The 71,205-nt window shown below is 38.2% G+C and overlaps 3 protein-coding genes and 1 non-coding gene across 7 annotated transcripts in view; 3 read left to right on the top strand and 1 right to left on the bottom strand.

Annotated features, from left to right (window-relative positions):
• SIKE1 (suppressor of IKBKE 1) overlaps positions 1 to 4,290 on the top strand; it is a 5,715-nt gene extending 1,425 nt beyond the window's left edge. Inside the window, exons 3-5 of one of the 2 annotated variants that reach the window (XM_065888576.1) lie at positions 100 to 242; positions 1,430 to 1,543; positions 3,429 to 4,290. In XM_065888576.1, the coding sequence (XP_065744648.1) occupies positions 100 to 242; positions 1,430 to 1,543; positions 3,429 to 3,530 (359 nt within the window). In that variant the 3' untranslated portion in view covers positions 3,531 to 4,290. The remainder of the gene's footprint in view (positions 1 to 99; positions 243 to 1,429; positions 1,544 to 3,428) is intronic. The other variant, XM_065888565.1, reaches the window with a different exon arrangement.
• A 12,013-nt stretch (positions 4,291 to 16,303) lies between these two features.
• On the top strand, positions 16,304 to 53,207 carry CSDE1 (cold shock domain containing E1). Of its 3 annotated transcripts, none has more exons than XM_065880888.1 (19): positions 16,304 to 16,377; positions 23,087 to 23,503; positions 33,550 to 33,748; positions 34,760 to 34,869; positions 35,986 to 36,083; positions 38,561 to 38,642; positions 38,976 to 39,104; positions 39,230 to 39,355; positions 39,981 to 40,193; positions 42,178 to 42,318; positions 42,404 to 42,568; positions 43,848 to 43,955; positions 44,566 to 44,741; positions 45,588 to 45,700; positions 46,687 to 46,806; positions 49,652 to 49,830; positions 50,685 to 50,848; positions 51,413 to 51,545; positions 51,915 to 53,207. In XM_065880888.1, the coding sequence occupies exons 3-19, from the start codon at positions 33,550 to 33,552 to the stop codon at positions 51,960 to 51,962; spliced, it is 2,304 nt and encodes a 767-aa protein (XP_065736960.1). In that variant the 5' UTR covers positions 16,304 to 16,377; positions 23,087 to 23,503; the 3' UTR covers positions 51,963 to 53,207. The 3 variants fall into 3 exon arrangements, with proteins under 3 accessions (XP_065736960.1, XP_065736954.1, XP_065736957.1); XM_065880882.1 differs by lacking the exons at positions 16,304 to 16,377; positions 23,087 to 23,503 and adding exons at positions 31,669 to 31,806; positions 35,272 to 35,364 and having other exon boundaries at positions 51,915 to 52,158; XM_065880885.1 differs by lacking the exons at positions 16,304 to 16,377; positions 23,087 to 23,503 and adding an exon at positions 31,669 to 31,806 and having other exon boundaries at positions 51,915 to 52,158.
• LOC136140847 (small nucleolar RNA SNORD35) lies at positions 25,771 to 25,856 on the bottom strand. The gene has a single exon (XR_010657671.1). It is a non-coding gene; the product is annotated as a small nucleolar RNA SNORD35 (small nucleolar RNA).
• A 163-nt stretch (positions 53,208 to 53,370) lies between the features above and the next one.
• Positions 53,371 to 63,416, top strand: NRAS (NRAS proto-oncogene, GTPase). Its single transcript, XM_065880891.1, has 7 exons — positions 53,371 to 53,471; positions 53,970 to 54,097; positions 56,133 to 56,311; positions 58,598 to 58,757; positions 59,324 to 59,447; positions 59,760 to 59,801; positions 59,909 to 63,416. Exons 2-5 carry the CDS (start codon positions 53,987 to 53,989, stop codon positions 59,441 to 59,443), a joined length of 570 nt encoding a protein of 189 aa, XP_065736963.1. The 5' UTR covers positions 53,371 to 53,471; positions 53,970 to 53,986; the 3' UTR covers positions 59,444 to 59,447; positions 59,760 to 59,801; positions 59,909 to 63,416.
• The last annotated feature ends 7,789 nt before the right edge of the window (positions 63,417 to 71,205 follow it).

The following is a 71,205-nucleotide window of genomic DNA, read 5'->3' as shown; positions in this document are numbered from 1 at the left end:
TAATGTTACATGAAGTGTCATAAAATTCCAACTGTTTGAGTTTGGCTTTAGGACGTATCTCTCAGACATCACTGCCAAGTTATTTTATTTTTTTGATAGAGCTATGGGTTTCCTTGGAGGAACACCAGGATGCTTTGGAACTCATCATGAGCAAATACCGGAAACAGATGTTACAATTAATGGTTGCTAAAAAAGCAGTGGATGCTGAACCAGTCCTGAAAGCTCACCAGTCTCACTCTGCAGTAAGAAACTTCTAAATGAATTGAAATCTTGAAATTGTTTTAGATTGTGTGTTTGCTTTTGAAGAAAAGTAAGCTTGTTTTCCTTTCATGTTTATCACATTTGCTGTAGGTTTTACTATAGCTTTGTAAAGATATGAATAGAAAGAAGGGGGTAAAGGGCTGCTCAGGGCCTTTTATTTGAGTAAGACTAAAGTTCCTCCCCCCTTCACCAAGATCTCTTTTCAAGATGTTAATGAATGCTTAGTTAGCTCTTCCACCAAACAATGCCAGTTAGTGTTGAAGGTGCTCAGTAAATACTTGGGTAGTTATTATTGTACATTTCACTGGTCTGTAAGCTCCTTGGTTGTAAGGAGCATGAATTCATCTTTTATCCCTAACATAGTACTTGGCACGTAGCAGGGGGTCAGTAAACTTTTATTAAACTGAACTACATAGCATCATACTGTGTTGTTAGGAGAGAGAAGTATGGTTTAAAAAAAAAAAGACATGGCATAGTTTCTATACTTTGGTTGCTTATGATTTAATTTGGGAGACTGAGTAATTGTTCTTAAGTTTGTAGAGTGCTTCAGAGTTGCCACTGTACATTCACAGGTACTGTATCATTTAATCCTAGATTAATAGATTGACACCTCACTATTTACTGCAGTGGAATTTATGGAAGATAAGTTTCATCTTAGATCCCACTTGGAGCATTTTAATGACTTCAGTTAACTAAAGTCATAGGGCACAGGGATATTTTAAATATGTGAATGGCTTACATCTGGACAAGATAATAATCTGTGGTCCAGAGGAGAAAACTTGATCCTTGAAGGAGACAGAGTTTAGCATTTATGAAAAACTTGCTAAGAGATATGTCCAATGATAGAATAAGATACTTTGGAATATGGTACGCTTCCTGCCAATAAAAGTATTCAAATTTAAGTTAAACAGCCATTTAGAGATAGTGTCCAGTATTCAATGGGTGGTTAGACTAGAACTGATCTTTTGAAAACAAATTATCTGTGAATATCACAAGATAACTTTATTATGGCTTTACCTCTGAGGACTTAGATTGTAGTGAAACTCCTTTGTAACCTCTGTACCACAGATTAAATGAACTTTTAACATCATAATGCACATGTTTTCATGAACTTCCTATCTGTAAAAAAGATGACTTTTTCACCTTTTTATTCTTAATATCCTCACAGGAAATTGAGAGTCAGATCGACAGAATCTGTGAAATGGGAGAAGTGATGAGGAAAGCAGTTCAAATGGATGATGATCAGTTTTGTAAGATTCAGGAAAAACTAGCACAATTAGAGGTAAGATTGTTGATAATTTAGGTTCACAATATTTTATGGAGATTTCAGACTCTGGAAGATATGCCATCACTGTATTATCACTGTTATGTACTGATGTTTCCTTTGTGGTCTGATTTAAAATTAAAATATATCTTCCATACCCTTTTCAAGAAAGGAAATGTAATCAGCAGCAAACAATGAAAATGCCAACTGTATATTAGCTAGAAATTGAGATATCATATTGAGAGGGTAGAGAGAGTGGAAGGGACAGATTACATGGGAGCTAAGGTGCCTCATCTGCCATAAAAAGAACTCAAATAGGCAATGTCTAAACTTGATGATCAGGAAATAGCAGTACCGGGCATATTATGTAGAATTATGGAAGTAAATACCAAAAGAAATAGATAAAAATATTAAAAGTGGTTGCCTTTGGGAAACAAAGTCAAGGGACTGCAGTCTACTTTATAAGTCTTATAGTCTTGATTTTTTTTAAATTAATTTTTATTGGATAGTCTTGATTTTTTTTAAAAGCTATATTCTGTAATATTTTGATTAAAAATGGGAGTAATTTACAAAGAAAGGCCTGGGGTGTTAGTGTGCCCATAAAATTGTTAAGGAAAAGCATTACAATAGATCAGCAGTCCCCAACTTTTTTGGCACCAGGGACTAGTTTCGTAGAAGACAATTTTTCCACAGACTGGGGGTGGGGATGGGGGGATGGTTCAGGCAGTAATGTGAGCGATAGGGAGTGGCAGATGAAGCTTCGCTTGCTCACCCGCCACTCACCTCCTGCTGTGCGGCCCGGTTCCTAACAGGCCGTGGACCAGAAGCCATCAGAGGCCCGGGGGTTGGGGAACCCTTGCAATAGATGATTTGAATGTTCCTTATTACAAGATGCTGTCATGGGCCCTTTGAGAAATACTAGAGAGAAAAAGACAGGGTCCCTGCTCAGAGTCTAACGAAAGGAATAAGACTAGTAGTATTTTGGTATGAAATGGTATATAAATGCTAGGAGAGAGATACAGAGTATTGAGGGAAGCACTTTATATGGTACAAGGTTTAATGACCATGGGCTCTAACTCTCAGTGAAACCTGAAAATGCTGTGGCTTCCCAGAATTTCCTGCAGAGAGAATAAGGATGAAGAGTGCAAACTGCCCTACCTGGAAATCAAAGGAAGTGGCAAGGTCCCCATTAGGAGCTAGGAGTTAGGTAAAATGATAGAATGATCTTGTCTACACCGTCCCTAATTTATCTCACTTATGGAAACAGCCTAAAGAAATGTGGGACAAATTTTACTTAATATTTTAAGTGGAAAAAACAGGGGCATTGGATTGAGACCCCAGCAATACCACATCTAAGTTGTCTAAGTTTGGACAAGTTTTTGGACTTTTGTGGGCCAGTGTCCTCATCTCAAAGAGAACATGGATGTAGGCAATGGTACTTACCCTACCTATTGTGTGAGATAATAGATGTAAGACATACGTGTGATACCTGGCTGTGTGCCCAGTGATTCTTTTCCCCCTTTCCTTCCTTTCTCCAAAACCGTAGGACGTCTAGGAGAGAAGATTGAGCAGAGTGAAATTATTATTAGGAATTTGAAAGATAGAAGAAACAATACTAAAACTTGTGGGAACCATAAAAAGTTTGACAAGCAGTGAATTCCTCAAGTGGAGAGGGACCTTGTTTTTTTCTGTGTAGTCCTAACACGTGGCATGTGGAAATTACTCAGTAAATGTTTTTTAAATGAATAAATAAGTAGAATTTTAGGAAATTCTCAGTTCTTTTGTTTCCTTAAAACTTTTAAAATTAAAATAATATGCTTTCTGTTTCAGGCCCAAAACAATGTGTTCTGATGCAATTTGACAGTCAAAATACCTGAAATGAACATATACTTTTTTTTTCCAGCTTGAAAATAAGGAACTTCGAGAATTATTGTCCATCAGTAGTGAGTCTCTTCGGGTCAGGAAGGAAAACTCAATGAACACTGCTTCCCAAGCTATCAAATAATTCAACTTCTGAATGACGGCTAGAGATTGTTTATCGAGGAAGGAAGTTATTATCTCTCTATTCGAGTATTGTCCATTCAGTGTCTTGCCTCAGACTTGATTTAACGTTGATTAAATGTATCAAGTGGCAGTTTAGAATTCGCAGTCAAAAGTGGCTGTCCACGAAACAGTTTTGGGGTATGTTAGTGAAAATACTCACTAAAATACACTGAGTTTCACCATTCCTTTCTCTAAGAGACTACTTTTAATTTTCATTTCTGGGACCTCAATTTATATGAACTGTTTTCAGTTCATTTTTGTTCTTTCATATCTCTGAAACTTAGAGCATTTTATTATAAACCAGCAATTTTATTTTATATAGGATTGTAAATTGCAATTCTTAAAAAATTTAAAAAGAGATTAGCTTTTTCAATATATTTGGCATAAACCTGGATTTGTTTCCATTTGAGAAAAATAATACAATTCCACAGAAGTAGATTGGCAGATTCTCTAATTTGTAATGTCATTCACCTTTTTTGATGTTTTAAGTCTCTCTGGTGCTAAGAGTTGACACTTTATGGCCTGGTGTCTTTACTCTTAATTTGAGAGAACCTATTGCTAGTCCCTGGGAAACATACTTGAAAATAAGTCAACTGTTTTTTTACTAGTGGTAGGATAATCATCGTATTGTTCAAAGAATGCTGAAAAATTTGTCCTGTGTGTGTTTACACACACATGTGCTCTTAGTTCAGATGCTAAAAGTAACTTTTATTTATTCTATTAGATGTTAGTAGTCAATTTTTCAATTTTGTCCTACTAGGAAATCTTCAGCTTGGGTAGTTTACCCAGTGTGAAGAAGATATAATTGGTTTATTCACATCATAGTTCTTAGGTACTACATTCTACAGTTTATATATAACTTTCATTTATAATTAAGAACCATCACTTACTTGGATGTCTTTCATTACTAGTACTAGTAGTTGGCTTTTTTTTAGATCCATTTTTCACAGGAAGCAAAGTTTTATCACTTAATGAGAGTTTATTACATTCATAGAAGCTGTGTTGAGATTCAAATGCTAAGTGGTCAGCTAGGCCCACTCATCATTTCATTCCCCCATCTCAGTTTACTCACATTTCAAAGTTATAAATTACTTCGTGTAATACTATCAATTTAGGTTTGCCCAAAAATAATTGAAATAATGAATGCTAAACCTGTCAATATTTCCCAGTAACCGTAAGCACTATACTGCATGGGAGAGACACATCATTAGAAAGAGCTTTTTGTTAGTGCTTTGTGTGGCGTAACCTTTTTTTTGTACAGCCATAAAGAATTAACTCCAAATAAAACAACAGAATTTCTCCATGATATCCTAAGAGCATCTGATCCCAGTAATACCAAAGGACTTTGCCTAAAATGGTAGGCTGTAATGAATCGGTATATGTCATTTTTGAATTTGTCAAATTTCTATTCAGAATCCTGCGAACAATTTCCACCCGAAGTGTGGATGTTTTTGTCTCATTTCCTGAGTATGTAAACTTTTAGTCTAGCCATTTGCCTTGCAGTATATGTCCTAAGTGCCACTCTGTGTTCCACAGTTCCATTCAGGAGGCAGGTACCCTATACCATTGGTCAGCTGCCATGGCCAGTTTTCAGTGAAAATGATAAGGTAATCAAATGGCCCATTAAACTATAACATGGTGTCCCTTTATCTACTTTATGTTCCTTTAGAGTTGTTTGTAAAGTTCTTTACATCTCAGATATCAGGATAAATCTAAATGTTAACTTTTCCCCCTGGTAAATCAAAAGCTTGAAGCATGAGCCTCAAGAATTCTTAGCACCCTATATAATGTGAATTCTAGCTGGTGTTAATACTATGAAAATAGTGTGTAGTTAGAAAATTGAAGGGGAGAAGGAATGTTCTTGACTTTGGTCTGAATGGGTATGAAAGTTTATTTTGCAGTGGATGATGGAACTTGACTAATGTGCAAAATTTTAGTACAAACTTACCTTTTCTAATAAAAATCTCATTTTGAGAATATCAGCTAATTTTACTCAGTAATGAGTCTAACTATAGGAAGTGCAAGTGTTTTTCACTTATATAGCAACCTATCAGGTACACAGGGTTTTTCATAAATACTCTCTAATTATCACATTGTAGTTCAGATAACTATAAATAGTTGTTTCTGAAATGGTTTTAGAGGTTTCCTCATGGTTAGAAATCATAAGTTACATGATTACAAGTCAAAGTATAAAATTAAAACTGTTTGGAAGTATCTTGGAAAAATGCATAAATATTATTGATACCTACCTTTATTACCTTATATTAATACCTTATGCATAATTTGATTCAAACATTGAAGATCTATTCCAGTGTTCCTCAAAATGTGGTTCACTGACCTACTACAATAGAAGTTTGGGGATGGAATTTAGGAATTTGTATTTTAATAATCATCCCAGATAACTTCTAAGGACACTAGTTTCAGACTGTCTAGTTTACTATGTTAGGCACTTGATTTGGAGTTATGAATTTTAAAAAGCAGGGGGGAGGCGTTGACAGTGTTTTTGAAGAAAAATCTGGTAGAAGAGGCAAACAATATGATAAATCCAATATAAGGATGTGTAGAGTACAGAGGAGGGACTATTTGCCACTTGAGAATCCAATAGAGACAAAATGAGTAGAACTAGAAAGCTTAGTGCTTTCTAGTTATTATATAATCTCCATTTCAACTGTACCTCATTTTACAGATACTCAGGCACGAGGAGGTTGTTATTATTCCAAACTGAAACCAAGATTCAAACCCAGACTTAAACATATTCTTAACCATTAAGATTCCTTTAAATGCCAAATACTATTCAGAGTTCAAGTGGTTCTTGAGAGGAAAATCTATTTTATTAATGGTGCAAAAGATACATCACAGCCCATATATTAGAAAATATCACGAATTTAATAAATGGAGTCTTAAGGAATGAGACATAATTGTCATCTGTTTTTTAGAGTGGTGTAGCTGAGAGTATGTGCGTGCAACTGAAAAGAGCAATGCTTAGGGCTTCCCTGGTGGCGCAGTGGTTGAGAGTCCGCCTGCCGATGCAGGGGACACAGGTTCGTGCCCCGGTCCGGGAAGATCCCACAGGCCGCGGAGCGGCTAGGCTTGTGAGCTATTGCCGCTGAGCCTGCACATCCGGAGCCTGTGCTCCACAATGGAAGAGGCCACAACAGTGAGAGGCCCGCGTACCACAAAAAAAAAAAAAAAAAAAAAAAAAAAAAAAAAAAAAAAAAAAAAAAAGAACAATGCTTAATCAGTGCTTAACAATCCTTACTGTTGATACATACAGGAAAGGGTGCAGTTCTGTCTTTCAAATCTGTCTCCTTAGCGTGTTGTTTTTCAGCCTTCATGCAATTTTCTTGTTGCAAGAAGGTTGCTGCTCTGCCAGAAGTCATGTCCATGTTTGAAGGCAGAAAAAAAAAGGGAAATGTCGTATGCCAGCTATATGTATTCTCTTTTATGAGGAAAAGCAATGCTTTCCCAGAAATCCAGACAGACTTCCCTTTGTCATTTGCCTGACCTGTTACATGGTCACTTCTAGCAGCAAAGGAGGCTGGGGACATAGCTGCCGCAAATAAAATCAGTATTCTATTAGCAAAGAGGAAACAGTATTGGTAAAGCAGCTAACAATGTCTGACACAAGTCCTCTTACACTGAATAGTTTTTAACAAGTGTAAGCATTAGCCAAAGGAGTGTGTTGGTGTTGAGTGGCCAAGGAGTGGGCTGCGGAAGACATCTGACATTTCTTTTTAGGCTGCCCATTATCCTAACTCCTATACTATAGTTAGGGAACCCATCACCTAATGAGGCAGAGCCTTCCTCCCTCCTAAAAAATTTGAAAGTGTCAGATGTGTTCCCAGCCACTTTGCAGCCAGTGAAGATACCTCTGCCTTAAAAGTTAGTGATACAAAGAAGCAGAGGACTATGCTGAATTCTTTGAATAAAGGCAGTGACTACAACACTGGCTACTGCATCCACCTCCACAGAATGAGCAGCAAGTGGCTGTACTGACAACATTCAGTATCCAGTGTCAGCAAAGTCAATGGTGTAAGCTGCAGTGTCTCTGCCCCAGTGGACACAGTGGGGTCTTCACTGAAGCAATTATCTGAAGTGATTATAGAGGTTGTATAGCCTCTAATTCTGGTTTTCTGGCTATCCAGAGGTCCTGAGGATTACCTGAGGATTATTAGCTTTTAATAAAATCACTTTTTGTTAAAATTAACCTGAATTGACTATAATTAAGAACGCTGACTGATAAAATAAGCATAGTTTAAAAAGCAACAATGCAAATATAAATTTTGTCAACACATTATGCATAATTTTTCCCTTATGTTTTAATGTAATTTTTGACATAAAAAGATGTGACATGCAAATAAATTATCAAGCATAATAATTCATCACCTAATTTAAAAAATAGAACATTACCCATATGTTACATTTATTTATTTGTGCTCCTCTCCTGTCTCTACCCCTCTGCTCCCTCTTTTTAGTAGTTTTATCACATGAGAAAAGACCTAAAATATGTGTATAACACTAAAGTGACATTTTTTAGTTTTGCTCCTTTTTGAGCTCTATGAAAGTGGTATTAGACTGTATAGTAGTCTATGGGGATTTGATTTTTTTCACTCTTCATTATGTTTCTAAGATTCATTGTGTTGTATATAGTTGTCATTCATTTTCATTGATGTACTAGATTTCATCATGTGACTACAGTATATTGTTAAGAGATACATACATGTAAAATAATAAAATTATACATTTTTTTAAAAATCCTTGCTAATATCTGACTCCTAATTTTTAATTCTTCCTCCATCTACCTCATTGATATTAGACACGTTTCGCTATAAGCAGTTGTATTTCGTATTCTGCAGTTATTTCACTTGCAGTTGTCTCATGGCAACTTTCAAAGTGAATTAAGGACTATTATCCACTAATATTCATAGTGGAAAGCAGATGATGCTTTTTCTTTTGTCACTCTCCAAGAATGCCTAAGAGAAAGTGGAACCTTCAGAGCTTCGATGAACTACAATTCACTCAACATTTCGTCTAGCCTCCTAGAAATGGATTTCTGTATGTTATTGATCCTAAGATTCATCTTTATTTCATACTTTAATGTCTCTGAAATTGAGATATGTCTTATACATGTAGGGGTTGTCATCTAGTTGATTCTAAGCATAAGAAAATTGGTTTGCATTCCTGGTGGTGTGACTGGATAAAGTCAAGTTCTTGATATTTCAGTCAACAAACTAAGGACCATTTGAGAAAGGAATGGGGGTTTAGCTGTTTTCTGTGAACTTTCCATTAGCACTTACTGTAAAATCAGGAGTGCCAGCATAAGAATTTGGAGTATGGCTGTATTCATTTTCTATTGCTATGTAACAAATCACCACAAATTTAGCAGTTTAAAGCAACACCTATTTAATATCTTACAGTTCTGTAAGTCACAGGTCCATGCAGGGCTCAGCTGGGTTTTCTCAGGATCTCACAAGGCTGAAGTCAAGGTATCATCCGAGGCTAGCATCTCGTCTAAGGCTCTGGGCCCTCTCCCATACTCACGTGGTTGTTGGCAAAATTCATTTCCTTGCAGGTGTAGAACTCACAGGAGATCATCTCTGACTTCCCTTGCGTTCTACCTCTAGACTCCCTTTTAAGAGCTCATCTGGGGACTTCCCTGGTGGTCCAATGGTTAAGACTCTGTGCTCCCAATGCAGGGGTCACAGGTTCGATCCCTGGTCGGGGAGCTAGGATCCCACATGCTGCCGGTATGGCCAAGATAAAGTCTCCAGCCACTGAGGGGGAAGAAAAAGAAAAAGAGACAGAGAGACACAGAGAGAGAGAGAGAGAAAGATCGCGCGCTCGCGCACGCGAGCTCACCTGATTAGGTTAGGCCCACACAGAATAAGCTCCCTCTTGATTAACCCAACTGATTAGATATCTTAATTATATCTGCAATGATCCCTTTTGCCATTGAGGAGATGTAAGTGATATCCTCTAAGATCTACAAGCCCAGCCCACGCTCAAAAGGAAGGAATTATACACGGCAAGTGTACCAGGTGATAGGAATCTTGGTGATCATCTTAAAATTCTGCCTACCACAGTGGCTTTTGGCAGCTTGGAATAAAATCCTGGAGACAACAATGAAACACTCAGGAAATTCTGCATTACCAGTATTCTTGGTGGCCCAAGAATACTTCTGTGTGGAAAAACCTGCACATCTATGAGACAAAAAAGAGATTTATTAGCAAGATCCACCAATGCATGCTAAAATAAGTGGACTGAAGTTCAAACAGAAAAAGGATATTTGCATAGTCTCTGTATCAGTTTCCCAGAGTTGCCATAACAAATTACCACAAACTGGATGGCTTAAAACAACAGAAATCTATTCTCTCACAGTTCTGGAGGCTGGAGGTCTGAAATCATGGTGTTGGCAGGTCGGTTCTTTCTGGAGGCTCTGAGGAAGAATGTGTTCCATGCCCCTTTTCTAGCTTCTGGCAATTCCTGGCATTCCTTGACTTCCATATGCATCATTGCAATCTCTGCCTTCTCAGTCTTCACATGGCGCTCTCCTTATATGTCTCTGTGTCCAAATTTCCCTCTTCTAAGGACACTGATGGTTGGATTAGGGTTTACCCTAGTCCAGTATGACCTCATTTCAACTTGATTATATCTGCAAAGATCCTATTTTCAAATAAGGCCACATTCTGAGGTTCTGGGTAGACATGAATTTTGACAGGACACTGTTCAAGTATGGTCTCAAAGTATCTCCACCACAATATTTAATTATTATAAAGGGAAAAACAGTAATTTTACCATGAAGAATCCTGGCAGACAACACTGACCAATTGATTAGGTAAACATCACTAATAATACTTTTCAACATCATATAAGCCCTGATACAATGCAATGACAAGGGTACATGACCTCTGTAACATTCTTTCAAATAATGCATAACCTCAATCTAATCAAGAGAAACATCAGACAAAACTGAATTAAGGGAGGTTTACAAAATAACTGACCAATATTTTCCAAAGTATCTAGGTCATGAAAGACAAGGAAAAGCTGAGGAACTGTCATAGGATAGAGGAAACTAAGGAGACATAGTATTAAATGTAGGATGGGATCCTGGATTTGATTCTAGGAGAGAACATGGATATTAGAGAAAAAACTGGTGAAACCCGAATTAATTTTGTAGTTAATATTATTGGGTCAAGGTTGATTTCCTACTTTTGAAAATTGTTCTATGGTGAGGTAAGATTAACATAATAGAAAACTGGGTGAAGGGTTTATGGGAACTTTCTGTGCTGTATTTCTAATTCTTTTGTAAGCCTAAAATTATCTCAGAACAAATATGCATTCCCCTGATTACTAATGAGGCTGAGCATAATTTCAAATGTTTATTTGCCTATACAGAGTTTTTTTAATATAGACATTCAAGTCTTTCCTCCATTTTCCTTTTCTTTGATTTTTTTCTTATCGATTGATATGTATTAATTTACTATACATTCATGATAATGCATTGTCAGTTTTATATGTTGCAAATATATATTCTCCTAGTCTGTTGGTTTTTAATTTTTTTATGGTGCCTCTTGATGTATGGCATTTTCAAAATATGTTCAGGGACTTCCCTGGTGGCGCAGTGGTTAAGAACCCGCCTGCCAATGCAGGGGACAATGGTTCGAGCCCTGGTCTGGGAAGATCCCACATGCCACGGAGCAACTAAGCCCATGCACCACAACTACTGAGCCTGCGCTCTAGAACCCGCAAGCCGCAACTACTGAGCCTGCACACCTAGAGCCCGTGCTCTGCAACAAGAGAAGCCACTGCAATGAGAAGCCCACGCACTGCAACGAAGAGCAGCCCCCAATCGCCACAACTAGAGAAAGCCTCCACGCAGCAACAAAGACCCAACACAGCCATAAATAAATTTTATAAAAAATAAAAACATATTCAAATTTATTACTAAAAAGAAAGAGATTCAGAAGAGTTGGACTAGTAAAGAAGTTTTAGGAATACCTTAACTAATTTACTTTGCTTTTTTTTTTTTGCTTTATATACACACAAGTGTGACATAATTTTAAAAAACTAGGTCTAAATTAGTTTAAAAGGGCTCTTTTAATAAATATAAACTTCTAAGTAATAAAAGTATTATGTCATAGTGTGTTGCTTTTTTTTTTTTTGGCTGCGCCAGCACGGCTTGCAGAATCTTAGTTCCCCAACCAGTGATGGAACCCATGCCCCCTGCAATGGAAGCATGGACTCCTAAGCACTGGACCGCCAAGGAACTCCCTATGTCACAGTGAAAATGGCAACATTTTCTTCTTGCTGGTACATAAATAATGATGTATCACACAGTCAATACTGTCTTAGATTTAATTAAATAAGTATAACTCATTCATTCAATGAACATTTATTAAGTACTTACTGTTATCTCAGTCACTATCCTAGGTTTAGAGGATACAATGATGAACCAGAAAACTGAAGCTTACATTATTGTTCAGGAAGTAGGGCAATGAAAGATTAAATTCATAAATGTGTTAATTTTGGATAACAATACATATTATACAGACAATAAAACAAGCTAATATTGTTATGGAGAGCAATGGTAATAGTGGGTACTTTTACTTTAGAAAAGATCTTTGTGAGGTGGTAACATTTGGGCTGAAACCTGAGTGATAAGAAAGTGCCAAATATCTGATGATTTGGGGAAGGAGCATTCCAGGCAGAAGCAAGAGTAAAGGCAAGGATTCTGAAGTAGGAAAAACTTTGCAATGTTGGTGGCAGTGGATTGAAACACAGTGAACCAGGGGTTAGACTTAGCAGAGACTAGGTCATTTAGGGCCTTGTACTATAGATCATTGTAAAAGAGTTTGGACTTTATTCTAAATACAATTGGTTTTATTTTTAATTAAGTTTGAAATAGGCTTTGCTCCATGCTTCTCTCTGGCTGATTCCCAGAGCTAAAATGTTATGGTGATTACTTTTAGTGCAGCAGCTTAGCATGTCCACCTAATTCTTCCGTTCAGTGCAATGTTGACATTTTAAAGGGAAGCATTATAGGGCTTACCTGGCGGCGCAGTGGTTAAGAATCCACCTCCCATTGCAGGAGACATGGGTTCGAGCCCTGGTCTGGGAAGGTCCCACATGCCGCGGAGCAACTAAACCCGTGCGCCACAACTACTGAGCCTGTGTTCTAGAGCCCGTGAGCCACAACTACTGAGCCTGTGTGCCTAGAGCCCATGCTCTGCGACAAGAGAAGCCACCGCAATGAGAAGCCTGCATACCACAATGAAGAGTAGTCCCCCACTCGCCACAACTACAGAAAAGCCCGCGTGCAAAAACGAAGACCCAATGCAGCCAAAATTAAATAAATAAATTCATTTTTTTAAAAAAAGGGAAGCATTATATAAAGCTTCTGCCTTATTTTTATTTAAATTCTAATATTTTATTACATAATTGTTATGCTTACATATTATTCTCATTTAAACAATCATTTTAACTGTTTGGGGGCTTGCTAATGAATAAAAAGTTTTGGATTGTGGGGTTCTAGGGTTAAATCTTATTTACATTCTTTTGGAAGTAATATTCTGTATGAAAGTTTTTGCTCTAACTTGTGTTTTCCTGTTCTGATATCTTGAATGTGGATTCCTTTACCATCCACTATTACCATAATTTTATAAAGGAAGTTCTCATTAACTTCCCTAGCTAGGAAAGACATAATGTCAGAATAAAAACGGTGCTTAAAGACTTCCCTGGCGGTCCAATGGTTAGTATTCCGTGCTTCCATTGCAGGGAGCACAGGTTCGATCCCTGGTCCAGGAACTAAGATCCTGCATGCCATATGGCATGGCCAAAAAAAAAAAAAACAAAACAGTCCTTAAATCTTGAATAAATTTAGCCTTACTTAAAAGAAGTCTCTACATTGATCTAATTTTTCTCATTTCACAGACAACTGACAAAGATCTCGTCCATTGCTGCTCAAGAAAACCTTATAAATGCATAAAGGATGCTTACTTTTTAAAAAATTTATTTTATTTATTTTGGCTGCGTTGGGTCTTCGTTGCTGTGCATGGGCTTTCTCTAGTTGCAGCAAGCAGGGGTACTCTTCCTTGCGGTATGCAGGCTTCTCACTGCGGTGGCTTCTCTCATGGAGCATGCGCTCTAGGAGCGTGGGCTTCAGTAGTTGTGGCTCGCGGGCCCTAGAGCACAGGCTCAGCAGTTGTGGTGCATGGGCTTAGTTACTCGGCGGCATGTGGGATCTTCCCGGCCGAGGGCTCAAATCCGTGTCCCCTGCATTGGCAGGCGGATTCTTAACCACTGCGCCACCAGGGAAGCCCAGAATGCTTGCTTTTGATTCTCAAATAGACTCCAGAGAAATGTGCTTATTGATAATGGTAGAGGAAAAAAACCCCACAACTATAATCAATCTCATTGTCTATGTTTCTCGAAAGAAAAATTAGTATGATAAATAACCAAAAATATATGCAACTTTTAAATTCTGATTATTATTCCTTAATGGAGTAAATATCTTCCCCAAATCCATGATTACCCTATTGTTATAGGAAATGGTTTCCCAAGTGACTTCACAAGCTTCTGCTTTAATTAACTTCAGTTTAAAAAATAAACATAAAAATATAACTACATTTTGGGGTATTTTTAATTTGACTTCAAAATTACTCTGAAAAAATATTATTGCCTTAAAATGTGATCTCCTAAGAATGAAACCTACCTCTACCTAAAAATGAAACCTATGAGTGGTAATTGTAGAAAAACTAAATCATTTAAACTAGTGATTTAAATCAATGATTTAAGACAAAATCATTCAAACTAGTGAATTACTCCATCTTTTAATGCATTGGAAGCTAAAATGTATGCTTCTGCATTGATACACATTTGCATTTTGTGTTAAGTGTAATTTGATACTAATGGACCAAGGAGGAATTTAAAGGCAATTGAGACATAGAATAAGGATGATAAAACAGTTACATGGTTTAAGAAGGTCTTCAGAAGCTATGTATGATGGTAGAAATTGAGACTTTATTCTTATTAATAGGACTTGTATTTATAGAATTTAGTGAGACTATTATTTTTTACATTTCCCATTGCTGTGATATTTGAGAATGTGTGCTCTTAGACCTAATTCTACTTTTAGCCCAGCTTCACATGACCTTATTTCTAGTGCAAGAGCCCAGGGCAGTTTCTCTGTAACACTAGATTAGAATATCCAAACGAGATCTATTGCTGGGGAGGAGAAATCTTAATTTAAGATTTGGACAGAGGAAACAAAACAGCTAGGTTGACATATTTACATTCCATACTTCCCAACAGAACACTCCACTTTCTAACAACTTCTTACATTGTTGTTCAGTGCTATTCATTCAACAAGCTTTTGAGGGTTGTCTATGCCAGGCACTGTCAGGAAAGAGCGATGCAAAGATGAATGTCACAGGCCCTGTCCTAAAGAATCACTAGCTAGTATAAACTAATAATTACAATAGAGTGAGCTATGAAAGCGCTGAAAATGAAGCAAATGTCTGTGCCTGGGAAAGCGTGGGAAGGCATCAAAAAGAAGAGGCAGCTTGGAGGTGGTATGGGATTAGACCAATAGCAACAGAGGTGGAAAGAAAAATCTTTGAACATCAGAAGATACCACCTCCTCTTATAATTCAAGATGATTTGCTCAGAAATGAGCTGTGCACCTTTCCATCATTGCAGTTATTTCAATGTGTATGTTCAGATTTTGGTTTTGTGATTATTGAATGATGCTAGACTGAAAGTTCCTTGAGGACAGAACCATGACCGTTTGTCTTTACTATAGTATACACCCCAGTGACGACGCATACAAGATGCCAGACAAATAAGTGTTGAAGGGGAAAATAAAGTGGTGGGAGAGTTCTCAGGAGCGTTGACTGGTCATTTTTTATCCAATATTGTCAAGTGAGAGAGCCACAGAATCTGTGAAAGAGCATTCCTCTCACCAGAGGGGACTGCTCTATCGTTTGGCAAGGTATAATTCATTGAACTTTTCTGGGGCCAGAATTAACCATTTTCCTCCTTCCCTCTTTCCCTGTGGGATGAGTCATCCATTTGCCCTGATTTCAACCTTTTCGTTACTGATTTACCCCTCTGATTACCTGATACACTATGTAGATCTTCTGTTAACTAAAAAGGTCAGTTGAAGGAGTTTGTTTTTTAATGATTATGCTACCTTGCTCACTTTCGTCTGTCTGTTGCAAGCAACACAGTTTGTGGGAAACAAAGTTCTCACGTATAGCATTCAAATTACCTTGCTTAAAGCCTAACTCTGTATTAAATAAAAGTCCAGTCTAAGGTAGCGGACAAGAGAAAGAAGGCTTGCACTGTGAATAAAGAGGAACTGGGATTTGAGGAACTTCCGGATTATCGCTGAGAAAAGAGAAATCCTTTATATTACATTCCTGATATGCCCTCCTAATTGTTCGTCTTCAAGGTTTATCCTGATCTCGGGGCCTAAAACATTCAGGTTTGGAAAGATCAGAGACGCCGAAAGTCACCCGCCACCCCGCCCCGTGCGTCCCAGCGGAGTCAGCAAACACAGAGATTGCTTCCTGCAGCTCACGGAGGAGGGGAACTAAGGGAATGTAGACACCACCTCGGTTGTGGTTAAGCGCAGCGAACTGGCCGGCGTCACTCAGCCCTCGTGCGCAGGCGTACTAAGGGTACGCTCCCCCCCCTTCCTGTGCACGCGCTCGAAGCCCGCAACTCTCGCGAGAGAAGCGAGATTTATTCCTACGTACCGGGCCGTGCTGCTTATGGCGGCGCTGGAGAGGGGGCGCTGAGCTGTTGGGGTGAGTACGACCTCAGGGTCCAACTGGGGGTAGCAAGAAGCCACGTTAAGGGCAGATGAGAGGACCAAGACAAACGGGAGAGACTTCTGAGGCAGGGTGGGCACTCTTAGAGCTCCGGGTAGAGACGATCTCACCCTGAGTCCCTGCCCCGGGCTTTTCCACCGGGCTCCCGTTCAACTGTTTAGGCCTCACATCAGGCTGCAGAGCAGAAGCGAAGAGTCTAGGCCAGGCGGTCGCGCGTTGTGGTGGTGGTGGTGACTAAAGTGGGGGGAGGGAGCGAAAATGGAGGCTCCGACCGCAGCCAAGATGGAGGCAGGGGTGCGGGGCTCGGGCGCGGAGGCTGCTGGGAGTTGTAGTCTGGCTGCTGCTTCCTCTGCGGCTTGGTGGGGGAAACGAGAACTACAAGTCCCGGCGGGCGGGGCGAGGGAGTGGTGGCGCGGTCCTTTGTGTGAGACTGGAAGAGCTGGAGGCATAGGAGAGGGGCCTATTCTGACTCTGAACCCTGTGGTGTCTTGGCCATCACCTGCTTGGATCTGACTACGAGTACCAGAGCGCAGTGCGGCAATGGCGCTTCCTTTGTGTATGGACTGAGACCCCGCTCCATGTAACTGCTTAGAGACACCTCCTTTCCTCGGCACATCTGGCACGGTAGTGCGGCCGAATTGTCATCCTTACTTCCATTCACCTAGAGCTGTTTATCTTGGGTCTCAACACCCAACCTTCCTGTCTAGTCCTCCCCTTCGGCTTCTTGAGGAAGAGAACCAGCCCCTAAACTTAGGCACATGGCTCTCACCCTTCTAATCCTGGTGTTAGGGCGAACTCGGTGAGAACTCAGTGGAGTTCTCCTTACTCCCTGTCTGGTTCTTCTAGTGTAAGAGCCCGGCCCATATTGTGCAATGAAAGGCATGGCTTCGTCATTCTGTGTAGAATTAGTTTTTTTAGAGCCCTGGTCGTAGACACTTTAGAGGTTCTTACCATCCGCTGTATCATAAGTAGGAACTCTTAGTGCTACGGTTCTTTTTGCTTTAAGGTTTTCCTTTAGAAACACCCAGTAGCTCCTCTCTTGCCTGACAAGTGAGGCAGGGAACCCTCTCTAAAAACAGCCTACAATCCGCAAATACAAAAGCTGAACGTTGTTTGAGGTAATTTCCTTGTTTTGCATCTAAAATGAGCGCAAGAATGTGGTCCTCTTAAACAGTTGGTAGACAGGGTGGAGGAGGGAGGACGCCCAAAGGCACTGTGGTAGTTAAATTTTTAAATCTTTCCTGTGGGAGACTTAGCTTTTTATCAGGATGGTATGAACTGGCAGCTCTTGACCAGAGCTACCAATCTATAAAATGTAGGTACCAAATTATAGCCCGCTAATATAAGTTGTTCTGTATCAAAACGCTGAGTAATTTTCGAGTCTATAGATGGAAGCATTTTCAATACTACGTTGAGGGGCAGTATAATACCTTTGTGCCCTTTTGGTACTAACCAATATTGGGTATTCTTGGTTTGGGTGAGGAGGGGGGTTATATACTTGAATAGGCATATGCCTGAGTCATAAAATCTCGATAAATTTTCATCCTTGTTTTTTTTTTTTCCTTTCAGCCATAGGCCCGAAATAAAAGAGATGGTAGTGGTTTGAGTGATTTTGCAGCTGCTCTGGATGTTTACCATCGAGATGAGTATTTATAGCAGCTGAGTTGAAAAGTAAAGCATTTGAGACACAGAAGATAGGTTTTCTTTTTTTGTAAATAAGTTCTGACTTAACAAGTATGACCTTTAGAGTATGGTTGAAAATTCTGGTAAATTCCTGCAAATAAAAAATGAGAATGTGGAAGCTGACATGTAGTCCTGCTTTATCCTACTCCTGTTTTCCCTTCCTTCCATCTAAAGACACACAATGCAGGGCCATTACAACATTTAAAAAATTTTTTTCTTTTAAATTGTGGTAAAATATACATAACGGAATTTACCGTTTTAACCTTTTTTTTTTAAGTGTACAGTTCAGTAGCATTAAGTTCATTCACATTATTGTGAGGCCCATACTTTTGAAAAAGTAGTTTAAACATGGAAATGCTATGTGCGCAGATTTTTAAGGAGTTGAATTTGAGGACTGCATTACAAAATAAAAATCTTGAGATCTTGTTAAATAAATACGAGGCGTTGGTTTGCCTTCTTAGTTTAGTCTTTTCAAAAATCAAAGGGGGACTACTTTGAGATTTTTGACCCAGACTGTCTTATGAAGAGCTGTAACTTGTAGGATTTTTCATGATAAAAGAATTACAGCTAGAAGAATTACAACTGTATTTTTTAAGATTTAATAGCTGGAATGTCTACAGTGGTGAAATTGCTGTGGTGGGGGTGACTTGTTTTTTGAATCCCATCATTTCTTGCTGTTAAATGCTTTCTGCCAAATCAAGATTTTTTAAAATTCCTTTGTCTTGGTATTAGAATGTTTTCTGCTTGCATGTGTGAGTACCTAGTTAAAAAAATAATTCAACACTTTTTTCCAGTTCAAATATACTGTCAAGCCAGAGGAATTCTTAGAGATGTTTCTGTTGTGCCACATTTTTTATTAGGGGTATTAAACTGAATATTGTGTATTGGAAGATTATTTTTTGAGCATTATTTGTCCTTTTATGCTGAGGTATACTATTAATGTGTAGTTGAAAATAATTGATTGGGAGTTTATTCGCGTTGAACCTGTAGGCTATCCATTGGTTTGCAGCTGCAGCCAATATATAACCAGTTAGTTGTTTGTATTTCTGCTAAACATTGGATTTCCAGGGATGTTAAAAACATGTCAGTTACCTGTGGGAACTGATGACATTTGGATTTGGTTAAGTAAGATACTTAATTAAAATTAGTTTCACCTTTCTTTCAAGTTCATATGATTACTAGAAAATTTTAAATTACATATGTGGCTTGCACAGTATTTCTGTTGGATGGTGCTGGTCTACACTATTCTTTGACTTTTGTGTCTGGAGCATTTCTTCAGCTTCTTTCCACACTGGCAGTTGTCCTATTTCAAAGTATTAGTATATGTAAAAGAAGTTAAGTGATGGGTGGGTGTATAATTTTAAATATCTAGTAACAGCACAATTGTTATTACTAAAGGAAACATAGAAAAAGATGGTTGCAGCAATTTGATTTTCTTTTATTTCCGCTCAACGTGTTGATGACTTAAATTGTTTTAAGGTGGTTAATTATCTGAACTTTTATCATTTTCCTTAGATCCCAAAGTAAAACTGAATTAAAACCTGTTAGGCACTTCGGTTATACAGGTTAGAGAAAAATGTGATAAACTTGTCTTGGGTTAATTCATCAAGAAATACCAACTGGGGAGTTAAGGCAAGAACGAGTGTTAGTCATATAAATCAACAGTAGAGAACCTTTTCAGTTCCGTGCTGCCTATTTGGGTCTTTGCTCTTACTCTCAAAGAAAATACTCTGAAGAAAGTGGGTTAGGTGGAGGGACTTTTATAGACTGGTTTAGCATTTCTTTAACATTCTTCCCAAGTGAATGCTGTACAGACTTTGAGTATAATTTGTCAAAATGATAAACTGGGTTATGTGGTAACATTTTAGATGGATTAATGTCATATAAATGTATTAGTTCAACGTGTATTAGTTTAGTGCCTGCTGTGTGCCCGGCTTCAGCTAAGCCTTTGCGATAAAGCAGCGAAGTGGAGGGGACAGTAAATAACAAAACAGGTGATGATAGTTTTAAGGCAGGTAAAATAGGGCATGACTGTTTGGATTATCAGATCAAGTAAAGGAAAATTAACTTCTAAAACAGCATGACATAATTGATAATTAACTAATGGTGGTAGTGTTCCCATACAGAGAAAAGGGAAAAGGAGTTGATTACTTAGTAATCAGGGAGACCCTCAGATCCACATTTAAATTGTTCCTTGGTTTTTTTTTATTAGTACTCTGTATTTCATGGGACTTAAGAAGCGTCTAGCTTTGGGGGTGGGGGGGAGGTTGTAGGGGGTACACTTTGGTTCAGAGGATTAAAGCGAAAGAATTGGTCAGTACCACCCATGAATGTTAATAATCTTAGCATGAGTGGATAGCAAATTTATTAAAATGCCCAATGGGTATCTTTTAAAAGAAGAGGTTATTTCTTGATTGGATAATTAAGACTTTATACAGTTCACCAAACAAAATTTTTTAAAGTTGGTGGAACTGTCTACCAACTTGAACTGTGTCTTTTGCTGTTATAGATTAACTATCTTTTTGCTGTATTAGTTTCTGCTGTGGTAAGTTTAGCAGTACCTGGTTAAGTGCTATCAGAGGTTGTGATAAAGAAATAAACTTGAATTTGTCTCTCAGAAATCTGAAATATAATTGAAGGAACAAGATACATAAACATGTAAGTAAAGTACAGAAATGATTTGGTACCAAAAAGCATGATGCCAGCAGTGGGAGTTACTGTAATAAATCTGTGCTGGAATGGTCAAGAAAGGCTTTTTTTTGTCGCATTGAAGATGATAAAATGTATTATTTGTGGAAAGACCCGTATACACAAAGACTAGAATTCAGGAATCTCCCAAGAGTTGCGTTTAAGAATTAGGGAGGAAAATGCACCTATCTAGAAGAACTGGAGAGCAGAAGAAGGTAAAGATGTAAAGGTAGAAGAGACACACCTTGAATGGTGGTGGTTAAACGCTGGCTGCAAGTCAGAAACATCTTGGGGGCAGGGTGGGAAGGAAAATACACCAATGCCTAGGACCTAACCCCAGTTAAATTAGAATCTCAAGGTGGGATCCAGGCTTTGATTTCCCCTCCCCCCAAGTCCCTCTTGGGTTGGATTTGCAGCCAGGCTTAAGAACTTCCCATTTACAGTGCTGGAAAAATCACTGAGGATTTTGGACAAGGAGATGAGATGAATGAGATGAAATTGGAATTTTAGATAAATCAGTCTGGTAGTGTTATGTGGCAGAATATGGAAAGGGTTGACACTGGAAGTTAGCAGATGTGTCAGACCCCTGGACTAAAATATGATGTCATTTAGGGCAAAAGATGAATACACAAGGTATCTTGAAATATTGATAAGACTTGCAACATTGGGTGTGTAGGTGGAGAGGGAGGAATCAAAGATCATTACAGAAGTGGCCCTACGTCAGGCCAGTTCAGTTACTCTTTGAGTGGGAACTGGGCATGTGTATGTCTTAAAGCTTCCCAAGTGATTTGAGAATCATTGCTCTAAGAAGTGTCTAGTCTGGGTAATAGAATGATCCAAATAAAATTGAAAGATTTGACAAACGTAACATTTGATATTTGAAGTTATTGTATAAAGTCATGGAATGTTAGGTATACCCAATAGCCACAGATCAGCTGTTACTAAGTTTTCATTTTGCATAGGAGAAACTGAAACTCAGGGAGATTAAATAATTTGTTTGTTACATTTTACTGGTAAGTATCAGTGTGATTAATATTGAGCTCTCCTCCTCTGTTTCACCAGGTCTGACCTCTCACCTTATAGTCATTATTTCTGATCTTAAAATATACTATCCACCTCTCAGCATATCTAAAACCAAATCCACCTTTTCTTTTCCCCATATAAGTCATTTTAGTTAACGACACCATTTTAGCTAACATTTGAGGCACTGCAAAATAATAATTTTTTACAGCTAATACAAAGCACAATTCTGTGATTTTATTTATACATATATTACACTTCTCTTCCCTTCTTATCTTAATTGTTTCTCTTCTATAGACATTCCTCATCTGTTTATGGCAACAGCTCTAATGAGATGTCTGTTTCCTTCACTAAGTGATCCTTCATAGGATTTCAGGATTTCATACTCTTTCATCAAGAACTAAGGCTCTCTGTTTCCTGTTATATCAAGTTGAAACACTTCATAATCTGGCTCTACTGCATCTGTCACACCATACATCTCATTTCACTTTAACCCAGCCCTCTGTTCTAGCCAGGCTAGCCTATTGATTCCTCTGAAACAACAAGCCACACTTGCTGTGACAGTCTCATGCAATAAAGCTCCCTTGATGTCAGGCATAGAAAATCCTATACATGGTCTCTGCTCTCAAGGGACTTAGGATTTAGTTGTATGCTCTGGCTTGGTTTATGTGATATTTTATGCCTAGAATACTCAGCTGTTTTCTTTTTCTCAAAAATCTGCCCATTTCTCCAAATTAAGCTGAAATAGTCTACCTCTTAACTAAAAGCCTTCTCTGACCATGTTGCTTTGATGCACAGACGGTGATGCATAAACAATAAATAGTATTTCTAGAATAGTATGTGATGTAGTAGATACCCAGATATTAGTTGAGCAAATTAATTTTGGACATTTTGTCCTATATTCTAGTTTTCCCTCCATGTATAAATAACTCTTCTCAACAAGGGTGTAAACTCCCTGATGGCAGGAAATTCTTTTATGTTTTCCACAGTACCTAACACAGTGCTAGGTAGTTACAAAACACTTATACTAAATAGAATATTATGTTATGTAACTTCGAATTTATTTGTGTGGGGGGGTGTCAATAAGGACTGAATAATTTCGGGTTTTGAGTGTACAGTACCAAAGGAGGTATCCATTAGCACTTGGGAGATTGCTTAAATGACATTGTGTGTGCTTCCAAGTTTTCTGCCTTGCTTGATTCTAAGTTAATGAAATGAGTTTGTCCCTCTAGCTACCTTCTGTTCCTGATTCTTTTATGTAAGTTATACTTAATGTCTTCATTCTTATCTCTAGTATGAAGTGTAACAGAACAGACTTTACCACCTGAAACTGCTGCTTCAAGTTCAGATCAGGCAAGGAACAAACCTCGAAACAACCAACAAGACCAAAGAAGAGTACACTTAAGTTGAAGACACAACACTTGATCTGAAACAAGAAGTTTGTGCCTACTCAACAGCTTTGAAAGAGCACTTCCCAACGCTGCTAGTAGTCTTTGTTTTCTTCAGTGCTGTACTGTGAGATTGCCTGGTGCAGCAGCAGTTGTATTCTTTATTAGCTTGATAGGTCATTTTCTCTCGCACGCGCGCTCTCTCTCTCTTTTCTTTTTTTTTTTTTTTTTAACACTAGCAACTTTCATCCTTTGAAACGTGTGCTGAAAAAGAAGAATCAGCAAATACTACTGAAAGTGCAATATTTGATTATCACTGCGAGGTAGGTTTATCGTTTCCTATTGGCAAGAATCAGTTTATAATTCTAGATTTCCTAATTATTTGGTTAAATTTAAAATCTTAATCTGTTTGCTTCTAAAGGTATTCTGAAAACAGTTTATATTATCAACTATTAGTCTGAAAATATCAACACTAGATTATTTTAACTTGTTGTCTTTTGTTAGATGACAATATTTATGCCCAAAACTGGGATTTTCCACCCCAGATTATATTTATTAATACATGTAGGTCTCTTGATTTATTGGTCTCTTAGAAAGAAAAACTCTCTCTGTACTGTTAAGTTAGGGTTTCAGTTAGGAGTGCCCTTTGTAGTCTTTCTACAGAGAAGGGACATTTGAAGGTGAGTTGTACTTTGTTAAGAGGGAGAAGAGTTTTTGGTAGAGGTATAGAGGTAACGGAATGAGCAGATTTGGGGAGATCTGAAAGCACGTGGTATATGTTGAGTAGTCTGTTATGAACGGAGTAGAGAATACAGTTTTGTGGGTCAGAGAGAATAACTGGAAAGGGAGGCTTGCTGGAGGCAGGTTCTACAGGGCCCACTCTACTTGCCTTTATTTTTCAGGAAAGTTGTCAGCTGTTTATAAGCAAGGGCTTAATGGATTTTGTATTTCAAACCTGAGATAGTTTATTGCTTCAGATTTTAAAGTTACATGTTCATAAATGTATCTTTGAAAGACAAATGGTGCAACTTTTAAGGAATAGGCTGAGGATGGGAAGACCTGTTAGGAGCAGTGGACAGAGTGGAAGGAAGATAAAAGCTAGGGTAAAGGCAGAGAAAGAGGTAGACACTAGGTGTTTTAATGGTAGAAGTAATAGGACTGGTGACTAGTTGAATGGGAAGTTGAGGCTGGAGGGAATTGATTTAGTCTATCCAGTTGTCCAAGTTAGAAATCTTTGTTCATAGGAATGGGGAAGTTCAGGTAGGAATTTGTGGAAATCTGTTTTATTAGTAATCTGAAGTTGAGAAAATATTATAGTATGGAATGTTAAACAGTGGTTGTTTGGGGGAGGTAAGATTGTGAAGGGCAATTGATCCTTTTTAATCTTTAGTTTCTAGAGTTTCTAAAATCAGCAGAAATAAAGACTTGGAATTCAGAAAGGAGTCATCACTTTATAGGTAATAAAGGAAGAAGTGCCAAAGAAGAGAATGTTGAAAGAAATAGGTAGTCCAGGTAGGAATGCCAAGGAAGAGAATTTCAAGAACTGGGTGGTAATCCTTTTGTAAAACGCTTCATTGATCAAATGAGGAGAATGAAAACAGACCACTCCTAGGTTGTTGTCTTATAAAAGCTTCATCACCATTTCAAGAAGTAGTGGGCCTTTATCTCCAGTTTATTTAAAGGTTAAGGACCTGGCTGTGGTAATGACCTTACTGTGGACCAGAATTCCTTAATTTAAAACTACCATTAACACCAATTTATTTAAATTACCCATAAACAGACATATAATTACTCTGTATTAAGGGGTTTTTTTGTTTTGTTTTTTAAGCATTGACTAATTTAATCCTCACATCCACAGTGGCATTGGTACTTTTGTTTTTAATTAATTTATTTATTTTTGCTGTATTGGGTCTTCGTTTCTGTGCGAGGGCTTTCTCTAGTTGTGGCAAGTGGGGGCCACTCTTCATCACAGTGTGTGGGCCTCTCACTATCGCGGCCTCTCTCGTTGCGGAGCACAGGCTCCAGACGCACAGGCTCAGTAGTTGTGGCTCACGGGCCTAGTTGCTCCGCGGCATGTGGGATCCTCCCAGACCTGGGCTCGAACCCGTGTCCCCTGCATTAGCAGGCAGATTCTCAACCACTGTGCCACCAGGGAAGCCCAAGGTTATTGTATTACTTGCTTTTTTTGTTTGTTTCTTCCTACCTCCTCATCTGATTTTTTAAAAAATAATTTTAGACTGGTACCACTTGTGCTGGGTTAGATAAAATAATGGGGATTGAAATTGTACAGCTCTATCGTTACTATTCAGAAGGGTAAAAGATTAGATGCTACAGCTTTCATTGCATTGACGTGAATTGTAGAGATGGATTTAAAGTAGAAGTGCTTTTTGTTTAGCCTAATCTTTGTATTCTGAATATTAGTTTACTACAGGAGCATCCCGCCCCGGGGTGGTGGAGGTGGGGGGAAGCAAAGCTGTAAGGAAACAAGACAGGATGACTAGGGGAGGGCTATTGACAACCTGTCCTAGAGGATCCCAGTTTAGTCATTGAACTTCTCAGGAAGCCTAAGCTCAAAAGCCGCTCCCTGCTCCTTCTGGCATCAGCTGAGCCATTGGCATTATTGGCACTGCCCACAATGGCATCGCAGACCATTGTGAGAGAAAGCCATCATCTGCTACGTGAACATTTTTAATGCGTAAATGCATGCATAGCTGTCAAAAGTTGAGTTATGTAAGGGCTTCCCTGGTGGCGCAGTGGTTGAGAGTCCGCCTGCCGATGCCAGGGACACGGGTTCGTGCCCCAGTCCAGGAAGATCCCACATGCCGCGGAGCGGCTGGGCCCGTGAGCCATGGCTGCTGAGCCTGCGCGTCCGGAGCCTGTGCTCCGCAACGGGAGAGGCCACAAGAGTGAGAAGCCTGCGTACTGCAAAGAAAAAAAAAAAAAAAGTTGAGTTATATAGATTAATTCACGTATTTACAAACAGATAAATAACAATTGGGGGTTATTGACAGTAAAACGTGTTCTGATTGTACAGTTGTGAATTATTCCATTTAAAATGAGTGCAGCTAAGGAAACAGATTTGGTAATGCAGTAGAACCGCAGATTTTGGGTTTTTTTTTTTTTTTACTTTAATTTTTATTGGAGCATAGTTGCTTTACAATGTTATGTTTCTTGCTGTACAGCAAAGTGAATCAGTCACACATATACACATATCCACCCTTTTTTAGATTTCCTTTCCATTTATGTCACCACAGAGCATTGAGTAGAGTTCCCTGTGCCATACAGCAGGTAGGTACTCATTAGTTATCTATTTTATACATAGTAGTGTATATATTGTCAGTCCCAGTCTTCCAATTCATCCCACCCTGCCCCTTCCCTCCTTGGTAACTATAAGTTTGTTCCCTACATCTGAGAACCACAGATTTTAAAAGAGCCTTTGTAAAAAACAGTAAAAGTAGTACATAATTAGGAATGAATAAAAATATTGAGGAGTGGGATTGGCCTTAAAAAATATCAATGAATAAGGCTTATAAGAAGTTTGTCATGTGAAGATAGACATGGATTGTTTTGATGAGTATTTTGATCAAAGACAGTTTAAGGTGACAAGAAGGAAAGCAAAGCTAGGAACATTAAAAGAAAACTAAAGCTTCAGGTGAATGAGAAGATAACAGGGTAACTTGGCTAGGGGTGTGGAGACCTATGATCAGGAACTGTAAATGTCTTGATTGATTTTTCAAAGTCAGGTGTGCGAACTTTGGAGCCTGCTCTCCATCCCTAGCAAAAATCCAGGAGCAAACAAATAAAAAATAAGATCTTTCAATAAGGAGATTTGACAGAGTATCTCTTGATAACATAGTGGTCAGTATGGAATATAGATTGGATTATAAGCATTAAAAGGCTTTGACTAATGGACTGGTTTTCAGAGAGGTCTCCATATGTGTGCTGCCAGATTCTCTTCTTGCTCTACTTTTTAAAAAGATTTAGTGATAAGTAGTTATGTGTGTGCTCTGTACTAAGCACCATTCCAGGGTTTTTGTATAACCGTCCCCACAACCCTGTGAGGTGGGTATTAAGGAAGGACATAGAATGCTTAAAAGACAGATTACAAAGGCTAATGATTTAAAATTATCCCTCTAAATTGGAATTCCAGGTTAACTAAGAAATTTAAAAGCATTAGATTAGTTTTTTCTTTAGTAACAAATGATCAGTTATACAAGTACTAAAAGGAGAAAATATGATTTTACTAATTTATTAAGGAGTAATAGAGGTTTTTTTTTTTTTTTTGTGGTATGTGGGCCTCTCACTGCTGTGGCCTCTCACACTGCGGAGCACAGGCTCCAGACGCTCACGCTCAGCGGCCATGGCTCACAGGCTCAGCCGCTCCGCGGCATGTGGGATCCTCCCGGACCGGGGCACGAACCCGTATCCCCTGCATCGGCAGGCGGACTCTCAACCACTGCGCCACCAGGGAAGCCCAGGAGTAATAGAGTTTTGTTGTTATTGTTGTTTTTAGTTATATAAAGTTACTCAAACTTTAGTCTACAGAATCCAGAAACGTAATCACTCAGTGCTTTCTATATATTGGTCAGGGTACAGTAAGAATAGTAGTGAAATGTACTTCAGTGAATAATAATTTGAAACGTATCCAGAAGACAGCAGTTAGTCTGAAAAACAGTTGCATTCCGAAAACTGAAAGGAGCAAAGGAAGTTAAGGGGAAGTATGTTTAGATTAAGAAAACAGTCATTTTCTAAAACTGTCATACAGTGAAATAGGTTGCCTTTTCTAAACTAATTCCTTTTCAGTGGGAGCCAGGCAGACTAGGTTAGGAAAAAGGAGGGGGAAACAGCTCAGAGATGTTGCAAGAAGAAATTACAGAGCACAGAATTTTGATTTTTTTTCCCCCACCTCCCAAGGGAATTTGGAAATCACTTAGGCCATCATTTTATATCTGCAGAAACAATCCCAGAGAAGTTTTAAAAAGTATGAGAAGCAAGACTAAAAGCCAGTCTTTTGATTCTAGTTCTGTGTTCTTTAGGGAACTTTAGTTGATTTCTTGAATTAGAAGTGAAGTTTAAATTTGATCTGTGACTTTTTTCCATTTCTCCTTTAAAAAAAAAATCATTGTTAATGATTTTTAAAAAATTTTTTGGGCCATGTTTGGGTCGTCATTGCTGTGTGTGAGCTTTCTCTAGTTAAAGTGAGCGGCAAGCAGGGGCTCCTCTTCGTTGCAGTGCGCGGGCTTCTCGATATGATGGCTTCTCATTGCGGAGCATAGGCTCTAGGCCCGAGGGCTCGGTAGTTGTGGCTCGCGGGCTTAGTTGCTCCGTGGCATGTGGGAATCTTCTCGGACTAGAGATCGAACCCGTGACCCCTGCATTGGCAGGCGGATTCTTAACCAGTGTGCCACCAGGGAAGTCCCGTTAATGACTTTCTGATTAAAAACAAATACATAGAAAAGAGTAGAAAGTCTAAACTTGGTGTTGGGGGTGTTCGTCTGCTGTGTTCACTACTATACATGTAGAACCTAGAATAGTGCTGATGCATTGTAGGCATTCGAGTTCTGGTTTAGCATATAAAGCAGTGGTTAAGAATGTGAGCCATGGAGTGAGTACTGAGTTCTGTTCCCATTTACCAATTTTAGCTCTGTGCACTTAGAACACCATCTTAAGTGTTACATTGTCTGGGAGTATTGAAGTAGACTTTCCTGGTCTTTCCTTTTTAAAATACAGTTGAAATTATATTATAGAAATATTTTTGTCATAATATAAATGACTATGAAACTTTAGATTGTTTCCGGGAATTTGTTATTAAAACATTTTAATGAACACATTTGTGCATAAAGCCTTGTCCACATTTCACATTTCCCCATGATAAGTTTCCTGCAGTGGAATTATTAAGGAAAGCACCTCCACATTTTGGTACATGTGGTTAAACTGTATTTCAGAAAGGTTGCACCAGTTTGCCACCATGAACATATATTAGCATGTTGTTCTTAACCTACTTTCTCAATTTTTAAAATCTTTTATCTTCGATAGTCTGATAAATGAATAATTGTTTTATCTAAATTTTTGCTTGCTAGAATTGAAGTTCATATGTTTTGTGTTTAATGAATGATCTTTTAAGACTTATTTGTCTTAATGTCTTTCCATAATTCAGCAAATGAGTGCTTACTATGTGCCAAGCACTGTCTAACACTAGGGATTTATCTTTGAACAAAAAGCCCCTGCTCTCATAGAGCTTATATTCTGGTAGTTTAATTCTTACTGATTTGCTTAAATTCTTTAATGATACACTCATATATTTACATTTGCGTTTGTTCTCTTTAGGTTTGAGTATAAAAGCTTATACTTTTTATGTAATCAAATATTTATCCTTTCCCTTGGCGTTTTTTTCTATTGACTTTAAACCTAGAAAGTGCCCCCTTCCAAAAACTTTATAAATGCATACATTTTTATTTAATATTTGTTAAGGCATTTAACACAGTTCATCTAGAATATATTTTTTGTATACTGTGAGATGAGCAACTAAATTGATTTTCCCCCTATTTAAAAAAAAGCCAAGTAACATTTACATACTGATCCACCACCACCCCCTTTTTTGATGTTGTCTTTATGTTAATTTTTTATAAACAAGCATCTGTTGTTGAGCTGTCTACTTTTTCCATTGGATTTCTCTTTTTACGTAATTGTTCGGTGGTTTTGTTTGTTTTGTTTTTTAAGGAACATCACTTTTGTTTAATGGTGCTTTAAAGTTTTGATGGTGCTGGTTTTAAAAAAATTTAGCTGAACTATTAGGAATTCTTTTAAGGGTTAACATACTGTCTTATCTAAAGTTGCTTGAGTGATATATGGGTTTCCCTTTTTAAAAAGTAGCCCTCAAATTAGATAAAGGCTAGAGAAAAATACTTAAGTCAGGAAAGGTGCTAGGAGAAAGGAGAGGTTCTGGTTCAATTCTGTTTTGATGTGCACATCTAAAGGTGAGATGAGATGAGCAGTATAGCCTAAATTCCAGTATGCTTGTTGGGGAATAGTTTAGTCTTAGGAAGAAATGATAGCTCTAATCCCTTCTCATTCTGGTTCATTTTCCCTTAGGGTGAGAAAAACGTGAGTCTTACCTCTTACCTTCAGCTAGGACTACTAGGACTGGAGACTTGAGAATGTGGTTTTTGCAGCTTCCTGGCCTATGTATTACAGATCGTATCATTCATTGCGTTCTTACTTGTATGGCGGTAAGAACTAGTCTAAACATGAAAAAAGCACAGCTTGAAAGTCATGGTCTAAGTCAGTGATGGTGGAATAGTGGTCTTCAAATTAATTTGATCATACTGTTTAACAAGAAGAGCATGTATGTCAAGAGCATGTATGTATGTGTGTATATTTATAAATCGTGTGATTATACTGCTCCATTTGCATTGTGAAGCAGTGGTACCAATAAGACAAAGGTGAAATAAGCAATATTGTGAAAATAGTGTACCTGTTAACAGTGTAGAAACTTTTCAACCCCACTAGAAATATATATATCTGGATGCTTAGTTTATGAGTGTTTAATTTAAAAACTTTATACTATCATGAATTAATATCTGAGGGACAGTATGCGTTTTATGTTTTATTGGTACTGGTATAAGTCTGTATCATAGTCTTGATCTTAATGTTTTGTCAGACTTGTCAGATCTCATTAGATGGTCATTTATTTCATAATGTGGAGGTACAAGAACTAATACTAGGATTAGAAGTGCTGGCTTCCAATTCTCTGCCTTTGCTTGCTTTATTAGCATTATCTTCTAAGATTCTTCTGTGGGAATCTTTTTCAACAGTTTGTCTATTTGTGAGGGCAGTTTAGTTAAACTAGATAGCTAAATATGTACACTTAATTGGAGAGATGTAAACTTTAATATGCTGAAAGTAAATGAACGAGGGCTTCATTGTCAATCTCTTGTGAGGTTCTCCACTCTTTCCTCAGAGTACTTAAGTAATGTATGACGTGATACGACCTGACATATCAACTCAGCAAGGCCTCTTCTATAAATACATAATAACCATTTGTAAAAGCTAGTTTTTATCTCTGGCCAAATATATATATTCTAGTTCAGATATTTTCTTCCTACACCCCATTAGATTATCCTGTGTGTACCCTACTTGAGGGAGACAAGTGATTGAGAATATTGGATTCTGTGTAAAGTTGTGGGACATTGAGAAGAAGTTGGTCTCAGTTGTCTTGCTGTAGCAACCACCAGAGTCCTTATGGCATTTTTAAAATTGTAAATGTTATGGATTAGGGGTTAAGTAAGTGCTTAAAAAATACATTTCAGTTTGACCGTTTAGTGTTAATGCTATAATTTATTTTGTTGATAGAAATCTGATTAAATGAATTATATTTTGCTAAACTAACTTAGTGATAAATGTAAAGATATACAGGTTGACTGTCAAATGTGTGTTAAATTGTTATTGATCATAGTTGTAAACATTGTGCTATGTTATCACAGCTGAGATGGAGAACGTTTTTACTGTGTCATCAGATCCTCATCCCCCTCCTACAGCCCCTCCTTCACTTTCTTTACCTTTATCTTCATCTTCTACCTCATCTGGGACTAAAAAACAAAAGAGGACCCCCACGTATCAGAGATCTGTAAGTCAGGGAAGCAGTCATCCCAGCTTTTTTCTTTGTGTTAAGAGCATGACTCAGAAGGGCCACTCAGTTTGATTGAAATACCCTGCAAACTCACTTTCTAACTTCCCTAAGTATTTCCTTCACCTTGAATCTTGAAAGGTAAGTTTAATAGTTTAGGCCTTGCTACTCAGAGTGTGTCCAAGAATCAGAAGTATTGGTATCACCTTGGGAGCTTGTTAGAAGTGGAGAATCTCAAACCCCTGCCGCTGAATCAGATTTTGTATTTTAACCAGATCACTGGGTAACTTCAGTTTGAGAAGCCCTAGTTTCGAGTCAGTATTGTAGAGGTAGACCTTCTTTGTTCAACTCCTCTGTCATTTGACTTTGGCAAGTCATTTAATCTCAATGTCTGTTTTGTCATTGGTAAAATTGGGACAGTATTCCTCATGGGCTTTTGTAAAAATTAAATGAGTTAGTACACATCCGACACAAAAGAGTGTCTAGCATGAATGAATTAGAACTTAACCACCTACAGATGTGATGGCTTTGATTTGCATGATTTGGCTATCCCACCCAGTGTTTACTTAAAACTTGAGTTTATCTTTTTAGAATTTCAGTCATCTTTTTTTACTGATGAAAAATTTTTTTACTTGCCCAACGTCAAACTTAAATGAAAATGTTTATAAGTCAAATTTTCAATGAAAGGGTCTAAAACTAGGTATAAAGATGTGGATATGTTGCTATAGACTAACCTTTCCTAGGGATTTTGCCCTATTTCCATGCTTCACTTAAATAAAATGAATTATCCAATGTGATAGACAGTATCTGATGATTAAATAGGTCCCAGTGCATTGCATTTAAATAAATAGCCCTTCTGTTCACTAAAGAATGTTTTATTTTGCTTTATCTGACCATAGAAACAAATGACAGTATTTAGAGAGTTCAGTGTCTGAAACAGGTGAAAAGATTTCTTTAATTGTACCTGTGAAGTGATTGAAGATTTTTAGGATTGAAGAGCTTTTGTTGTCTTGGAGTTCTTAGAAGACTCTTGCTTTCTAACTCATTATTTTGAGTCATCTTCCATTAAAGGACCTGAGCATGCATGTATTTTCTAGTTTGAAATAAGTATTGCATGGAAAGTTTCTTTTATTGTTTTAATCTCTACTAACTTAAATAATTGCCTTCAAGATGCACGGCTTACCAAATAGCATCAGGGTTTCTATTTACGTTTCAAAATAAGTATTAATAAATTTAATGAAATGTCCTGGTAGTTTGGGTTTCCATCTCTTGAATAGTAGTTACCTTTGTTCTGATACTGTTGTTTTAGTAATTTAAAGTTAATGTAAAGGCAGCTTTTACTTATATAGTTACTTTATCTTAATATTTAAACTCCAGAAATTCTATTTGTTTGGTAAGTGAAAATTTTACCATGAATTGGGGCAGTTCCCCCAAAATAATTTGAATTACTTCCTCTGAAATGTTTTATTAGCTAAATTAACATTTCAGTAATAAAAACACATAATCTTCCCTTTATTTGTTTTACCTTTATTTGCCTTTTTATGTTAAAAATTCAGTGATTTGTTTTTTTTTTTAACATCTTTATTGGGGTATAATTGCTTTACAATGGTGTGTTAGTTTCTGCTTTATAACAAAGTGAATCAGTTATATGAAAATTCAGTGATTTGTTGATCAGACTTATAGTAAGCTATGGAGGTAATATACAGATCTATGTGTATTGAGTTCTTTCTCTTTTTAAAACAGATGAGCTTTGATCCAAATCTTCTCCACAACAATGGGCATAATGGGTACCCCAATGGTACTTCAGCAGCACTGCGTGAAACTGGGGTTATTGAAAAACTGCTAACCTCTTATGGATTTATTCAGTGTTCAGAACGTCAAGCTAGACTTTTCTTCCACTGTTCACAGTATAATGGCAACCTGCAGGACTTAAAAGTAGGAGGTAATCTGTTGGTTCTCCTTTTTATAAAACTAATCACAAATTTATCTTGCATATCAACTTACTCATGACAGTGTTATGCTTTTGGCCTTTTAATTGTACCAATTACTGAAGTTTGTTTATATAAATTAGCAGAATCCTGATTTTTGTGGTGGTGGTAGTCTTTTTGAGGGATGAGAGAGTAATTGATTAAAGATATCTTTGAATATTTTTTAAATAGACACTTGGTGTATTTAATTGTTATTCCCCCAATAATGACTGTTTGGTTATATATTAGATTTTAAGCCAGTGAAAAAATTAAACTTTATAATGTTAGTTTTAATTATTTTGCCAGGTACTAGTTTGAGTCGTACCTGAAAGAAATAACTCTTACAATGTCACCACTTGGACTATGTGGAAGTTCATTTTGGCTGACAACATAGAAATTACTTTCACATGTGAAAATGTGTGGCTTATTAAAGGACTGAAGTTACAAGGTCTCAGTGTGTGTTTTTTTAAAATATCTTTGAGAAAAAAGAACAATAGTTACATGAATATTTGGCATACCAAATACTCTAAACTGTACAAGAGTGTTATTTTGGTTAATCCTCATTTTACAGATGAAGAAACTCAGGGTATAGAGGGATTTTGGGGGTGAGGGGGGAAGCTTGCCAAACGTCATCATTACGTTGCATCAGCTGTAGTATGTGTAGGTGCCATGAAAACTAAGATATGGCTAGCTTAGTCTAAAGCAGTGGTTCTGAAACATTAGTGTGTATCAGAATTACCTACAAGGCTTGTTAAAATGCAGATTACTGTACGTGATGCCCAGAATTTGTTTTGGAGTGGGTCTGGAGTAGGGCCTGGGAATTTCCATTTCTGCTACATTCCAGGTGATGCTGCTGCTGATGCAGGGACCACACTTTAAGAATCACCAGTCTAAGGAAACTCAAATGCCTCATTAAGTTTAGCTTGAAAGTGAGATACCATTTGGCCAAAATTAGTCCACCAAACACAACACTCTCTTTGTTTTAGATGATGTTGAATTTGAAGTATCATCTGACCGGCGGACTGGGAAGCCCATTGCTGTTAAACTGGTGAAGATAAAACAAGAAATCCTCCCTGAAGAACGAATTAATGGACAAGTTAGTGACTTAGATGCTTTATGTTTTCTTAGGGCCCTGCATTTGCATATCTTTCACATTAGAAAAGGAAGATTCTCCCCATCTCCTCAGTTTGCACGCAAGAGAGCTATAGTATATAAAAGTTAACTATTTTAAAATTATATCAGAAGCACTGGCATTTCTTGACCTGAAATAAAAATTTGGTCAAGACTCAATTTGGGTTTTTACACATAACCCTAAGTCTATACTTACAGTCAGCTTATGTACTGTAAGTTTGGAACTTGGCAGCATGACATCCTCTTGTGGATCATATTAAAATGTATCCCTTTGTATAGTATAGAGGATATTAAAATTCAGTTTATATTGCACAGTGCTGCTCCTGAAATGATTAGCAATGGAAATTTTTTTTTTTTTGACTGGTAGGTTGTGTGCGCTGTTCCTCACAACTTAGAGAGTAAATCTCCAGCTGCCCCGGGTCAGAGTCCAACAGGGAGTGTATGCTACGAACGTAATGGGGTAAACTTGTGTATTTTTCTTAAACCTTTGCCTGATCCACCATGTGATCTATAAGCGTACTTTAAAATTCAAAATAGGAAACGTAAGCTGCAGTTGATAAAAATCAGTTTAAAATTTGGTTTTGAAGAGGCTTCGAGTGCAGCATTATCAAAAAATCTAAAAAGAAAAAAATCCATAGGACTTCCAAGTGTCTTAGCTTGCCCAAGTGTGACCTTAGTTAGAACATTAAGGTAAAATGCTTCTTTTACTCGCTTTTTTTGGGGGTTGTGGGAGGGGATCTTTTTTCTGGTTCCTTTTAAGCACTAACTCAGCTTTTTTGTTTGGAATGCCTTATATAAAAATTGTTTTTTTTGAAATGTAACTACAGCCTCTGGGCAAATGCTTCCACGTGTGTAAGCTTTTTGAAGTTGGATTGCTGCTCAGCTGTGGACTCGCAGAAGTCATCAGCACCTTGGAGGGGAAGTGTGTTTATGTGAATAAACTATGTGCTTGTCAAAAGGCATTTAATTTTAAGAAATTTGGCTTTAAATGCCAGTTTAAGAAGTATTTAACAAAGTAAATCACAGTATACACTGAACATGCATCCTGCCAGTATAGTAATAATGCCTTATTAATCCACAGGAAGTGTTTTATCTGACTTACACCCCTGAAGATGTTGAAGGGAATGTTCAGCTGGAAACTGGAGATAAAATAAACTTTGTAATTGATAACAATAAACAGTAAGTTCTTTTTTCCCACCTAAGTGGTTTGTTTTTTTGTTTTTGTTTTTATTTTCCTTTTACAATAAGAAATTTGAAGCAAGTCAAAAACCTAACTTGTAAATCTGGATAATTTTCATGATCTTTAAAATTTTTATTCATCAGCTAAGCATTTGAGCGTCAATTCTATGACAGGCACTATGCAGGGTGTCAGAGATAGGAGGATAATTAAAACATGGTCAGAACTTTCAAGGAACTATTCTAGAGATCAGTGAAGGTTCTGCCATAGCAGCAGTGCTTGAGGTGCGCTTTACGACGAGGAAGTCACTAGGGAGATGAGAAAAACATTCTGGATAGAGGAAATACCATGGGGGAAGAGGCCAAAAGTTGGAGTTGATTTAATTGACTGGATCATGGAAAGATGAAGTTTGAACGTTATTCATTCGTCACAGGTGTCTTTGAAGGATTTTAAATGGGGAAGTGTGATTGGTTTCTGTTGTTGGAAGTGGTGGAGACGGTAGGCTTTTGGAGAGTAGGGATGCTATAGACTAGAGGCAGAGTTATGAAAATTAATATGAAAGATGAGGGTGTAGTATAGACAGGCCAGGGGTGTTTGGGTATAAAAGTCAAGTCACATTGAGAAGATAAAATCACCAAATTTTATAACTTTTTAGATAGGGGTGTGTATTAGAACTAAGGGAAAGGGAGTCCCAAATGCAATTTTTTTTGGCTTGGGCTACTGGGCAGATGATGATACCATTAACTGGACTAAGGAGGTACAGCAGAAAGTATTAAGAGTGGGAGAAGAATTGTGCTTATTTTGGCATTTTGACTTTGAGGTGTCTTTGGGGGAAGATATTAAATATGTAGTTGCATATATAGATCTGAACAAACTAGTTATGGACAAGAGTTAGAGCTGTTGAATTCATTGGCATAAGCAGTTAAGGAAAGTGTAGTTAAGAAAGCCCAGGGATGATTATTTTTATTTTGGAGTGGGAGAAACAGATACAAGTACAGAAGGAAGTTAAAAACAGGAGAAAGTGCTGGGAATGGACTTTGAATGGCAGTACAGAAAGAAAAGTCCCAAGAGTGTGCAGAATTATTAGCCTTGAACCTTACCTCTTGTAAGACTAGAAGGAATTGGATTGAGTTGTAGATTGATATTAGTAGTGCTAGTCTGAGGCCTCAATTTAATGTCAAGTTAGGAAACTTGGGAATAGGGCTTGAGTTTGAGGTGGATGGGGAGCCAGTGAAAGGGCTTTATTTAATCTTAATAAGTTCTTGAATGTGCTAAGAACTTGTACTAAATATTTTATGTACAGTTGTTAATCCTCAGAACAGCCTCATCTGGTAAGTTTCTTCATCTGTAAAATGAGGTATGTTCTCATAAAGTAACTTGCCTAAAGTCATACAGCTTTTAAATTGACGTTTGAATCCCAATCTGGCTCTAAATAAAGCCTTTTCATTGTAGTAAGTTGCAAGAGCAAATAGGATTTTTCCAGTGTCTTTGTTAGTCTGTTAAATTTTTGAAATAAAAAAAGCACAATTGGGTGACAATTTGTCCATGAAGAATTAAGGGAAGTAATTAGTTGGTCTGCAGATCTTATAAACAACACCAACAAATACTGTTGCATCTTACACTGTGTGTGCCATCTTTAAAACGAAATCTGGTTTACATTGTTGCTGCAGCAACATGTGATGTCTGTTTTCAATGGAGGTGAACATCACTTTTTTTTTTTTTTTTTAATTAAATTAATTTATTTATTTATGGCTGTGTTGGGTCTTTGTTGCAGTGGCGGGCTTCTCATTGCGGTGGCTTCTCGCTGCAGAGCACAGGCTCTAGGCTCGCGGGCTTCAGTAGTTGCAGCACACGGGCTTAGTTGCTCCATTGGCTTGTGGGATCTTCCCGGACCAGGGCTCGAACCCCTGTCCCCTGCATTGGCAGGCAGATTCTTAACCACTGGGCCACCAGGGAAGTCCTGAACTTTTCTAAAGCATAGCAGATATCTCCTATAATCACTGCATTTACTCATGTTTCTTTTATGACTGTTGAATCAGAAATAATTGATGGGATAGCTAGTAAATTCAGTATTCATTGCAAACAGGACTATCTCTTATTTATCTCTTTATCCCACGTACCTTTGTTTGCAGTACGTAATAACCTACTTAGTGTTTGTTCACGTAATGGCCTTTCTAAAACTTTAGCATTCCCCATCTGGTTGCAACCAATTTGTGGCCTTATTTCAGCAGTCTGGGAGAAACAATGCCATATATGTGTGCCCAATTTAAAAGGCTAGGGAGTTTGCGCAAAAGTCCTTTGCATGTGAAGCCATATGAAAAGGATTATGTATTATAAAACCTTATATTAATGATGATACAGAATTCCTGAGGCCTCAGAAAACTAGTTTGTTTCTCTAAACTCATCATGTCTAACCAAGCCAATGCATTTTTCACCCCTCTTTGGTCCCCACCGTCCCCACCCGCTTCTTTTGTTCTAGTACTGGTGCTGTAAGTGCTCGTAATATTATGCTGTTGAAAAAGAAACAAGCTCGCTATCAGGGAGTAGTTTGTGCCATGAAGGTAAGTGTCGATTGGATTTGAGAAACTTTAGTTTTTTCTTTGACTGCTTTAAGTCTTTCAAACCCAAGCCTTTTGTTTTTCCTCTTTATATTTCCTTTAAAAATATTTAATTGTTAACATCAGAAGTAATCTCTTAAAATTCCTTGGTTACTAATTATGTTCTTTAAAATGGGCCATTTAATTGATATTAATATTAGACTTTACCAAGTAATATTGTTTCCACTGGAGTATAATTTTGTGAAAAGGCTTATTGATTGTAAATTGTAATCATAAATATGTGCACTGAATAGTACATAATATTCCTACTGTTTCTTCATATTTGTTTGGCTTTAGGATGCGTTTGGTTTTATTGAAAGAGGTGATATTGTAAAGGAGATATTCTTTCACTATAGTGAATTTAAGGGTGACTTAGAAACCTTGCAGCCTGGAGATGACGTGGAATTCACAATCAAGGACAGAAATGTAAGATAAGATAGTTGAATAACTTGATCTTTGGCCTTCTTTTAAGATAAGTAGTGAGTTAAAATTTTAGGAAACACTTAAAGTGACATGGTTCCCCTTGCCCTCTCCACTCCCTTCTGATGTAGGGTAAAGAAGTTGCAACAGATGTCAGACTATTGCCTCAAGGAACAGTCATTTTTGAAGATATCAGCATTGAACATTTTGAAGGAACTGTAACCAAAGTTATCCCAAAAGTACCCAGTAAAACCCAGGTAAATAGTGTTTTTTCAGAAGAGTCATCTTACACCTCATCAGTAATAGAATAATACGGTATGGTATACAGAAGTTTTATTACTTTCAATTAATGTAATTTTGTGACAGTGGAGCAGTTAAGTATTTTATGTGTGTAATTAAACTATATGAGAAACCATTGGTACATCCATGAATATGTTTTTCTTTTTTTTTAAACTGGGTGATACGGAGAAGGGGGCAAAAAAAAATACTGGTTAGATTGGTAAAAAAATTCATGTGTGCATGTGTGCATCCCAGTTTGGTTTTTTTTTCCTGTTGGTGGGTGGGGGTGGGGTGGGGTGAAGAGATGAGACCAGTGGTGTCATTGCTAAGGAAATGTAGAACATAAAAGACTGAAATTCTTTTCCTTAAATAAAATCTCTCAGTATCAGAGTGCAGGATCTTAACTGCAGTATCATGATTTTATGGTTGTGTCATGTGACCATAGAGCACAAACCTTTCAAATTGGACTTACGTTATCAACACCTTTTTTTCCTTTAGGGAGCTATCTGTTATAAAATGGGTTTGCTGTATGTTCTTCTTGTTTGACTTAGAACTAGGAAGGGTGAGAAATCTCCAGCTAAAATAGTTTTTCCTTTTCATCAGAATGACCCATTGCCAGGACGCATCAAAGTTGATTTTGTGATTCCTAAAGAACTTCCCTTTGGAGATAAAGATACGAAATCCAAGGTGACCCTGCTGGAAGGTGACCATGTTAGGTTTAATATTTCAACAGACCGTCGTGACAAATTAGAACGAGCAACCAACATAGAAGTTCTGTCAAATACATTTCAGTTCACTAATGAAGCCAGAGAAATGGTAAGTGTTGAGTATTATTAGATACGTACCCAGTCTTGGAGGCGGCAGGGCAATGTTACAGTCAAGTTTGTAATACGGTATTGAAAATTCTTTGAGTTTTGACAGTATTGGGCAATTACCTTATTAAGGTGATTGAGAACACAGACACTTGAGTCAATCTGGGTTTGACACTTAGCTCTGCCAGTTACCTTGAAATAGATGCGAGAAATTTTTAGAACTAAAATCTGGAGAGGATGGACTTCCCTGGTGGTGCGGTGGTTCAGAGTCCGCCTGCCGATGCAGGGGACATGGGTTCGTGACCCGGTCCGGGAGAATCCCACATGCCGCAGAGCAGCTAGGTCTGTGAGCCATGGCCGCTGAGCCTGCAGGTCCGGAGCCTGTGCTCCACAATGGGAGGGGCCACAACAGTGAGAGGCCCGCGTACCGCAAAAAAAAAAAATAATAATAATCTGGAGAGGATGATTTCTAAGGTCTTTTGAGAGTCAGTGATTCTCTGGCCCTTAAATATGAAGACTGAGAAGATTTAAGTTCATCATTGTAGAAAGTAGATCTTTCCAGACTGTTCATAAAATGTTTAGTAAACAGTAGGTTAAACAAAGTAGGTTTTGTTTCTTTCGTTTTTACAGCAGGACTTTGCAAATTCTTCTTAGTGAATATATGCCTGGAAATGATATATGCCAGAATTGTTGCTGAAACATATTTTAAAAGTTCCGTTTTCGTGAATTAACTTTATCAGATGTAATTTACATTTGCTTCTGTTTGGAGTCATAACATCTACAATATATCTCAGTGTTGTCAGTAGAACTGGATACATTCAATGAAAATTTAAGTTTCTTGAAACTTTTTAACTGTTAGGAGAACTGATCTTGTTTGACACTTGCTATATGCTTTAAACTTCAATGCGTGTTTAGTTTCTTAGATCTATTTTGCTTTACACTATGGAGTACATTGTTGAATAGCTTGCTTACCATCAGGATATAGCAAGGATTAGATGTCAGAGTATTGTTTAGGCTATATTCAAAACTGATTATAGAATAATCATCTCGGGCTTCCCTGGTGGCGCAATGGTTGAGAGAGTTAGCCTGCCGATGCAGGGGACATGGGTTCGTGCCCCAGTCCGGGAAGATCCCACATGCCGCCGAGCAGCTGGGCCCGTGAGCCATGGCGGCTGAGCCTGCACGTCCAGAGCCTGTGCTCCGCAACGGGAGAGGCCACAACAGTGAGAGACCCGCGTACCGCAAAAAAAAAAAAATAATAATAATCATCTCTGTAATATGTAAATATGTAAGTCATTGGTGGGTTGATAATTATATTTTAGTAAGTATTTGAGTACTTGCCATGTGCCAGTTAGTCTGGATATAATGCCCTTACAGAGCTGATAATTTAGTATGAAGGAAAAAAACATGAGTATAGAACTTCATTTATTTTATTTTTCAAACCTAAATCTGAAGTCCTCCTGTGCCTAAACTCAGAAATTTTTGAGGTAGAGATTAGAGAGTTGCCTTTTGTTGACTTCTGAGGTATTTGGCTTATTCTGTAGGTTTTTAATTTCTGGAAGTTACAGTGTCATAAAGCTTGGGCATTATTTGGAATCCTGGTTTTTGCCACTTAATAGCTGTGTGCTTTGGGAAAATTGCTTAACCTCTTTCAACCTCAGTTTCCTCTTCTTGTAAAACAATATTTTTCACGGAATTGAAAATTAAATGGAATATGTTGTATGCCTTTACTTCAAAAATGATAATTTTTCTAGTGCGTATTGGCCAAGAAGTAGCATCTGGGAAGTCTCAGGCAATTGCTTAGAGATTAATTTACTTTATTAAAATCAATGAGTTCGTATTTAAGTGGAAAAATTAAAATGTGGGTACAAAATTTGGCTGTTTAATACAGAGAATTCCTAATGAATTTAACTTGACGATACTTCCAAACTTGAATGTTGTTGTCTTGACAATCTGCACAGCCAGTGAAAGTATTGTTTTGGTTTCAGGGTGTAATTGCTGCCATGAGAGATGGTTTTGGTTTCATCAAATGTGTGGATCGTGATGCTCGTATGTTCTTCCACTTCAGTGAAATTCTGGATGGGAACCAGCTCCATATTGCAGATGAAGTAGAGTTTACTGTGGTTCCTGTGAGTAGTTTTTGAGAAAAGTATGGGAGGTTTTCTCGATCCTTCCTTTTTTGGTTTTAAAGTTACTTTTGTTTATCATTTGTAGGATATGCTCTCTGCCCAAAGAAATCATGCTATTAGGATTAAAAAACTTCCCAAGGGCACGGTTTCGTTCCACTCCCATTCAGATCATCGTTTTCTGGGCACCGTAGAAAAAGAAGCCACTTTTTCCAATCCTAAAACCACTAGCCCAAATAAAGGCAAAGAAAAGGTAAGTTTTAATCAAAATGATTTTTGCAGTTCTTTATTCCTCTTCTGCTTAAAGGCAACCACTGTCCACACAATAATGGAGTATTGTCTCTTTCAGAATTCCCTGTAATACTAACAGTGAACTAACCTAAAGCAGGGTTTTTAATCTCATCAATATTAACATTTTAGGGGGCTACCCTGGTGGCACAGTGGTTGAGAGTCCACCTGCCGATGCAGGGGACACGGGTTCGTGCCCCAGTCCGGGAGGATCCCACATGCCGCGGAGTGGCTAGGCCCGTGAGCCATGGCCGCTAAGCCTGTGCGTCCAGAGCCTTTGCTCTGCAACGGGAGAGGCCACAGCAGTGGGAGGCCCGCGTACCGCAAAAAAAAAAAAAAAATTAACATTTTGAGCTGGATAATTCTTTGAGTGGGAGGGGGTGGGGAGCCGTTCTTTGCATTTGGGGATGTTTAGCAGCATCCCTGGCCCACTAGAGGTCAGTATCTCTCCTTCTTTCCATGTATAACAGCCAGACATGTCTCCAGAATCTGTCAAATGTCCCCTGATCACCCCCAGTTTAGCATCACTCATCTAAAATGATAGTACTTGTCATCCAAGCAATTTAAAACTTCGACATTTTGGTAGACTCAGTTCACACATTTGAACTCCATTTATTGAAAAATCCACTAAATCTGTAAATATGAAGCTATCCCTAAGATGACGTCTGCTCTTAAGTAAATAACAAGAATTGTATAGAAACAGGTGATTCAAACAATACTAAATACTGCTATAAAAGGTCAATGAGAGAGCTTTGGCAAAAATTCTAAACTGGCAGGATCTGGGATGGTTTCACTAAGGCATTGACATTTAATAGGTGGAGGTAAATGAGGAAAGGATGTTCCTCACTGAATAGAGGTACAGATGAGAAAAAGTCAGGGTTTCTTTATAAAACACTAATTAGTTTGACAGGAAGATAGGGCTTCTTTTTTTGGGGGGGGTGATTGTTGATTGGCCGTGAATACTATAGAATAGGCATGTTGTCAGTAAGCGTTTCCTCCTCAACATTAAAATTAGGTTAAGACTTTAAGACCAAATTAGGCAGACTGAGTCAGCCCTGGGTTAAAAGGCAAGACCATCTATTATTCATACGAAAAATACATATTTTAGAGAACCCTAGATAGGAAATTTCTACAACTGTACCAGTGCTTTGGCTCAGGAGTCTGTAATAATTGCAGTTGTGCTTATATTGGTTTTTTGGTGGTGGTTCTTGATTCTTTTCATTGTTTTCTGACTATTTCTTTAGGAGGCTGAGGATGGTATTATTGCTTATGATGATTGTGGGGTGAAATTGACTATTGCTTTTCAAGCCAAGGATGTGGAAGGATCTAATTCTCCTCAGATAGGAGACAAGGCAAGATAATTCTGTTTATTTGAGAGAGGGGGGAGGGTTAAAGGTTATCATCTTCATCATAAATCCTGAAAAATGGTTTCTTTAAGTTTTATCAAGTTTTGCTAACATTCTTTTGTGCTTACAAGCTTAATATATGAACATCTTCCTATTTAAAAGCAGCTTATTCAATAAGAACAGGGTCTAGCAAGCTTTTTGTTAAAGCTTTTTGAGGAGTTAGTATTTAAGCATTAGATATGTCAAAAGCAATTACCTTATATAAAATTAATAATATTGGTAAGAAAGTTAAAACAGTCACTGAAGCATTATCAAAATAAAACCACGCCAAAGGTTTTTATATTGCTGTTCATTTTTGTCATACTTAATATGTCTGGTTTTCCAGTTGACGTCCTTTAGAGAAATTAAGAATCTATAAGGAATACACACTGGAGAGCAAAACTTGATCCTTGTGAAAAGTGGAATGAGAAGTAGAAGTGATAGTTCTGGTGAATATCTGTTCCATCAGAGTATTTATAAAAAGGATATTTAGAGTGGAAAGCAAGGTCTGGGGGAGTTGTCATTTCCACTTGGCGTGAAATGACATGATATTAATGAGCATCGTTATTTTTCACAGGTTGAATTTAGTATTAGTGACAAACAGAGGCCTGGACAGCAGATTGCAACTTGTGTGCGACTCTTAGGTCGTAATTCCAACTCCAAGAGGCTCTTGGGTTATGTGGCAACTTTGAAGGATAATTTTGGATTTATTGAAACAGCCAATCATGATAAGGAAATCTTTTTCCATTACAGGTGAGGAATGCCTTTTAGGAACTTAGAGCTTACAATCCATAATCCATTCTTTGGTTTTGGAGTCAAAAACATTAGTATTGGGTAGTTATGTATTTTTTAATCTCAGATTTCATATTGGTGAAATTTTGGCAATATATAAAGTTAACCGTCTACCTCTATATAGAAAGCAAGTGGTCAAAAGATACAGAAAGACCTATACCTGCTTTGAACATTGGATAGGAGCCTTTCTGCTTCAGTAAAAGAATACAGTTTTGGGCTTCCCTGGTGGCGCAGTGGTTGAGAGTCCACCTGCCAATGCAGGGGACACGGGTTCGTGCCCCGGTCCGGGAAGATCCCACATGCCGCAGAATGGCTGGGCCCGTGAGCCATGGCCGCTGAGCCTGCGCGTCCGGAGCCTGTGCTCTGCAACGCAAGAGGCCACAACAGTGAGAGGCCCGCGTACCGCAAAAAAAAAAAAAAAAAAAAAGCTTTAAAAGATATAGTTTTATGTGTTGCTACCAGAGAGTTGTATATTTCATTTGGTGTTATAGTATAGTGGTTAAGAGCATGGGCTCTTAGAACCGTGCAGTTCCAGTTTGAATCCAGGCTCTGCTACTTAGTACCTGTGTAAGTTTTATTGAATGAAAATAACCTCCTGTCATCTTAGTTTCATTATCTTGAAGCTGAGGATAATGGTACCTCTTCATAGAATGTTTCTGAAGATTACATGAGTCAGTGCTTAAAACAGTATCCAGCTTAAGTAAGCACACCATGAATATTATAATAGAATAAATAAAGGGTATTTGCTACTGTTGATGTTTGTGGTAAATACTTTTTCAAATGTCATTTCCTTTCCCTCCCCTGCAGTGAGTTCTCTGGTGATGTTGATAGCCTGGAACTGGGGGACATGGTCGAGTACAGCTTGTCCAAAGGAAAAGGCAACAAAGTCAGTGCAGAAAAAGTGAACAAAACACACTCAGGTAATGAATTGTGACTTCTGATTATTAGGCCTATGTTTTGGGTAGGGAGGGTGAGGGGTAGGGTAGGAGAGGGAGAGAAAAGCCTACTGTTGTAGATCAGTGTTTCTCCAGGTATGATCCCCAGATCCAGCAGCATCACCTGGCTACTTGTTAGAAATACAAGTTGTCTGACCCCACCCCAGACCTACCAAAACTTTGGAGATGGGCAGTCTGTTTTAACAAATCCTTCAGGTGGTTCTGATGAACACTGAAGTTTGAGAACCATTGTTCTAGATTTTCTAGGTCATTTGCTTTGAGTTTATTATCAGTTCAATATCTCTTTTTAAAAATAACCCCAAGATAATAAATCTCCATGGGATTGGGGGAGGAGGCATTCCTCTAGAAGACGGTTTTGGAGAAGAATGAGTTTAAATGTGAAGAATAATGGCAACTTAAGGAAATCGTTGACTTTTAAAAGGCCTACAACTTACTTTTTTGGCTTTCGTGTAAACTCACCAAATAATACTTTTTCTTGGTGTTATTCTAGAGAAATGGGAGCTAAGAACATTCATTCAGTTTAATAAATGTTTTAGAAACTGGGGGTACAGCAGTGAAGAAATATGACAGATTGGCAAAAAAGATGAGTGAAATATCGGATATAGTATGTTCAGAAAGATACTAAGATAAAATAAATTAGGGAAGTATATAAGTATTGGAGTTAGCAATACTTGTAGAGACCAAGGAAGGCCTCACTAAAAAGGTGATATTTGGTCATGTGGAAAAGGTGAGAGAGCAAGACATGTTTAAATATGTATACTTATTAAGTCTTTAAACATCTTTATTTTAATAGTAGTATAGAAGTGTTGCATTTCAGGACTGGCAGGCAACCAGCCAACCCTCTGTTAACGTTTGTTCTGTTAATGTTCGCTTTTTTTTTTTTTTGGTCCTATGCAATAGAGTTTAAATAAAATTGTTGAGGGAGAGGTATACATGCTTTTGTTTTGTAGTGAATGGCATTACTGAGGAAGCTGATCCCACCATCTACTCTGGTAAAGTCATTCGCCCCTTGAGGAGTGTCGATCCAACACAGACTGAGTACCAAGGAATGATTGAGATCATGGACGAAGGTAAGAGCATCGCTATCAGATTGTTTTGAAATTTGCCTTACCTTCAGATGAGTGCGTCGAAGATTTTAAAATATGGTAGGGTGGCAGTTATTTTCAAATTCCTAAAAACTGAATCAAGGAAAAGTGATTTTATTCCCACAATACTTGGTTTTTATTTTTTATATCCCTTGGAAATGAGATCAGCTTGGGTTTATGTTGTGAACAAATGACTGCTGTGGAGCATATGGCTGATATGTGAGCTACTAACGCTGAGTTATATTGAAATAGACTGAGAACAAAATCTCACACTAAAAATATGCATTTAATGTTTGATAATCAGACATTCAAGTTGGCTGGGTTTAGTACAACTTTGCAGTTTTCCTCTGTTATTCACTGGTTATTTACATCAGATTAACACAATTTCCTAGTAACTGTTCAATTCTATAAACATTTTTGCCTCCTGTAAAAGTTTACTGTATCTGTTACTTAATAGCCAGGGTTCCATGGGGATCCTACTACTTTCTCTAGATCAAGGCCCCCTACGTTTTCATTTCCTGCCTTTTTCTCCCCATCTTTGACAACTCCCTGAGTCCTGGTGTCATCCCTTACCCCAAACAATTAACGCCAGAAAGACCAACTTTGTGCATAAAATAAGTTTGCAGTAGAAATGTTAGTAGGGAACACTGGATGATTAATACAGCAGAATTACCATAATGATGGGGTTGATGAGAGGATTTGAAATTCTAACCAAAGATGATAGCTTGGCTCACAAAGGGAATAAATCTTGTGTCATCTAGGAGTCATAGGAGAACATAAAGTGGGGAAGAGAAGGTCATTTGAGAGAAGGAAGTGAGCCTTGATGAACGTTCCTTTACTACATGAGGTTCTTAGAAATTTCTGTTTTTAATAGAATCAGTACCCTAATACACACATCTCCAAATATGAATTGACTTTGTAGCAAGTCAGTCTTAAACTAATGCCATGGTGACACCATATCCTTAAAAGGGCCACGAGGGTATGGGCAACTAACTTAAACTCGTGAGGTAATATCAAAGTGCCCCATTTCCTCCTCTGTATCATGCACCCTTTTATTTACTTTTGCATTCCCATCCCCCAATCCACTTAATTCTTCAACACTGGCTATTTGATAGTCTAAAAGCAAGGTTTTGTGGTAAAGGAAACTTTCCTGAAATCTCTAAGCCTAGAGTTTTCTGCGACTAGAAAGGTCACTTTTCCCCACTTGGTGATGAGAACAGCTCTTTTATTTAGGAATACAGCTAACCCAATATAAGACCATGGGTTTTAGAGCCGGACAGACCTAGATCTGAATACCAGCTCTTCCACTTCTAGCTGTACAACCTAAGTCAAATTAATTAAATCTTTACTAGCTTAGTTTCTTTGGGGTTTTTTTTTTTTTTTTTTTTAATTTATCTTATTTTTGGCTGCTTTGGGTCTTCGTTGCTGCACGCGGGCTTTCTCTAGAGGAGGCAAGCGGGGGCTACTCTTTGTTCGGTGCACGAGCTTCTCATAGTGGTGGCTTCTCTTTGAGGAGCATGGGCTCTAGGCTCATGGGCTTCAGTAGTTGCAGCTCATGGGCTCTAGAGCGCAGGCTCAGTAGTTGTGGCACATGGGCTTAGTTGTTCCATGGCATGTGGAATCTTCCCGGACCAGGGCTTGAACTCGTGTCTCCTACATTGGCAGGCGGATTCTTAACCACTGGGCCACCAGGGAAGCCCCAGTTTCTTCATTTTTAAAATAAGGATAATAACTTCAACCTCAGAATATTCTATAAAGATTAAATATGCATCAGTATAAGTGTTTAATAAATAGTGGTTACTGCTAGTACCACTAAGTCAGTCTAGCTGTCTTTAGTATTTCTGCATGACTTGATCTATTGGAAATCTCTCCTCAAAGTTTTTAGTTCCTGTAAGTTTAAGAAAATCTTCACTTACCCCCTATAATCATCAAGAGAACGGTTAAAAGCATTCCCAGTTTTGAAGCTTCGTCTTCCATCTAATGTTTTTCCCCTCTTTTCCACCTTCATTGATTCAGTGAATTCACCATCCAGCGGAACTGATAGGCATCTGGATGGACTCTTTGGCCTGGTTTTTATCCATAGCCTGCACTGACCTCCAGCCAACTTTTTACTCTGGGGCAGAGCTCAGCAAATAAGATAGCTTGTTTTTATAAATAAAGTTTTGTTGAAACACAACCAAGACTGTTTACATACTGTCTTTGATTGCTTTCTCACTGCAACAGCAAAGTTGAGTCATCATGACAGAGACAGGATCCTACAAGACTAAAATATTTACTATCTGGCCCTTTAAGAAAAAGTATGATGGGCCCTGATCTAGAAGAAAGGTAACTGTAGGTTTGAGGGAGCCACAATCAGAACAAAGAAAGGAGGTGGAATGCCAAGAAATGATTTATCTATTTTGCGTTTTTGCCTATGCCTGGCTTGTTTAATGCCCAGTCGGGTATGGATCAGAAGTGTGTTTGACTGGCTCATATTGTGAACTTGGGAAGAGGATAATCCAGTGGATCATGTTAGCAACCCATAGAGCTTTTTAAAAGCTCAAAGGTAATGAGATTGTGAGTGCTAGTGTTATTTTTTTTTCCCCCATAAATGTGGTTTAAAACTGTTCATTAGCTAGTAAGGTGATAATGAGTTACAAGTTCTCATTTGTTTTTGTGGTAGTATTTAGCATTCAGGATTTTATTGGAGCTTTAAAGTAGAATTTCTTAGGTATAAAAAAAGTCTTCCTAGTGAATATATTTTTAGCAAATTAAAAATTCATTAGGACCATCAGCAGAGGGCTGTCATGAAATATTAGCTTTTAGACTTTATACCTGTTTCTCCTTACAGGGGATATGAAAGGTGAGGTCTATCCATTTGGCATAGTTGGGATGGCCAACAAAGGGGATTGCCTACAGAAAGGGGAGAGCGTCAAGTTCCAGTTATGTGTCTTGGGCCAAAATGCACAGACTATGGCCTACAACATCACACCCCTGCGTAGGGCCACAGTGGAGTGTGTGAAAGATCAGGTAAGTGGTTATATCTCTTGATCTGAATTTGATCCTTTTATGAGTTGGTAACCAAATAGTAACCAAAACCTTGAAAATTTTTCAGCCCAGGGGGAACCATCAACATTGATTTGGTTTTTATTTCCACTTTACCCCCCTTTTCAGTGATTTGAAGTAGCTTATTAAAAACACAGAGAAAACCACATGGAAAGAAAAAACGGCAATAGTAGCAAAAGGATAGTATTAATGGCTAACACAATGGGGAAAATAAGTTTGGAGTGAGATTTCCAGAATAGAAAGACTATAATGTTTTTCATACTTGAGCTCAGAACTTCTTTTTACAGACCACACAAAGAAAGAAACCATGTGTAGAAGTGTTCATAAAATAAGCTTCGGGCAAACAAAACTATTCCTGGTACTTAAATCTCAAGGAAATCTCTCTGAGTCCTCAGAGAGGACATTTTTTGGTATCAGTACAGTGACTAACATTTTATATGGCTGTTTCTAATAATACCATAACCCAGCTTAATAATTTTGGAAGGTATCAAAACAATGCATATGTTCAAGTAACAGCTTCCTAATGATTTTGCTTAATTCAAAAGCGTAGTTCATACAATATATGTAGGCACAAGGTAACCTTTATTTGTTTCTCAGGCTATGATAGAGTGGATGGCAGTGGTTTCAAAGATACATTTCTTCCCTGACAAGTTTTGCAGACCCATATGCTGTTGTTATAGCCCAGGCAGCGAGCATCAGCACTGACGCCACATTTTATAAACCCTACTAGCTAGGGGCAAATTGTGCTTCATTCAAAGTGAGTTTCTTTTCCCTGCTGTGTGGTATGTCTTTTTTATGCTGTCTTTTTAAAATTTCAGTTTGGCTTCATTAACTATGAAGTAGGAGATAGCAAGAAGCTCTTTTTCCATGTGAAAGAAGTTCAGGATGGCATTGAGCTACAGGCAGGAGATGAGGTGGAATTCTCAGTGATTTTTAATCAGCGCACTGGCAAGTGCAGTGCTTGTAATGTTTGGCGAGTCTGGTGAGTTCTTTGTTGTTGTTGATTAGTAACCTCCCTGGACTGTCTCTTTCATAATCTCTGCTTTATCATATTTTTTCACTTTTCCATCACTGCTTTTTTTTTAATCCTCTTCTGCCACTTTCTGGTTATTTCTTCATTGTCTAAATTTTGTAGTTTAGCATTTCTGGCACTATGTTTTTGTTTTGTTTTAATAACAAAATAGCATGAGAGGAGCTGGGAGTCTCTGGAAATATTTCTTCATATTTTCCTTTTCTAATGTTTTTCCGTACCTGCTACATTGTTTTATGTGTCTGTGGAACTGGTTTTCTGGTTGCAGACCAGTCTAGGGATGACCCTCACCCAAATGATTCTTCCAGCTCCTAAGCAGTAATAAACATTGAGTTCAGAATAAAAACATAAACTTGTCTGCCCTGTCTTGCTAGTTAGTTAGTTGGCTAGGTGAGGCAAGAGTCTCCCCTCATTAAAACTGAGTCATTTGGGTAGTTAGGTAGAAGACACACTCCTCTGCATGTACTTTTCTTCCCACCAAGTGTTGCTTCTTCTCACCTATTGACTTTGTTACAGCGAGGGCCCCAAGGCTGTTGCAGCTCCACGACCTGATAGGTTGGTCAATCGCTTGAAGAACATCACCCTGGATGATGCCAGTGCTCCTCGCCTAATGGTTCTTCGTCAGCCAAGGGGACCAGATAACTCAATGGTATGAGGGCATACGAGGTTTTGGGCGGATGGGGGCAACTGATAGACTAGCATACTACTTGAGAACCTATTTTAGCAGAACTCAAAGAGCTTACTTTTACCAAGGTGCTTCAGTATTGCTGTCATAACTAGTTAGCATCCCTGCACATTGGTTCAGCCCCTAACGTTATGGTTGCTTACAGTAAGAGGAACATTTCTTGGTGTTCCTGATACTTTGAACATAGTTTAGGAAGGCTTACTATAGATTTCCTCCTCTGCGAAAGAATTGGTGGTGATTGAGAGTAATGCTTTGGTAGTCCCTTTTGGAATTGTGAATGTACAATGATTGTCATACACCCAGGTCATTAACTGCAATTTTATTTCCTCACAGGGATTTGGTGCCGAAAGAAAGATCCGTCAAGCTGGTGTCATTGACTAACCACATCCACAAAGCACATCATTAATCCACTATGATCAAGTTGGGGGGATTCTGGTGAAGGGTTCTGAATATCTCCCTCTTCATCCCTCCCAAAATCTGGAATACTTATTCTATTGAGCTGTTACACCAGTTTTAACACCTTCCTCGTGTTATGTTTAAAAAAATAAATAAATTTAAGAAAACCATTTTAAAATTATGCACAGTTGCAGCCTGGAAAACTGAAGGTGGCGCCTTATAGAATCAATTTTAGGAGCTTTATTTGGTGCATTTAACGCAACTGGTAATTGCAAAATCCACTTCTGCCTGTGTAAGTGAAAAATATAGACTGTTACCTTGTTGGCCCTATGAAATTCTGCACTTGATACTTAGTATATCTACTCTACCTTCATTACTTTTGGCAAGATGTTCTGCCTTAGGACTCAGTTGCATTCTTTTTCCTTTTCTGTTCATTATGCTTTAATTCTGAGGACCATATGATGGTAGAATATATTAAAAATTACAAAAATTTGTATAGGCAAACCAGTTCTTTAAGTTGATGGCCAAATGTTAAAATGTTATTTTTCATATCATTTATAATCTTATCACAGTCCACTTAATGAAGTTTGGTTAGATTTCAGTGAAAATTATCTTCCAGGGTAGTTCCCCCCCCCGAATGGGGGTTGTACCACAATTAGTATATATGGTGCAGAATTTCATGCAAATGAGGTGTGCCAGCAGTGTGATAATTTAAACGTATTTAAAGAAAAACAAAAGGATGAATGCACAAACTTGCTGCTGCTTAGATCACTGCAGCTTCTAGGACCCAGTTTCTTTTACTGATTTCAAAACAAAACAAAAACAAACAAAAAATAATAAAAAAGTTGTGCCTGAAATGAATCTTGTTTTTTTTATAAGTAGCCGCCTGGTTCCTGTGTCCTGTAAAAAGTACAGGCACTTGACCCTTGGTGTAGCTTCTGTTCGGCTTTATATCATGGGAAAGGATTGGTCTGATTTCTTGGCCCTCATCTTGAATTGGCCACGTACAGGGTCCCTGGCCAGTGGACTGAAGGCTTTGTCTAGGATGACAAGGGTCAGCTCAGGGGATGTGGGGGAGGGTGTTTTATCTTCCCCGTTGTCGTTTGAGGTTTTGATCTTCTCTGGGTAAAGAGGCCATTTATCTTTGTAAACACGTTAACACTTTTGCTTTCTCCAGTTTTCTGTTAATGGCGAAAGAATGGAAGCGAATAAAGTTTTACTGATTTTTGAGACACTAGCACCTAGCGCTTTCATTATTAAAACGTCCTGTATGGGAGGGGCGGGTCTGGGTGCGGCCTGCCGCGTGACTCCTGGGTCGGAGGCCCACGTGGCCGGGGCGGGGACTCCGGCGCCTGGGGCGCCGACTGATTGCGTAGCGGGCGGGGCCGGAAGTGCCGCTCCCTGGTGGGGGCTGTTCATGGCGGTTCCGGGGTCTCCAACATTTTTCCCGGTTGTGGTCCAAATCTGTCCGAAGCGGAGGCAGTGGAGCTTGAGGTAAGGCCCTGGCGTGTGTAGCGTTCGACTTTGGAGCATGCTGATGACTCCTTGTTGCCAGGAATCGAGCGGAATCTACGAGCTGGAGACAAAGGCCCTGGGCGGGGGGTCCTTCGTTTTGAGCCCTACGGCGGAGCTCTTTGGAGACAGGCGGGATAGAGAGAAGGGGAGACGGTCTGGATGCCGCCCCCCAGAGCTCAGAAGATTTAAAGGAGTAGGGAGGGGGGTTTTCTTTACCTTAGGCTGAGGGCGGGGCCCAAGGGCTATAGAAAAATAGACGAGGGTGGGGGTAGCTAGAAGACTAGTCCAGAATTCTGAGATCCACAGTAACCTGCAAGTATTTTTGCACTCCTGAATCACTTTGAGAACCAAGTGGCGATGAACGTGTACGGAACCAATACATTTCAGACTCTGGTTTTAGTTACTGTTGATTACAGAAAGCTTTGAAGTACTGTAGATGTGGTTCGACAGTTAACCCTAATTGCTGCTTTCCCACAGGTTCTTGCTGGTGTGAAATGACTGAGTACAAACTGGTGGTGGTTGGAGCAGGTGGTGTTGGGAAAAGCGCACTGACAATCCAGCTGATCCAGAACCACTTTGTAGATGAATATGATCCCACCATAGAGGTGAGGCCCAGAGGCAGTCTGCTGACCATACCTCTCTCTTTCGGTTTACTCTTAACCCATTCCCTTTCCCATACCTTTCACCTACTCCTTAGCTAAAGGAATAATCAGGAGAGAAAATAAAAGTTATTTTGGGCACTGTGTTCAGTAATGCAATAAAGCTTTACCTGTTTTTGGAGAAGAGTTCACTTTTATTAGCTACTGATGATTTTCTAAAAAGTTTACAGTTTTTAACAGTTTTGAAAACGGTTACAAACTCAGTGTTGGACTCATTTAGTTTCTCTACATATGACAGCTCCGTTAAAAAGAAACACAGGTCATAGAATACCTGAATGATAGCGGGATGGAGATAAAGGATTCAGAGATCTGAGTGTTTCTTAGCCACTTGAAGCAGCTGAGACTGTGGGTTGGGGAAGAAAGAGCATGAGATTTTGAGTCACTGTGCCTAGGAATACAGTCCCTGTTTGCAGTTAGTTATATGATAGTGAGCAAATCACTTTTCTCATCTATTAAATTACCATAAACCTGTCTTGCCTGACACCCAGGGGATGTTGTGAAAAATCAACATACGTTAAATTTTTGTGGATGCTAACGCACTGTGTAATTATCACTTATTTAAAGTTTCTGTTGTTTTTGTGGGAGTTCATGTTATAGATTGGCTTCAGTAAATGTCATCTAAAGTCCTTTAAGTAAAGAGTTTGTAATCTTATTCAGTTTAGAAATGTCTAACTCTAGAGATTATTTTAATCCACATCCTGGTCTTCGTACCACCCAGCCATTGAGTGTTTAATGCAAGCTAACTCTAATATAGCCATTATTAAAAATTAGTCATCAGTCCTTGGCAAAGTTTTATTTTAGGCTTACCAGCTTTAGTATTAATGGTTAGAACATTTTGTTATTTTTCAGAGTTTTATTTGTTTGCGAGGTAATTTACATAAGGTATATAAATCTTACATCTATAGCTCAGTGGCTTTAAATTTATGTACACTTATGTAACTGCCGCATAGATAAAAATATAGACTATTTCCAATGCCCAAGAGAGTTCTCTCATGCCCCTTTCTAGTCAGTAAACCCCCCTGTTCTGCCAGGAAATGACCACTTCTCTGACTTCTATTATCATAAATTAGTTTGACTAAAACCTATCTTTATCATTTTAATTTTGTTTATTTCCTCAGAACACTCATACATTTGACCCTATTTCATGCTTTAAGCAAATTTGGACAATGTGAATTCTATGTTAATTTGAAAGTATATTACAGTCCCGCAATGGTGTGAGTTACAGAGGCGCTGTTCAATGCAAATGGGCTGGCAAACTATGTTGCATACTGTTTCTGGAGCCAGATCTTTACTAAGTGTGATGAGGTTATTTTCTTTGAACTGAATTCCCAGAACATAAATATTAAAATACAAGTAAAATTTTTGCCTTAGAGTCAAATTGAATTTTTTTTTCAATATGATCTATGCATGTCTATCTTCCCAAGGAATTAATGTAGCTATACCACGTTTGGAACCTTTAGGAATTTGATTCAGGAATATTCCCCAGAAGTACAGTCTGTCATGATGAGAAAAATATTTTGATATTATAACCTTGTCTGAAATAAAAGGTATTTGTGTATTTAATCATAAACACAAAAGATAGTGCATCCTGGGCCAAGTTATAATTGGTGGAGGTATGTTTAGAATTGTAAATGGACAATAACTCAAAGAAGTACAGTTCATACTTCAGTGAACGTAATCTCTAGTCTAAGTGCGGTAGAACTGTCTTTTCAATTACCATGTTTTCTTCATCTTTTCCAGGAACAGAGTGACCACATTTTCCTTTCTATAGGCATATCGCATTTGGGGCTTTTTTCCTAGGATGACATTAAGTACTTTCTGTTTGTGATTATATATCAGCAGTTTGAGGGACAAACCAAAGAGACAGAATTGGACTTGGTTAGGAGCTTATTTAACCTTAGCAATAGCATTGCATTCCCTGTGATTTTTAATAAAAATGGAATCTCCCTCTCTCCCTGCCCCCCTCCCCTCCACACCCCAGGATTCTTACCGAAAACAGGTGGTTATAGATGGTGAAACCTGTCTGTTGGACATACTGGATACAGCTGGACAAGAGGAGTACAGTGCCATGAGAGACCAATACATGAGGACAGGCGAAGGCTTCCTTTGTGTATTTGCCATCAATAATAGCAAATCATTTGCAGATATTAACCTCTACAGGTACTAGGAGCATTGTTTTTTCTGAAAGGATGATCTTTAAGTGTGTTCTGAAGTTTCGGGGTGAGAATGAGGATACCACACTAGGGAAGATACAATTTTTTCATTGTGAAAAGAATTGCTTTTAGGTTGTGACATTGAGAATCTGGGGTTATTACTGAAAGTTAATACGGGAGTTTATTTTATATAAGCTAGTATGTCTAGAATGCCTGATAATACATAAATGAAGCTTGCTTGCTAATGGGAGTGATTCAGAACTAGAGGTGTTTTGAGAGACCACAGAGAGGAAAACACCTCTGAGAAACATTCTTCAGTAAGTAATAGAGAAGATAGCGGGAAGAAACAAATGGGGGGAGGGGGGTTAGATAAAGATGAAAGCAAGGCAAAGGGGGGTTAGATAAAGATGGTCTTTCTCCACAGAACCTTAAAGTTTCAAAGCTCAGTTGGACCATAAAAATTCTAATACAACATTCTTATTTTACAGAAACAAAGTTCAGAAGGTGGTTTGTTAGGTTTTCATAGTCATGATTATTACTCATAGCAGAGCCAGGACCAAAAACCCAGGGCTCCTTTTTCTTAGCCCTGTGTTCTTTAGGCAGAATAATATAATGGTTAAGAATACAGACTCTGCCTGGGTTGAAACTTGGCTCCATCATCTCTTAGCCATGGAACTTTGGGGCAAACTACTAAATCGCTGGGCCTCAGTTTCCGTATCTATAATGTGGAGATGGTAGTACCTACCAAGAGTTGCTCTGAAAATTAAACGAGTTAATAAATATGTGAATCACTCAGAGCAGTGTTCAGCACAGAGTAAATGCTACACAAGCGTTCTGCCTATAGCCTGAGTCTTGGCGTATGCTCCATCCATATGACGATATTGACTCTCAGAAACAAACTAGTCTAAAACTGGTTTTCTTCCCCTAAACCTGCTCTACTTTCCATTTTCTCTGCAGTTAATAGCAGCACTTAATAAAATGCTTAGCACTCGGCAAGCACTAAAAAACTATTTGCTGAATTTCTAGAAATCGTTTTTCTCCTTAGATTGTCTTAGATTATCCCTTCACGTAGGTTACCGCCATCACACCAAAGCTCAGTTCTGCAGATAGCCAGTGAAATGCATTTCAAGTACATGACTTTGTATGTAATCCCAGGGTAGAGTCTAGAGCAATGCTGTGCAGTATGGTAACCACAAACCACATGTGGTTTAAATTTAAATTCGTTAAAATTGGGCTTCCCTGGTGGTGCAGTGGTTGAGAGTCTGCCTCCCAGTGCAGGGGACATGGGTTCAAGCCCTGATCCGGGAAGATCCCACAGGCCGTGGAGCAGCTAAACCTGTGTGCCACAACTACTGAGCCTGTGTGCCACACTACTGAAGCCCGTGCACCCAGAGCCTGTGCTCCACAACAAGAGAAGCCACTGCAATGAGAAGCCTGCACAGCACAGCAAAGAGTAGCCCCTGCTCGCCACAGCAACAAAGAAAAGCCTGCGCACAGCAACGAAGACCCAACACAGCCAAAAATAAATAAATTCATTAAAATTAAACAACTTAAAAATCAGTTCGTCGGCCCCATTAGCAACTGACTTTTCAGGTGTTCAGTAGCTTCATATGACTAGCATATATAGTTGGACAGTGCAGCTAGAGAACATTTCCATCATCATAATAAGTCCTATTGGACAGGGTTGATCAAGAGAATCTGGAACAGTAGTTTCCAAACTGCTGTGTGGTATGTCTTACTTGTCATTGAAGAGAGAACTGTCAGTTGGGAGTTCCAAATCCTTTAGTCCCCTGTTAATAGGAGCAGTTCTGGTGTTTCCTATTTTATACCTTGGACTTCCAGCTATAATTCGCTTGAAGAAAATGTTTGGACACCACGCATCTAGAGAAGTGGATAGACTGTCTTTCATTAAATACTGTCACTCTCAAGGGAGCTTCAAAAAGTTATTTGGAAGCAGTAAGATTTACTTTTTATACTTCAGACCTTAACCTAGAATGTGATTTTGAGTTGCTATTTAACTCCAGAGCCAAGCTTTTTGGAGAATCAAGGAGCCTAACAGGGACATGTGTCAAGATACAAGGTGAACTGGTACTTGGCTTCCCTGCGGCTGTTGCATCAAGCCTACACCAGTCTTCTTAGTATGCAAGGCCTTTTATAAGTAGAAAAAAAGTGAAACTCAGTATAGAAGCTAATAGGGCTAGGTGAAATTTGCTAGATTTTCTTCTTTTCCCTAGCTGTTTATTCCTTCCTAAACGTTTATTCTTCTGTTATGATAACATATTCCCTTTTTTAGGGAACAGATTAAGCGTGTAAAAGACTCAGATGATGTACCTATGGTGCTAGTAGGAAACAAGTGTGATTTGCCAACAAGGACAGTTGACACAAAACAAGCCCATGAACTGGCCAAGAGTTATGGGATTCCATTCATTGAAACCTCAGCCAAGACCAGACAGGTATAGTACAGCTTTTAGCAACTGGCAAGGGTTTATTTAAGGCAGAAAAGTTTGATTGATTTGACTCTTCACTAGAGACGTGATCCACATTCTTTGCTGTTTTGGATTTTTTTAATACTGTTCTATTTTTTTAATCTTCAGTTTAAACCCAAAATGAATTTATTAATATTCAAGTGTGGTTTCTTTTTTACTCATGCAAGTTAACATGCACAAATATTTCTAAAATGAAGACCCTTGATTAAAGATACTTAAAACATTAGTCCTTCATCCATCAACACCAGCTACTATTTAAGGCATAGGCCCTCCTGAATGGAATCTTTAGATCTGGTAGTTCTGTATGTCCCATGTTATCCATCTTCCTTTACGTAAATGTTATCTTTGCAGAAAGTGCTATTGTATATCATCCTGCTAACGTGACTCAATAGGAATGCTGAATCAGCCTATTTGATCAGCTAATAATTTAATAATTGCAATTTTAAATCCACATAAAGAAGTACAAATGAGAGAGAACTTACAACTTGGGTTGTGTCTGTTAAGCTGTCTTTATCATTTTCTCTCTTTTATAGGGTGTTGAAGATGCCTTTTACACACTGGTAAGAGAAATACGTCAGTACCGAATGAAAAAACTCAACAGCAGTGATGATGGGACTCAAGGTTGTATGGGATTGCCATGTGTAGTGATGTAACAAGGTGAGCATGTGGTCTCTTGACATAATTATAAACATTATTTAGGCAATTTGGAGGAGTGTTGCTATTATCTTTTCTGTGTTGCTATTTAACAGAGTTTCTGCTCACTTACAACTATAAAATAAAGAACTTTCCTTATGGCACCCTTTCTGAGAGTACCACCGCCTAAACTGTTTTTAAAACATTTAATTATTTTACAGACTGTTAAATTTTCAATAATATTAGAAATTAGAAGACATTGTTTATGAAATGTATTACCAGGAGCTTGAAGGATCACTACATGATGATGACATGGTGTGTATTCTTTTCTCATAGATACTTTTAAAGTTCTAGCATCAGAAAAGAGCCACCGTCAAGGTAGGACGGGTTTGGAAACGAATGTATTATCATTTATGTTGATTTGGTAACCTTGTCTTTCTAATACTCTCTATGTACCATTTATACAGATTCCATCTTTATTTCAGCTGCACTGACACCTTGGTCCTGACTTCCCTGGAGGAGAAGTATTGCTGTTGCTATCTTCAGTCTCACAAAGAAGCTCCTGCGATTTCCCCAACTCTCAGTAGATCAGTATAATATTCTCTATTTGAGAAGTTCTCAGAGTAACTACCTCCTCACTTGGTTGTCTGACCAGAGAAATGAACCTCTTGTTACTCCCAGTATTTCTCCACCCTGGGTTCTCCCCGAGCACACACAAACCAACCTCCACCACCCCAGGTTTTTCATCTGAAAAGCAATTAATGCTCTGAAACAGAGAACCAAACTGTAGAAACATGAAATTCTGTAGAAAACAATGTCTTGAGCTCTGAAGTAGCAACTGCTGGTGATTTTTTTTTCCTTTTTACTGTTGAACTTGGAACTATGTTGGTTTTTGGAGAAATGTCATAAATTACTGTTTTGCTGAGAATATAGTTAATGTTGCTGTTTGGTTTGTTTGTAATGTTATCAGCTATATTCTATAAACTGGCATCTGCTCTGTATTCAGAAATACAAAAGTGAATACTGACTTTTTTGAGTCTATCCTCGTCTTCTCGACTTTCTTGTAATTAAATCTGACTTTCACAATGAAGTGCCTTTTTCCTGGAAGCGGTTTGTAGACTTCCTTTACAATACTTCAGTGGAATAGATGTCTTAGAAACTGTTGTACTGTTGTACAAGTGATTGTGTGAGATGTGTCTGTGACCCGTCTAGCTTTGAGGGAAAGCTATACCAATATGATAGCAGATGCCATTTCTTACGTGTATGAAGTTGATTTTCTAGAGACCTGTTTTGGGGCTCTCCCAAGAGAAAGGTGAGACTATAAATGATTAGGAATAATTTTGCTTACTTTTTACCTAATCTCCACTTTTTTTTTGTTTTGGTAGTTTACTGCCTGCAAAATGTATATAATTTGTTTCTTCTAGCTTACTGATAATCTAATGTTCAATGAACTTCCATTCATATTTAAATTTGGGTCATAGCAGAAAGTCTATATTTGCAGGTGTTCAAAATTAGATGCAGGTTTATTTAATAGCTGTGATCAATGATTCTCAAGCCTCAAATATGTTAATAGACAAATTTTCACTGCATATCATGGTAATTATTCATGTATATAATTGCCCTCAGTCCCCTTCTCACCCCATCCCCTGTCCTTCACCCCATAGCAGTGGCTTGATTATTTCAGTTGAGTAAAGCGTGGTGCTAATAGACCAGGGTCACAGTTTCAAAACTTCAGTGAGCCAGTTAGCATCACAGAGAGAGAAATTCTTCCACATTTGCTCATTGCACCATTAATTCCAGCTAGTAGTTTTGCCAGATGCATGTGGTTAGTCCTGCAAGGAGAGAAGAGGTCAATTAGCACAAATTCTTAACCATGACTGGAAAAACTTGTTATCCTGAGAAGGGTCAGCTTAGAAGTCTTTATAAATAAAGGATCTAGACTCTGTTTTTAGCTACATGGAAACCAAATTAAGCCAATATTTTTTCTCATGTTTTTGAGAATGAGGATACCTCAGATCAAAATTTTAAAAATTTTCTTTATTCATAATGTTCTTTGAGGGTTTAAAACGGGATATTGATTAATTAGTCTGGGCATACCAGATAAGCTGATGAGTTTGTTCTTGTTCTGAACAAGAAGTAGCCTTTGGATTGGAATTGCTGTTTGAGAAGGGAATAGAGAATATAATTAATAGTTATGAGGATTTGGAGGCTTGGCTTTTCCATTTGCAGATAATATCCTGATAATTCTAATGAGTAATAGACTTGGATAACTTTTGATGAAAGAATACTTCCAAAACGACCACTTCCTGTTCTCGTCTTCTAATGTGTAAATACATACTGAGGTCCTCTTCTAATATGAATTTTCACTTATTAAGCAAATTTCACGTTGCCTTGAAATGAATTCGGAAGAGAAGAAAAAAACATAATGTACCCAGAGAATGAAAAACCCAGAGAGTTGTGCTCCTTCGTGTTAATTCTGAGAGCTTTCACAGTCCACGCCGGTAAACAGAAACTCTCTGCCACTTTGCTTCTGCTCCTCTTGGAGCATTGCTCTCATTTTCTTGAGGATAGATGGAGACTTGTCACCTCAGTTGTCATTGTCTTCCTCTTCTTCTTTTGTCTATGTGACTGACTGTGTGATTCTTATGAATGTCAAATTGGGGGGAAAAAATAACTCATTTTAGACTCTTGTGCCCATTACCCTCGTATGTTTGTATCTTTTAGTTTTCTCAAGTATGTTCTAAGCACAGAAGTATCTAAATGGGGCCAAAATTCAGACTTGAAAATGTTCTTTTAATAGCTTCTTAAAGAGTCACACTTTGGTATGAATTTTGGCACAGTAGAGTGACAAACTGACAGTTAAAACGCTGAATAACTTCAGTTAGTGTGGTATCAGATAGTTTTTAGAATATGTTTGTGATTGCTGAAAACAATTACAGTTTACCTCAAAATCTGGAAGTCTCTTTCCCCAAGTTAAGTGCCTGGCCAGCTGTCATAAATTACATATTACTTTATGTCTGTTTGTTTCTTAAAGGTTGTACATTCAAGATTGTGAAAATAAGGTGTTCTGTATGAAGGCTGCCATGCCTGTGTGTAAATGAATCTGTTGAGTGCTGTATTTGCTCCAACAGCTTACTATAGAATGCTACTTGGTCATATCGTACTTATTACAGTTTTCACTTCAGGAGTGTAATAGGTAAAATTATCCTTAATCTGTATTGTAGTGGGCCCCATGTTTAGTCTTTCATCATCCTTTAAACTGCTGTGAATTTTTTGTCTTGACTTGAAAGCAAGGATAGAGAAACACTTTAAAGAGATAGTCTGGTGGTTTTCCATTCCGGAATTTGTGAGCATAGTCATGTTTTGCTTTACATTTACAGTCATGAACTCTTAAGCTGGCAGCTACAACCAAGAACCAAAAGAGGGTGCATTCTGCTTCTTGTAATTCATCTCTGCTAATAAATTATAAGAAACAAGGATAATTAAATTAGAGAAAGTATTTAATTTGGGTGGTTTCTATAAACAAGAGACTATAATTCTTGTACATTATTTTCATCTTTGCTGTTTCTTTAAGAAACCTAATGTGCCACAAAATTATTTTAAGGTGTTTCTTATAAGAATTGTTTTTAAAGTGTTCTTGTTATCAGAGTAATTGTAGATATATTTCAAAATATAACTGGTAATTTTTAAAGGCCTGAGTACTGACCTAAGAAGCAATTGTATGAATTCTCTGGAGGCAAGGGAGGATCTCAGTGGAAGTTGTATGACTTTTATATTTCTGTGCCATTAAATATAGGTTAAAAATGTCAATTGTGCAGTTCTGCTGTTTAAACAGGAACTATTGGCCTCCTTGGCCCTAAATGAAAGGGCTGATATTTTAAGTTGACTATTTTATTGTAAATTAATCCATTCTAATTTTTAAAACTTTGGTTGAATATTTTTCTTGTTAAATGTTTGAAAAATAAAAACTGGAAGTTCTTTGCTTAGTCATAATTGCTTTTACCACTGATTGCCTTTATTGAAAGTTAATATTTAATTCAGACGTTTGGATGTGACATTTGGACAATATTGGAAGATCTGAGTTCCTCATTTTGTCTCAGTATAAAATATGTCAGAGCCTGCTTTATTATGTCGGGGTGATTCAAAGCTGTATGGCAGATTCTCACACATTAACATGAAGTGCTAAAAGCTACCATTGGATCTTTTGGTCTATTTTTGTACTACTCTACAGTCTACCAGTCTTGGTGTAGGTTTGAGGGTGTAAGTCTAGGAACCAGAGAACATGGGCTCCAACTATAATTTTACTACTCTAGCCAATAGTTTCCTCGTTTTGCAAAATAGGGAAGTTGAAATAGGATATCTCAGATTTCCCAGTCCTAATTAAGGAGATATAAAAGAATGATTTCAAACCTAGGCTTTTTCTTTTTTTCTTTTTATAATTATTTATTTATTTTTGGCTGCATTGGGTCTTCGTTGCTGCGTGCGGGCCTTTCTCTAGTTGCAGCGAGCAGGGGCTGCTCTTCGTTGTGGTGCGCGGGATTCTCATTGCGGTGGCTTCTCTTGCAGAGCACGGCCTCTAGGCGCGCGGGCTTCAGTAGCTGTGGCTCACGGGCTCTAGAGCGCAGGCTCAGTAGTTGTGGCACACGGGCTTAGTTGCTCCGCAGCGAGTGGTATCTTCCCGGACCAGGGCTCGAACCCTTGTCCCCCTGCATTGGCAGGCGGATTCTTAACCACTGCGCCACCAGGGAAGCCCAAACCTAGGCTTTTTCAGTCAACACTGGAATATTGTGATTATGAGGACCTTGATTCATTCTACCAAAGACATCCATTTTTTTTCACTTTTTTCTTAAAAAAGGCAGAAATGTGGATCATTAGTATTTGACTGAATTAAGCTTAAGGAAACCAAATTTAAGCAACAGGATACTGTTTCTAGCTACTAGGATGAGTGTAAATATTTTAGATTGTAAAATGTACATGAAAAACAGAATTGTGGACTGGTGTATCTAAAACAGATTTCCTCCTAAGTTGGTCACCTATGCCTCACATCAGATCTTTTGTTCTTCTAGTATTTGACACCCTGATAACTGAGAAAGAGGAAAGGAGGAAAGGATATTATCTTACTGATGATAGCTGCTGTTCCGCTTGGCAAGATGAAGCTATAGAAAGACAAACAATGGAAAAGTAGCTAAGGAAACTTGTTTATTTGGAATATGAGGGGACCTCCTATGCATCTCTGTGCTATTAAGGTTTCTGTTCTCAGAACAAGCAATTCTCAAGGTCATTAAGAGGCCAACAGAATCGCATGAGTTGTTTGATATCCATAAATAAATGTAAAGGGGCCAAGAGTTCGTGCTAGTGATCATTTTGCAAAACCACTTAGGACACATTTCAGATTATGTCCAGCTCCATGACTTGAGAGCACAGAGAAGCAGTGTCCAGTATCCAAAGGGGAAGGGTATGGTTTGTAATGCTTTCAGTATAACCCTGGGCAATGAAATGTGGTCCTATACCTTAATAAAAGAAAACTGGAACTCTAGGAACATCTGAAATACAGATAATAAATACCCTTTGCAGTGCCAAAAGGAACATCAAAGGTTCAGCTTCAGGAACTGGGAGTAAACCTAGTGAATTAATCATTCTTATCTGGAGACATTGTATTCATGACTGACTTTGCGCTTGCACCAAAATAGTCTGCTTATTAACCTATAGTGGGGAGGAGGGAGATGTTCTTTTTCAACTTAATGTTTAATCTCTTCTTAAAACTAGTGTAAATACAGATTGCCATCAATTTGTAGGCACCGTATAAAGAGAACAAGGCGTAGTGCCTGCATTATTGGGGGTTAAAGTGATATTAAATGTTTCTAAAGATAGAGGCAGCTACCTGCCTAACCAGGGAGTATGTGGTTGGAACTGAGCAGTTGCCTACTAGAGCCTTCAGATGCAGTAGGCTGAAATATTATCCAGGCTAGGAAAAGCAATCTTCTAGAATGGCTACTGTGGAAATAATAAAATTGGCACTATTGACACTTGCTGGAGGAGCTTGAGATGTGTGAATTTTGTATATTTGTCTGAAGGAAAACTGCACACTATTTTAAAACATCTTAGTGTAAATCAATTCTCCACATGGACAATTGAGACCCAACATTAAAAAAAAATGTTTTTATTCATTGGAATGAAGTTTAAAGACATCTTGAAAATTAGATCAAGAAACCTCATAAGTTTATGCTTGTTTTGCCTGTGAATTTGAGGAGTTTGACATATGATATTAAAGCCTAGCAAGGCACATGAACTGAAGTTACCAAGGCCTGTCGCCCCATCATTCTATAGCTGGTGTGACATTTCCTCTCAGAGAGACACATTTGGATTCCACTAGGAGGCATAGCCACATGCCCTAACAGAATGTTTTTGTTTCGTTGGCTCAGTACGTTTTCCTTACGACTTTCCTTCCTAACCCACGTAGCAGGTTTTTATTGAACCTGCTATGTGCCTAAATGCTGTGCTGCTCTGGGCATACAGCAGTGAGCCACATAGGCTGGCTCCTCATTCGTCTTTTATATTGCATTGAGGAGAGATCTCGAAAACAAAAATTTCTTAGTTGCAATTTGGTGATTGTTTCAAAGGAGAAGGATATTGTTTACTGAGGCATAACTTGCTTAGCCTCACTCTTCCAGTTGTCGCCCTCATGACACTGCCCAGGGTCACCTCCTACCCAATTTTTCTGTGAATAACCAAGGCTACGCAAGATGCACAGAGCCTGTCTCATGCCTCATTGCCACTTGGGTCTCTCCTTTTCAAGTCAAGGCTCTCATAAAAGGAAACTGTATATTGCTTCACAATTTCAAAGTGCTCTTACATAAATCTCGTTTAACCCTCCACAAAAGCCATGTAAAAGAGGAATGGTCTACATTTTACTGATGTGAATCCTGTAAAAGTAGATGGGTTTATTCCAGGTTTGAACCTAGGTCTTCTGACTTCAGATACTGTGCTCTTTTTGGTTTACTAGTGCAATTGACCCTTGAACAACATGGGTTTGAAGTGGGCAGGTACACTTCTAAGCAGATTTTTTTTCAACAGTAAATACTACAGTACTACACTCTAAGGTTGGTTGAATCCAGGGATACAGAGGAATCGCGGATACTGAAGGCTGACTGTAAGTTATAGGCGGGTTGTCGACTTCATGGAGAGTAGGCGCCCCTAAGGCCTGCATTGTTCAAGGGTCAACTGTAGCTTTCAAACCACGCTGCTCAAAGCCCTTGGAGTATGGTAAAGGAGATTTCCAGGAAAGCCTGAGTGGTCAGGGCTCTCTGCTGTCTTCCCTTGTCCTTCAACCCAGGCTCCACTTTCATCTATTTGGGGGTGGGGTTATTTTGGCATATTATCCAGATATTTTATTTTTATAATCTTAAATATCAAGAATGACAATTTTTAATTCAACTACCTGAAGTTTTGTATGAATTGACCTTGTGTTTCAAGTAGTCAATTTTATTAATTTTGTAAGAGTAGTAACAGAACCTGGTTTTAAAAAAATTGAAAAAAATTGGAAACCACACATAGAATTACTTAACATTTACACAAAGTTAATCACTTTAAACTTCTGTTGTTGTTCTGTCATCTTTTGTGGTGATTTTTATGCACAGGGTCACATGCTGTGTGTGTGTGTGTGTGTGTGTGTAAGATTGAATCATCTAGTGTTCTGTACCTTACTCATTTCACTTAATAACAAATTCCACACCTTTTCTAAGCCAGCATATTTACAACAACATCTTTCTTTTGAAAACTATATAGTACTGTAATTTATATAACCTTTTCTCTGCTGACAAACACATGGGCTGTTTTTTATCTGATGGTTGATTGTTTTGTCATATCAAATATCATTATATTCAACATATATTTGCCAGTATATGCATAGAGCAAATTCCCACAAAATAGTTGGGTTTACACTTGATGCATTTTTAATTTTTTTTAATTTTTAATTTTTTTTTTACTTCACTGTGCCGGGGCTTAGTTGCAGCATGCTTGTGGTATGCGGGATATTTTTTTTTTTTTTTTTAGTTGCAGTATGCGAGATCTAGTTCCCTGAACTTGGGAGTGCAGAGTCTCAACCACTGGACCACCAGGGAAGTCACCAATACATTTTTTATTTTAATGCATATGGCCTTAATTGTCTTCCAGATACTGTTTTATCAATAGATTCCTTCCAACAGTGCATGAGAAGATGTTTTATCCCAGACCCTAGGCAACCCTGGGATATATCAAAATTTCAAACTCTTACCAGATTAATAGGTAAACTGTGATATTTTTGTCTACTGTCCAATTTGCATATCTTTAACTATAAGCACTTTCATTTGTTTTTCATTGTAGGCTTCCACTCAAGATTTAGTTTGAAGATTCCATAAGTAAAAGTTTAAACACCCCTTGACTTTGATCTACTCCTACAACCATCTGTCAAGCTGGGAATCACTATGCTGCATCCTCATGTCTAGTCCAGAACCCAATACTCTAGGCACAATCACGGTCATTGCACAACTAAGCAAGAGTGGGGCCGTAAATGACACCATGGTTAAGAGCCCCGACACAGGAGCCGTAATTCCTGGGCTTAAATCCCATCTCTACCACTTAAACAACTGTGAGACCTTGGGCAAGTCAGTGTCTGTACCTGAATGTCTTCAACTGTATAATGGAATAGTAATAGTAATAATAGTTCCTCAAAAGACTGTTGTGAAAATTAAATGAATTAATATATGTTAAACAACAACAACAACCTTGGAACAGTGTTGAGCACTGTTATTATTGCACAGACCCCACGGCATGCCTCCCTCTCTCTCCTGACAGAATGCAGTATACTTTTGATGTTTAGATTGCTTTGTTAAAAGTAAATTGCTGAATTTTAGTTCCATGCAAGAGGCAGGAAACAAAGTCAGTTTGTCTCACGGAAAAGGATGAGTCTTACGAAGTTGACTTCTTTATTTTTAGGCATGTATGGGAAATTATGACTGACAGGGAAATGAAACTAAATACAGTAAAATACCGTAAGATTTCAGAATTTGATTATATTCCAAACTAAAACTCATTCCTTAGGTTTAAGGTAACTTTTATATACCTCTAGCAGGGTGACAAAAATAGGCCATAGTTGCTGCTGGCAGAAGGACTGTATTCCAAACCAGAGGTTGTAATGAACTCAGAACTGCTGCCACTGAAGCAATGTTACAAAGGGTTAAGCTCATCCTGAAAGTTTACTACTGGTAGCCCCGAGCCCCATAGAACGCTTTGGCATCTAAACCATGAGTGACTGTGAGGGCATGGAGGAGGGTGGGGTGAAGAGCAGGTTGGAAAGGGCTGGGCCCTCCCAGCAGGTTTCACAGCAGGGACAGAAACCTGCTATAGTAGAATAGAAGAAGGGCTTTCTGGACAAAAAAGCCAGGCAGCAGTGATTGCCTGTGCACAGCTCATTGCTGTTAAGTGTCTGTCATCTCCTTCCTGTAGAGCCTCAGGTTACAGGTATCTCTAACTTGATAAAATACAATAAATCTCCGCTTTAGGGCTTCCCTGGTGGCGCAGTGGTTGAGAGTCTGCCTGCCAATGCGGGGGACACGGGTTTGAGCCCTGGTCTGGGAGGATCCCACATGCCGCGGAGCAACTAAGCCCCGTGAGCCATAATTACTGAGCTTGCGCGTCTGGAGCCTGTGCTCTGCAACAAGAGAGCCCGCGATAGTGAGAGGCCCACGCACCGCGATGAAGAGTGGCCCCTGCTTGCCACAACTAGAGAAAGCCCTCGCACAGAAATGAAGACCCAACACAGCCATAAATAAATAAATAAAAATTAAAAAAAAAAAATCTCCGCTTTAAAAAATAGTTTGTAAATTTGTTATTTGGAACTCTGAATGTTTTCCATTGGAATAATGTTCTAAATGATGGGAAGCATCTGGGTAAGCTCCAACCAATGTAGTCCATAATTTGGATGAAATATCCACATTAACAATTTTTAAAAGACATAGAAAATAACGGTTTTAGAAAATAATGATTTTCTTTTGCCAAAAACTAAAGCAAAAATAGAATTAAATGAGACTAGTTTATATACTGATGCTTGAAGAAAAACCAAGTTTAATTACAGAAAAAGAATGAGTAGATAGACTTGTCCCACTTATAGACTTGTCCCATTTAGCTTCTGGACATTTTTCCTTAAGGGCTGTAGATGATAATAGGACCAGAATATGTTTTGTTTTGCTTTAAGTTCAGTTTTTTAATGACAAAAATAATACTTGTTCATGGTAGAAAATGCAAACAAGAAAAAAGAGAAAAGTAAAATATTGCCATCATTCCACTGCCCAGACAGAACGCTGGTATAAGTTGTCCAGGCTGTTTTCAACGTCTATATTGATACATAAGTTAAATGCCTTTCTTTTTTTTTTAATGAAAACAAGATTATACTATGTATACATCCTTGTAAAATGCTTTTTCACTTAATAAAAATCTTTGAATGTTTTCCAGGTTAATATATATTCATCTACTCATCATGTTAATGACTGAATGGTATTTTATATTATGGTTGTACCATACTTTAATCAATCTTCTATTGCAGTTGTTCCTACTTTTAAAAAAATATTTATTTGGCTGTTTTGGGTCTTTGTTGCAGCGTGCGGGCTCTTCGTTGCAGCACTCGGGCTTCTCTCTAGCTGTGGCGTGCAGGCTGCAGAGCTCATGGGCTCAGTAGTTGTAGCGCTCAGGCTTAGTTGCCCCGCTACATGTGGGATTTTAGTTCCCCGACCAGGGATCAAACCCACGTCCCCTGCATTGGAAGGTGGATTCTTAACCACTGGACCACCAGGGAAGTCCCTGTTCCTACTTTTTGACTCTTATAAGTTTGGCTACAATTAACATTATTGAAACATATCTTTGAGCACTTGTATAATTTTCTTAAGATAAAGTCATAAATATTAAATTGTTTTATCAATGGATAAGCATATTTTTAAAGGTTTTTGATAAATATTTTGCCAAATTTCCTTCCAGGAAGGCTAAAATCTTACACTTTCACCAACCACATGAGTGTCTGTTTCCCCATATATTAAACATTGAGTATTATCAAGAAACTGGTTCTTTTTTATAATCAAATTCACTTCAAATTGTGTGGGAAAACAAAAATAAACTGTAAATTTTTAAAAAATGGAGTGTTACAATATATGCAGTTTTAGAAACTCTTCATAGTATAATCAGTCATATTTTCTTACCTGTATCAGGTGGAATTCCCCAAAAGACGGCAGTTTCTTAAGATCTTTTCATTTTTAATTTGATGGTAAAGCCTTGAAATTTGTCCTGCACTTTTCCCCACTACTTACACCTACCAACATTTGTCTGGACATTTCTACCTGCTAACAACTTTATAATCCTTAATTTACTTGGTGAATCAGGAATATTAAAACTTATACAGGCCTTGACTACCCCAAACACTACCCCCACATCTCAGAGTGTCTCTGTCTGCATTCTTCTCCCCTCCGCCACTCCAGACTCAGCGATAAAGCACCTCTCCTCTCTCCAGGTTCTTCCTCCACCTGGGTCTTGCTTCCACCTCCTCGCATGTCCTCCAAGACTGGAAACTTGTTCTGACCTGTAGTTTCCACTCTCTTTATATGTTTACTTTCCTCCATCTACTTGTTTCTGCCCCTAGAATTCTATAAATCTGCTCCTTTGACCCTAGTTCCCTCAAGTTATCATTCTATTTTTTCTCCTTCCACTCTCTGCCAACATCATTAGGAAAGAGGAGTCTCCACCTTCCTCAGTTCCCATC

This window comes from Phocoena phocoena, chromosome 1, assembly GCF_963924675.1.
Source record: "Phocoena phocoena chromosome 1, mPhoPho1.1, whole genome shotgun sequence".
NCBI classification, from domain to species: Eukaryota; Metazoa; Chordata; class Mammalia; order Artiodactyla; family Phocoenidae; genus Phocoena; species Phocoena phocoena.
Note: the sequence above shows the minus strand (reverse complement) of the source record. Positions and strands in the feature narration are given on the sequence as shown.

Excerpts from the sequence above, each read along its gene's own strand:
- CSDE1 (XM_065880882.1), top strand. The coding sequence starts at position 31,669 with ATGGAGAACGTTTTTACTGTGTCATCAGATCCTCATCCCCCTCCTACA. Across the intron at positions 42,319-42,403 it reads TAGAGTTTACTGTGGTTCCT|GATATGCTCTCTGCCCAAAG; the intron begins GTGAGTAGTTTT and ends TATCATTTGTAG. Across the intron at positions 43,956-44,565 it reads CTCCTCAGATAGGAGACAAG|GTTGAATTTAGTATTAGTGA; the intron begins GCAAGATAATTC and ends TATTTTTCACAG.
- NRAS (XM_065880891.1), top strand. The coding sequence starts at position 53,987 with ATGACTGAGTACAAACTGGTGGTGGTTGGAGCAGGTGGTGTTGGGAAA. Across the intron at positions 54,098-56,132 it reads AATATGATCCCACCATAGAG|GATTCTTACCGAAAACAGGT; the intron begins GTGAGGCCCAGA and ends TCCACACCCCAG. Across the intron at positions 56,312-58,597 it reads GCAGATATTAACCTCTACAG|GGAACAGATTAAGCGTGTAA; the intron begins GTACTAGGAGCA and ends TCCCTTTTTTAG.